This window comes from Rhinoderma darwinii, chromosome 4, assembly GCF_050947455.1.
Source record: "Rhinoderma darwinii isolate aRhiDar2 chromosome 4, aRhiDar2.hap1, whole genome shotgun sequence".
NCBI classification, from domain to species: domain Eukaryota; kingdom Metazoa; phylum Chordata; class Amphibia; order Anura; family Rhinodermatidae; genus Rhinoderma; species Rhinoderma darwinii.
In genome coordinates this window covers 151,467,756-151,539,844 of record NC_134690.1, presented here as the reverse complement: position 1 = coordinate 151,539,844, position 72,089 = coordinate 151,467,756, and the positions used below count along the sequence as shown (strand labels likewise).

The 72,089-nt window shown below is 43.4% G+C and overlaps 1 protein-coding gene across 1 annotated transcript; it reads left to right on the top strand.

Moving 5' to 3' along the window:
- The first annotated feature begins 40,185 nt into the window (after positions 1 to 40,185).
- LOC142759493 (alpha-2-HS-glycoprotein-like) lies at positions 40,186 to 54,990 on the top strand. The gene is given in 8 exon segments (XM_075861699.1): positions 40,186 to 40,216; positions 40,219 to 40,424; positions 40,946 to 41,053; positions 42,274 to 42,358; positions 42,763 to 42,926; positions 45,226 to 45,339; positions 47,726 to 47,815; positions 51,238 to 54,990. Coding segments are annotated over 8 exon segments (1,053 nt in total). The 3' UTR covers positions 51,493 to 54,990.
- The last annotated feature ends 17,099 nt before the right edge of the window (positions 54,991 to 72,089 follow it).

The following is a 72,089-nucleotide window of genomic DNA, read 5'->3' as shown; positions in this document are numbered from 1 at the left end:
TGTAGCTACTAACAAAGAGTGCGTCTCTTTCATTTCTATTGGTTCTTTTTTATGTTCCTGTCTTCTTTCATATTGAAATGGCTAAACCCATTTTGTATTGTGTATCTGTATACGGTTTTATGCTTAATCGTATCCAGAACTATTCTCATTCCCATGGGATCAGGGACCTGTTTGATCCTAGACCTTTCTACATGGTTCTTATGTAGAAAAGATTACAACATTTGTAATGTTTTGTTTATTCATACAACTTGTGTTAAGTTTGGAGTTAAGGTGACACATGGTGGGCTCTTATACATTTTCGTCCCTCCACTAGACGTAAGTACATATGGCTGAAGTTAATATTGTCTCATTAAATGCAAGAGGGCTTAATACCCCTCAAAAACGCAGCCAAGTATTTGCCATAACCAAGAAAGCACGTTCAGACATCCTGTTTCTGCAAGAAACCCATTTCCGACACACACACACTCCCTCTCTCACTCACACCTCATTCTCACAGTGGTTCCATAGCACACACTCCTCAGCATCACGGGGAGTTAGCATTGCTATTAGCAGATCAGTTCCATTTACCTTATTGGCCCAGCAAATCGACCCAGCTGCTAGATATGTTTTCATTAAAGGTACCATAGGGAATACTATGATTACTTTAGCAAATATTTATGCCCCTAATAGAAATCAAGCTAAGTGGTTAGCTAGCACGTTAAATAAAATACAAACTTTTAAAGAAGGAATCCTGGTCCTGGGAGGGGACTTCAACTGTGTGCTGGATTATAGGTTGGATACTACCTCTAAATCTTCGGCTGTACCCACCAATGCACTTAGGACAATGAAGAGGGCATTGGCTGACCTATCGCTAGTCGATGCTTGGAGAGCAACACATCCTGACACGAAGGATTTCACATACTACTCCACAGTACATAGAACCTACCACAGATTAGACCGCATGTATATCTCTGATAGGCACTTAGGTGAAGTTACTGCATTAGACATAGGGTCCATACTGATATCCGACCACGCACTAGTCTCTATGTCCTTATCCATTTCGTCCCTTCCCAGGAAAACTCTGAATTGGTCTTTAAATGAAACGTTACTGGGCTCGCCAGAGGATATCTTGAGAATAGAAAGTAAACTCCAGGAGTATTTTCGCTTTAATGACATTCCGGGGACCCCTGTATCGATCGTATGGGAGGCTCACAAAGCCTGTATCAGAGGCGAGTTTATTGCACTAGGCTCTAGAACTAAAAAAGCTAGAGAGGCCACAGTAAACTCCCTGTTGAACAGAATTTCAGCTTTAGAAACACTTAGAAAACAATCGTCCATACAGAAATCTCAATCTGAACTCGTGAAACTGAAAAATGATCTCAGGGATCTCCTGAATGTCAAAGCAGCCAAAGCTCTCCAGCGATGTAAATTTAAATATTATGCTCACGGAGATAAAGGGTCAAAAATTATGTCAGGACTTCTTAAAAAACAAAACGAGAAATCCTATATTGCCAAACTGAAAACAGAAAAAGGTGAGGTAGTCCAGTCCACTGAAGAGATTGCGGCTGAGTTTCACAAATTTTACTCCTCTCTTTATAACCTGGAGACAGGTGGGCCAACATCACATATAGGAGATCGTGCTGCCACTATTGCTTCTTTCCTTGATTCAATCTCCTTACCTAAAATTGGGGAGGGTGATTTGGAAAGGTTGATAGCCCCTTTTTCAGAACAAGAAGTTAGAGAAGTGCTGGCCTCTATACCTAGTGGTAAGAGTCCTGGACCCGATGGATTCCCAATATTTTATTATAAAACATTTGCTGCAACCTTGTTGCCACATTTTGTGAAGCTGAGCAATTCTTTGCTGGAGGGGGAGGCTCTCTCCAAACGAATGCTTGATGCACATATCACAGTTATCCCAAAAGAAGGTAAGGACCCTATGATTTGTAGCAGCTACAGGCCAATCTCCCTTCTGAACACAGATGTAAAATGGTGGGCGAAGTTATTGGCACACCGCATAAATTTATTACTTCCTAAATTAATTAATCCCGAACAGACTGGATTTGTCCCACAAAGAGAGGGGAGATTTAACACTACCAGGGTAATTAACGCGATCTTCTGGGCACAAAAACACAAGATCCCACTAGTCCTCCTAAGTACGGATGCAGAAAAGGCGTTCGACCGCGTGGCTTGGGACTTTATGATAGCAACTCTCACTAGATTTGGGTTTCCCCCCACCTTTGTCAGAGCCATTCTCACGCTTTACCATCAGCCGTCCGCTAGGATCAAAATAAATGGGGCCCTTTCATCACCCTTTGATATTTATAACGGAACACGACAGGGCTGCCCGTTGTCCCCATCTCTATTTGTACTGACCATAGAACCCCTAATCCAGAAATTCATTCAGTCCCGAGAAGTGCAGGGCCTTAAGATTGGGGACGTAACGCATTCAACGGCAGCGTTTGCAGACGACCTCCTTCTATTTATATCAAACCCATTCCAGGCTTTTCCAGCAATCCTTGCGATTCTGGAGGAATTTGGAAAAGCTTCTAATTTTAAGATTAATTTAGGGAAATCAGTGGCCCTAAACATCACGGCGCCAAAGTCAAAAATCCAACGTCTTAAACTGTCCACACCCTTCACATGGAACTCAACAGACATAACATACCTGGGGGTCCGCATCTCTTCAGACCCTTCTAAGTTGTTTGAGTATAACTATAAAACACTATATAAGAAAATCAGTTCGCGGTTAGCGGGATTGAAAATCCCGTATGTCTCTTGGATGGGAAGAAAGAATATTCTCAAATGCTATATAATGCCGCAAATCCTATATGTGTTACAGACTGTTCCTATATGGCTCCCGAGATCCTTTTTTACTCAAATACACCGCTTGTTCTCAAAGTTTGTTTGGAATGCTGCCCGTCCTAGGCTGGCATATGCTCAAATGCGACTTGGCAGAAAACAGGGGGGATGCGGATTACCAGATGTTCAAACATATTACAGAGCCATCCATCTGGCTAGGTGGTTGTCGCTAGTTCACCCACAGCAGATGGTGGGGCCACATACCCATATCGAACGACACATTCTTGGGGAGGAGGGGATCATACACCTGTGGTCCTCAGTTCTGATGAAGACAGGTCAGATGAGTGACACTTTGAGGGGCACGGTGGAAGTGGGGCAGCACTTCTTCACAAAATTGATGCCAGATACAGGACCCTCTCCTCTCATGCCGCTGGGGGTCCTTCCTGCCTTCCTGAAAGCAGATGTCACTCCGATTCATTTTCCTTGGTCCCATCTACAGCGAATTTCAATATACCCTACGTTACAAAATGTATCTGCCCTACCGAATCTAGCGGACATACTAACCCCACTAGTCCCCACCCCCATCTCGTTTATACATGAATTTGCTTTCAATAAGGTATGTAGAGAATTTTGCGATAGGTTTTCACAACCACTAAGGGATATTAATTGGCTAGAACATTATTTGATATTTCCCAATCTACCTAAAGGTCTCATCTCTAAAATATATACTAAACTTCTTCAGTTAGCAGCTCCGGATAAACCTGGGTACATGATAGCATGGGAAAAGGAGCTATCTGTCACCTTTACCCCTTCGGAAGTCTCCGTGGTCTTGTCCAACTCGCAGGGCTTTTCCCGTTGTGTTAAGACCCAAGAGAATTCTTTTAAGACATTGACGAGATGGTATAGAACCCCTCAGTTACTTAATAAATGGAGGCTTAATGCGGATGAATTATGTTGGAGGTGTGGAGTGGAGGTGGGGTCTATCTCACATATTTGGTACCACTGTTCAGTCCTGCAGAGATTTTGGGCTGAAGTTGGGAGACTTATTAATGTAATATGTGGGGCGAACATATGCCTTACCCCCGAATTGGTGCTGTTATGGCTACCTAACAGCTCGTTTAGACCATCTAAGCATTCTCTAGCAACCCACTTGCTGACAGCAGCTAAACTTCTCATCCCTATGAACTGGAACTCTAAGTCTCCGCCTACAATATCTCAATGGCTAGAAAAAACTAGACAAATCTTCAGAATGGAAGAACTAGCGGGGTGGGAGAGTGGCACACATGTGAAATTTCTAAATACGTGGAAGAATTGGGTAGATTTTACTAAGAGTCCTGTTTATAGTCATATTATGATACCCTCCCTCTTGACCTGATCTGACCTATTTTGTGCAAGGGTAACTTTCTCATATGCAGAAGAGGAGCTTACTAATGCATATATTTACTTCACTAAGCTCTCATGGTGGTCACCTGTTTTATGTTATTTTATTTTATTTTGTTGGTTTATTTGTGTTACTGTTTATTAGTTGTCAAAAACAAAAGAACTGCCCCCGTTAGATAATGCGGGTATGCCTGAACAGGTATGACATGGAAGGCAGACAGACCTCTAATAAAGCCACATGGGGCCAGGTTCAAGAAGCTTTCAAACATGTTTACAATTGTACTTGCCACATGTTTTTATGTCTCCTTTAAGGCCTGCGTGCCGCATACTCTTATGTTATATATTCTATGCCGGGCTACATGTCAAGCCCACATGTTATAAAACTTTTCTCAATAAAAATATATTGAACAAAAAACTTCTTGGGGAATGCTCGTAACATCTATCCGACGAATTACTTCGGACAATTATACCGCAAAATAAACACAAGATTATAGAATGATGATCAAGCATCATCTGTGCCCACCCTATCAGGGTCCCTCTAACCTCAAAATCATTGCATAAAAACTCCCGATGGATGCAAACATGAGAGGAGCCACTATAATCTTCATTCTGATCATACATCCGCTGGTGTGTGGTGAATAAGCCTCCATCAAGAATATTCTCAAACTGTAAGAAATATTCAGAATATGTTTAAAAAAACCATCATGAAAACAGGAAGATGAAAAATAGATGCAATAAAATTTATCCAAGAAATCACCCATCATGTGTACATTGTTAATAAAAAATGTTAAAAACAGCAATGGGATCTCAGAGTCCAGGTATTATCTTATATTCTAGATTCAAACCTTTGGGGTATAGGGAATCTAATTCAAAGATCCAACGTAATTCCTTCTTTTTCAATAGCTTCTGTCTATCCCCTCCCCTCCTGAGTATCGTGACACAATCTATTACCCTAAATCTCAATTGATTTAACTGATGATTTTTCTCAATAAAATGCCCCGGTAATGGAAGTTCCATCATTTTCTTCCTGATTGTACTTTTATGCTTATTAATTCTCAATTTAATAGGCATAGTCGTCTCTCCTATGTAGATTAATGAACAGGGACATGTGATCATATACACAACGAAATCTGAATTGCACGTAAACCTATGTCCGATATTGAAGACCTTCCCAGTATATGGGTGCTGAAATTTATTCCCTTTCAAAATATTATTGCAATTGCAACAATTCAAACATGGAAAATTTCCATTTTTGGGGGGGGGGGGGGGGGAGGCAAAGTAGTGATTGTGTATTTTTCTTCCTGCTTCCCACGTCTGACTTAACCAGTGTATCTCTGATATTCTTAGTCCTCCGATATGACATAATAGGTGGTGTTCTCAACGTATCAATCTCATTATGCCCCTTGGACACTATTGGCCAATTTTTTCGCAGAATATTGCCTATGCGACCACTCAAATTGCCAAAGGTTGAGATGAACGGTATACGTTCAGCTTGTGTACTCTTGATTATGGACTCCAAACCATTGTCTAGTCTGTCCTTATGTTTCTGCACAAGATTCCTAGGATAACCTCTCCTCTTAAATTTATTGCACATCTGAGTCAACCTAATTTGTTTTTGTGTAGTGTCTGACACAATTCTATCTACTCTCAGTAGTTGACTCCATGGTAACGACTCAATCATGTGTCTAGGATGGTTACTACTATATAAGAGGAGATTGTTTCTGCCTGTGGGTTTCACAAATAAATCTGTGGAAAATACTCCATCTTTCCATTGTACCAATGTGTCCAAAAATTGTAACTCTCGATCAGAGCAAACCATGGTAAATTGAAGAGCTGGAATATGAGTGTTAAGTTCTAACAAGAATTGATCTAGACACAACCTATCACCCTCCCATATGACAAAAATGTCATCAATGAATCTCCACCAGCAGCGGATGTGGCCCATATGTGGGGAGGTGAAGACTTGCTCCTCCTCAAAGGTGGAAATAAAGATGTTTGCATACGTTGGGGCCACATTGGACCCCATCACCGTCCCCCTTAGCTGTAGATAGAACTGGTCACCAAAGAGGAAATAATTCCTCCCTAGTACCAGCTCCAGCAGCTGGAGGATGAAGCGTCTACACCCTGGGTCACATCCGGTGCTGGCGAGACATTTCTCTATTGCCCTTAAGCCTCTATTGTGTTCAATGCTAGTATACAAGGATATAATATCAAATGATACAAGTAATATAGGACCTCTAGCCTCAATATGTTGTAATTTATGCAAAAAATCTGTTGTGTCTTTGATATAAGACGAGGCCTTCAAAACATGTTCTCTCAGGACTTTGTCAAGAAAAATTGCGATATTGTTAAAAATTGAACCTCTCCCCGACACAATTGGTCTGCCTGGGGGGGCATGCAAATTTTTATGAATCTTAGGCAGTGTATATAATATTGGAGTGATTGGTTCCTCAACCCTCAGAAACTTCCCTAGTTGTTGGTCAATAATCCCTTTAATCTCTTTCAGTAACTCTGACTTAGGGTCTCTAGGTAGCAATTGATATATCTCACTATCTGCCAGTTGACTGTAAATCTCAGATTCATATTTAATGCTATCCAAAATGACCGTAGCCCCACCTTTGTTGGCCTGCTTTATGGTAATCTCCTTATTACTCATAAGTTCCTTCAAAGCCTTCCTTTCCTTATTTGAAAGATTCAAATTAATCCTTGTATCATGAATGGTACTTTCTTTTAATATCCTAATCTCATCTAGCACAATCTTTGAGAATGTATCAATGACTGGGCTAGAGGGAGGCATATATGTACTAGTTGGTCTAAGATCCAATTTGTTAGACTGAAACATACACTTGGAATCAATTTTATCACAGACAGTATCATTTTCTTTAGAAAACATTATTTTAAGGTTCAGACGTCTAAAAAAACTTTTTAGGTCAAGATCTAATTGGAACCAATCAACGTTAGTATCAAGACAAAATGAGAGACCCTTCTGTAACACTTGCAGTTGGTCATTCGTAAGGTCTATAGACGAAATATTTACCACTATGTTTTCGTTCTTGGAGGATTCCTCCTCATTGGGGGTCTCGATCTCGAACGGAATCGGCCTCTTGCGTTGCCGTTGATGCTTCCATCCACCCCTCCTAGACCGTCCATGCTTCCAAGTGGACCTTTGTCTAAAAAAGGTACATGATTGGCGTCATCGGTTGAATCAGAATCACCTGTGGTGTATAGAAGATTGCCACTCCCCATTTTCCTTGGTTTTCTCCGTCTCTGGGAAGGACCATATGTGTTGATGTTTTGCCAATTATAAATTTTTCCATTTCGATAGTCCTCCAGATCACGATGCCACTTATCTCTTTTCGTTCTCTCTATCTCGGTCTTCACTCTATCCAAATTCATGGAGATTTTCTCTTTAAGAGAACCGAAGGTCTGCTCATTAGAGGATTGAACGATTGATGCTTCAACTTCCTTAAATTTGTTTTCAATCAATACGATTTCTGATTGCAGATATTCTACATTGAGAAGTATCAAATCGAAGGCATATTTATTGTATATGTGTTCAAACTTCATACAGAAGTATTCATTATTAGGAAACAGATTCGGGCGTAGATGTGATCTTAAGCCTCTGGGAATTCTCTGTGCCTTGTAGTACTCCAATAATGTGGATAAATGTAGCTCCAGTGAAATCTTTCTTTTAGCTTCACTTTCATATTGCCTCTTTAGGGCATCCATTGATGGAGTACTTAGAAACGCTGAATCATAAGTTGCACTCTGTACAATCCTCAACGCATCTTCATTGCTGTATGCAAATGTCTTCGACATACCTTGTAAAGTTGGTACAAGAGTATCTCGGGGAATCAAACCCATGGCACTGGGTGGATTCGGATTCATCCTCCAAAATGCACGCTTCTGTGGTTTGATATCAAGAAAAAAATCCCCGAGATACTATTGTACCAACTTTACAAGGTATGTCGAAGACATTTGCATACAGCAATGAAGATGCGTTGAGGATTGTACAGAGTGCAACTTATGATTCAGCGTTTCTAAGTACTCCATCAATGGATGCCCTAAAGAGGCAATATGAAAGTGAAGCTAAAAGAAAGATTTCACTGGAGTTACATTTATCCACATTATTGGAGTACTACAAGGCACAGAGAATTCCCAGAGGCTTAAGATCACATCTACGCCCGAATCTGTTTCCTAATAATGAATACTTCTGTATGAAGTTTGAACACATATACAATAAATATGCCTTCGATTTGATACTTCTCAATGTAGAATATCTGCAATCAGAAATCGTATTGATTGAAAACAAATTGAAGGAAGTTGAAGCATCAATCGTTCAATCCTCTAATGAGCAGACCTTCGGTTCTCTTAAAGAGAAAATCTCCATGAATTTGGATAGAGTGAAGACCGAGATAGAGAGAACGAAAAGAGATAAGTGGCATCGTGATCTGGAGGACTATCGAAATGGAAAAATTTATAATTGGCAAAACATCAACACATATGGTCCTTCCCAGAGACGGAGAAAACCAAGGAAAATGGGGAGTGGCAATCTTCTATACACCACAGGTGATTCTGATTCAACCGATGACGCCAATCATGTACCTTTTTTAGACAAAGGTCCACTTGGAAGCATGGACGGTCTAGGAGGGGTGGACGGAAGCATCAACGGCAACGCAAGAGGCCGATTCCGTTCGAGATCGAGACCCCCAATGAGGAGGAATCCTCCAAGAACGAAAACATAGTGGTAAATATTTCGTCTATAGACCTTACGAATGACCAACTGCAAGTGTTACAGAAGGGTCTCTCATTTTGTCTTGATACTAACGTTGATTGGTTCCAATTAGATCTTGACCTAAAAAGTTTTTTTAGACGTCTGAACCTTAAAATAATGTTTTCTAAAGAAAATGATACTGTCTGTGATAAAATTGATTCCAAGTGTATGTTTCAGTCTAACAAATTGGGTCTTAGACCAACTAGTACATATATGCCTCCCTCTAGCCCAGTCATTGATACATTCTCAAAGATTGTGCTAGATGAGATTAGGATATTAAAAGAAAGTACCATTCATGATACAAGGATTAATTTGAATCTTACAAATAAGGAAAGGAAGGCTTTGAAGGAACTTATGAGTAATAAGGAGATTACCATAAAGCAGGCCAACAAAGGTGGGGCTACGGTCATTTTGGATAGCATTAAATATGAATCTGAGATTTACAGTCAACTGGCAGATAGTGAGATATATCAATTGCTACCTAGAGACCCTAAATCAGAGTTACTGAAAGAGATTAAGGGGATTATTGACGTTGCAGTTGAACAAGGTATTATTGACCAACAACTAGGGAAGTTTCTGAGGGTTGAGGAACCAATCACTCCAATATTATATACACTGCCTAAGATTCATAAAAATGTGCATGCCCCCCCCCCCCCCCCAGGCAGACCAATTGTGTCGGGGAGAGGTTCAATTTTTAACAATATCGCAATTTTTCTTGACAAAGTCCTGAGAGAACATGTTTTGAAGGCCTCGTCTTATATCAAAGACGCAACAGATTTTTTGCATAAATTACAACATATTGAGGCTAGAGGTCCTATATTACTTGTATCATTTGATATTATATCCTTGTATACTAGCATTGAACACAATAGAGGCTTAAGGGCAATAGAGAAATGTCTCGCCAGCACCGGATGTGACCCAGGGTGTTGACGCTTCATCCTCCAGCTGCTGGAGCTGGTACCCAGGGAGGAATTATTTCCTCTTTGGTGACCAGTTCTATCTACAGCTAAGGGGGACGGCGATGGGGTCCAATGTGGCCCCAACGTATGCGAACATCTTTATGTCCACCTTTGAGGAGGAGCAAGTCTACACCTCCCCACATATGGGCCACATCCGCTGCTGGTGGAGATTCATTGATGACATTTTTGTCATATGGGAGCATGATAGGTTGTGTCTAGATCAATTCTTGTTAGAACTTAACACTCATATTCCAGCTCTTCAATTTACCATGGTTTGCTCTGATCGAGAGTTACAATTTTTGGACACATTGGTACAATGGAAAGATGGAGTATTTTCCACAGATTTATTTGTGAAACCCACAGACAGAAACAATCTCCTCTTATATAGTAGTAACCATCCTAGACACATGATTGAGTCGTTACCATGGAGTCAACTACTGAGAGTAGATAGAATTGTGTCAGACACTACACAAAAACAAATTAGGTTGACTCAGATGTGCAATAAATTTAAGAGGAGATGTTATCCTAGGAATCTTGTGCAGAAACATAAGGACAGACTAGACAATGGTTTGGAGTCCATAATCAAGAGTACACAAGCTGAACGTACACCGTTCATCTCAACCTTTGGCAATTTGAGTGGTCGCATAGGCAATATTCTGCGAAAAAATTGGCCAATAGTGTCCAAGGGGCATAATGAGATTGATACGTTGAGAACACCACCTATTATGTCATATCGGAGGACTAAGAATATCAGAGATACACTGGTTAAGTCAGATGTGGGAAGCAGGAAGAAAAATACACAATCACTACTTTGCCCCCCCAAAAATGGAAATTTTCCATGTTTGAATTGTTGCAATTGCAATAATATTTTGAAAGGGAATAAATTTCAGCACCCATATACTGGGAAGGTCTTCAATATCGGACATAGGTTTACGTGCAATTCAGATTTCGTTGTGTATATGATAACATGTCCCTGTTCATTAATCTACATAGGAGAGACGACTATGCCTATTAAATTGAGAATTAATAAGCATAAGAGTACAATCAGGAAAAAAATGATGGAACTTCCATTACCGAGGCATTTTATTGAGAAAAATCATCAGTTAAATCAATTGAGATTTAGGGTAATAGATTGTGTCCCGATACTCAGGAGGGGATAGACAGAAGCTATTGAAAAAGAAGGAATTACGTTGGATCTTTGAATTAGATTCCCTATACCCCAAAGGTTTGAATCTAGAATATAAGATAATACCTGGACTCTGAGATCCCATTGCTGTTTTTAACATTTTTTATTAACAATGTACACATGATGGGTGATTTCTTGGATACATTTTATTGCATCTATTTTTCATCTTCCTGTTTTCATGATGTTTTTTTAAACATATTCTGAATATTTCTTACAGTTTGAGAATATTCTTGATGGAGGCTTATTCACCACACACCAGCGGATGTATGATCAGAATGAAGATTATAGTGGCTCCTCTCATGTTTGCATCCATCAGGAGTTTTTATGCAATGATTTTGAGGTTAGAGGGACCCTGATAGGGTGGGCACAGATGATGCTTGATCATCATTCTATAATCTTGTGTTTCTTTTGCGGTATAATTGTCCGAAGTAATTCGTCGGATAGATGTTACGAGCATTCCCCAAGAAGTTTTGATCACTTCAGTGATCTAATTTATGTAGGCGATTTAACACAAACAATTATTTGACGAGATTATCACTTAGTGATCTATATTATGAAGCAGCAATAACCTGACCTCTTCCCCCTTTTTCTGACTCTTCGGAGACCTATTCACACGTGACTTATCATCACATAGTGAAGGCGTCCATAACAACCGAATTGAGTTTGCCTCAAATTGCATAGAAATAAAGCTGTAGTTCGATGGATTCTTGTCATGATTGAGGATATTATTATATCTACGTATATCCGATTGTGATTCTTTTTTGATCAAATGCTGGTTTCTATTTGTGCATCGGAGACGACTGATTGCTGAGCATGCACAGTAGCGCTCTAGGATCGTAGCTGGAACCTGGAGTGTGGTGAACTTCCCTCCTTCATTTTTCCATTATAACAACAATGACTGACATATTGTTGATGACGATGTATTGAAGATGTATTATATGTTGCATTTTTACACTTTTTTGAGGATTATATAACTATTTGAAGAATGTCATTAAGACTAATGTATGCTTCACCTGGGAGACCAGGTTCACGATTTTCACTGGTTGGAATGGACCATGTGATCATTTGTATTCACCTATTTATAACGATGTTTTTAGACATGATGTTAGGCTTGACAAAGACCCCTCACTCACTATGGGTCGAAACGTTGCCTGTTGTTTGTGGATGTCTTGACAATAAAACCACTTTGATGATTTGAAGACGTGTGCTGTTGTCCTACTACTTCCTTGAAATTTACATCGTGCCAGAGTGGGTTTGCCTGGCTTGACAGCATCATACTCGGGATTAGTGCTGCTTCAAAAATCCTTTTTTTCTTGATATCCAGAGGATATGTCATAAATGTCTGATAGATGCAGGTCCCACCTCTGGGACCTGCACCTATCTCTAGAACGGGGCACCCTAAACCCCATTCTAGCTTTCTGTGCTCTACCGGCCACTTGATTACATGTGGAGTTACTGAAACAGCGTAACTCGCGGAGCTACGCTGTTTCCGTAACTCCCATAGAACTGATCAGTAGTTATGGAAACAGCGTAGCTCGCATGCTACGCTGCTTCCGTAACTGCCATTCACTACTATGGGAGTTAGGGAAACAGCGTAGTTACACTGTTTCATTAATTCCACATGTAGCCAAGTGGCCGCTGGTTCAAGTCCCCTAGGGGTACTAATAAAATTTGTAAAAAAAAAAAAATTTTAGATAACTTTTCAGGACTATAAAAAAAAAAATCACTGTGTCCATAAAAGTCTGATCTATTACAATATACCATTATTTAACTCGCACGGTTAGTTTAAATATTTAAAACATCTAAATAGTTTTTTGGTCACCTTAGTGCTTAAAATATGAAATTAAAAAAAAAGTGATCGAAAAAATCGTATGTACCAAAAAATGGTGCCAATAAAACTACAGCTCGTCCCACAAAAAGTAAGCTCTTACACCGCTCAATCGATGAAAAAATGTAAAAAAAATGTTGGCTCTCAGAATGTGGTGAAACAGAATAAAACATTTTTTGACAAATTATTTTTTTCCTATTCTATGTTGTCTAAAACCTGGGTGCGTCTTATGGTCAGGTGCGTCTTATAGTCTGAAAAATACGGTAAGTTATACCTGGATAAACGAATCCCTATTATAGTGGAAACAGCACATTTTCGCTATGTTAGAGGTAGGGTTCCCGAATCTATGGAGGCCACAGAAATTATTCTGATCCCTAAGAAAGATAGGGACCCTCTTTTGCCAGAATCGTACAAGCCCATTTCACTGTTGAATAATGACGTCAAGCTGTTGGCCAAGGGTTTGGCCGCAGACTGATGAAGGTAATGAATAGTATAATTTACCCGGACCAGACCGGGTTTTTTCCGGGCAGGGTTATGGTAAAGAATGTCCGCCGAGTCTTTGCTAATTTACAATACGGGAAAGTGTACAGTAAGAAGGATGCTTTCCTCTCAATCGATGCTATGAAAACTTTTGATACAGTCGAATGGTGTTTTCTTTTTAGGATTTTGGGTTGTTTTGGTATTAGGGAAAAATTCATAAATTGGATTAAATTACTGTATAGGCAACCACAGGCCAGAGTAGGCATGAACGGTCATATATCAGCTTACTTTAACTCCTTCGCGCTCAGTGATGTACTATTCCGTCGTGCTAAGTGCATCGTTCGCACTCAGCGCCGGAATAGTACGTCGTGGGAGGAACGGCCATTTCGGCCGTCTCTCCGACACATACAGGAGCTGTGACAGCAGTTGCCGCATCTCCTTCAGCAGGGACCGATCGCTGTGTCCCCGCTGATTAACCCCTTGGAAGCCGCGTTCAATAGCGATTGCGGCTTCTTAGGGGTTAAGCTACCATCGTCGGCCTGCTACATGATAGCGGCCGGCGATGGTGGCTATGGCAACCGGACGCCTAACAATGGCGTCCAGCTATGCCATCTACGAAAGCCTAGTGGATCCTGACTAAGTCAGGACCCACTATGCTTGCTGTCAGTGAGTAGCTGACAGCTCTAATACACTGCGCTACGCACATAGTGCAATGTATTAGAATAGCGATCAGGGCCTCCTGCCCTCAAGTACACTAGTGGGACAAAGTAATAAAGTTAAAAAAAGTTGAGTAAAAATAAGAAAATAAAAGTTTAAAAACTAACAAAAGTAAAAATCCCTCCTTTTCCCTTCTCAGTCCTTTATTATTAATAAAAATAAATAAATAAACAAATAAACTATACATAATTGGCATCGCCGCGTCCGTAACGGCCTGAACTACAAAAGTATTTAGTTATTTATCCCGCGCGGTGAACGCCGTAAAAGAAAATAATAATAAACTGCACCAGAATTACAATTTTTTGGTTACTTCACTTCCCAAAAAATGGAATAAAAAGAGATCAAAAAGTCGCATGTACCTAAAAATGGTTCTGATCGAAACTGCAGTTTGTTACGCAAAAAACAAGCCTCACACGGCTTTCTTGATGGAAAAAAAAACGTTCTGGCTCCTAGAATATGGCAACACAAAAAGTAAATGATTTTTAATAAAAAGTATTTTATTGTCAAACGCCATAAGACATAAAAAAAACTCTAAACATATCGTATCGCCATAATCATATCGCCCCGCAGAATAAAGTGAATATGTCACTTATAGCGCACGGTGAACACTGTAAAAAAATAGAATAAAAAACAATAGTAGAATTGCTGTTTTTTAGTCATCACGACTCTTAAAAATAGAACAAAAACTGATCAAAAAGTCACATGCACCCCATGAAAACTGTAACTACCTCAAGGGTTCTAGTTTCCAAAATGGGGTCACTTTTGGGTGGTTTCCACTGTTTTGGCACCACAAGACCTCTTCAAACCGGACATGGTACCTAATAAAAAGGAGGCTTCATAATCCTCTAGGTGCTCCTTTGCTTCGGAGGCTGGAGCTTCTGTCCATTACCACACTACAGCCATATGTACATTATTCTCAAAACGGCAGAATCTGGGCAATAAGTATTGAGTTGCGTTTCTCAGGTAAAACCTTCTGTTTTACAGAAAAAAATGGAATAAAAAGGATTTTCTGACAGAAAAATGAAATATGTAAACTTCACCTCTACTTTGCTTTAAATTACGGAAAACGGAGACCCCTATTAGACTATTTCAGTGCCCGGTTTTCCAAAGCATACAACCCCGAGAATTGTATTTCTATTGATGAGTCCTTGGTACATTTTAAAGGGAGGCTTTAATTCCGCCAGTACCTGCCGAGTAAGAGGGCAAGGCATGGCGTGAAGATGTATAAGCTGTGCGAGAGTGCATCAGGGTATACCTACAAATTTAGGATATATGAAGGGAAGGACAGCAGTATTCAGCCCCCAGAATGCCCCCCCTTACTGGGAATTAACGCAAAAATTGTGTGAGATTTGGTGCACCCACTGCTGGACCAGGGTTACCACCCCTACCTGGATAATTTTTATACCAGCGTCCCACTCTTCAAGTGCCTCGCTTCCAGAAGTACTGCGGCATGCGGCACTGCGAGAAGAAATCTGAGAGGCCTCCCTAAGACTCTGCTTGGGCAAACAAGAAGGGGTGAGAGCAGGGCACATTCTAGCAGCAACATATTGTGTGTCAAGTACAAGGACAAGAGAGATGTCCTTGTATTGAGAACAATACATGGCCACACCAGTACCAATGTAACCGTACGTGGTACCAGTACGGAGACCCCCAAACCAGACTGCATCCTGGACTATAATAGGTACATGTGAGGGGTGTACTTGTCAGATCAAGTTCTGAAGCCCTACAGCGCCATGTGGTGTGGTATAAGAAGCTGGCCGTGCACATCATACAGATGGCATTGTACAATGCGTACGTGCTACGTCATTGTGCAGGCCAGACGGGAACTTTCCTGGAATTTCAAAAGGTGGTTATCAAGAACCTAATCTTTAGGGACCAAAAAGGGGGCACCCAGTACTTCTGGAAGTGAGGCTACACGCATCGTACCAGGGCAACACTTTCCAGCAGAAGTTCTCCAAACTGGCAAGAAGGGAAAAAGTCAAAAGAGGTGCAAAGTCTGCTATAAGAGGGGGATAAGGCAAGACACAATATAACAATGTGACACTTGTCACGAAAAATCAGGGCTCTGTATGAAAGTGTTTTAAAATTTATCCTACATCCCTTGATTTTCAATCTACCCCAGTTTTACTTACCCTGATGCACTCTGCACAGCTTATCCCCCTCATCTTTCCCCTCTGGGCCCTGCTGTGTGCCCAGGCAGCTGTTAACAGGCACATGTAGGGTATTGCTGTATCTGGGAGAATTCACATTACAGTTTATGGGGTGTATGTCTCCGGTGGCACATGCTGGGCACAATATATCGGACACTGACATGGCATATATATATATATATATATATAGAAAATTGCAAATCTCACTCTGCACCATCTGCTGCACATTATCTTTTACACAATACCTGTGGGGTCAAAATGCTCACTACACCTATATATGAATGCCTTAAGGGGTGTAGTTTTTGAAACGGGTCACTTCTCGGGGGTTTCAACTGTACTGGTACCTCAGGGGCTTCTGCATACATGAATTCGCACCAGAAAATCCCCATTAGGCCAAATGGTGGTTCTTTCCTTCTGAGCCCTCCTATGGGCCCAAACGGCAGTTTATCACCACAAATAGGGTATTGCCGCACTCAAGACAAATTGGGCAACAAAATGGGGTATTTTATTCCTTGTGAAAATAAGAAATTTTTAGCCAAAACTACATCTTCATGGAAGAAAAAATCATTTTTTTAATTCACAGCCCAATTCAAATATATTCTGTGAAAAAAATGTGGGGTCTAAATGGTCACAACACCCATAAATGAATTCCTTGAGGGGTGTAGTTTCCAAAATTGGGTCACTTCGGGTGGGCTTCCATTGCTTTGATACCTCTGGGGCTCTGCAAATGCGACATGGCACCCGAAAACCAATCCAGCAAAATCTGGACTCCAAAGAACACATAGCGCTCCTTTCCTTCTGAGCCCTCCCATGGGCCAAAACGGCAGCTTATCACCACAAATGGGGTATTGCCGCACTCAGGACAAATTGGGAAACAAAATGGGACATTTTATTCCTTGTGAAAATAAAACTTTTTGATCAAAAATGATATCTTATTGAAAAAACTGTCATCTTTTTAATTTCACAGCCCAATTCAAATACGCGCTGTGAAAAAACTGTCGGGTCAAAATGGTAACAACAACCATAAATGAATTCCGTGAGGGGTGCAGTTTCGAAATGGGGTCACTTTTGGGGGATTCCTACTGTTTTGGCACCTCGACACCTCTTCAAACCTTGCATGCTGCCTAATATATGTTCTAATAAAAAAAAGAGGCCCCAAAATGCACTAGGTGATTTTTTTGCTTCTGGGTCTTGTGTTTTAGTCCACGAGCACACTAGAGCCACATGTGGGACATTTCTAAAAACTGCAGAATCTGGACAATACATATTTAGTATTGTTTCTCTGGTAAAACCTTCTTTGTTACAGAAAAAAAATTGAATACATTTAAATTCAGCAAGAAAAATGGAATTTGCAAATTTCACCACCACTTTGCTTTACTTCCTGTGAAATGCCTACATGCTGTTTTGAATACTTTGAGGGTCTGGTTTTTAAAATGGGGTGTTTTATGGGGGTTTCTAATACATAGGCCCCTCAAAGCCACTTCAGAACTGAACAGGTACCTTAAAAAAAAAAAGGCTTTTGAAATTTTCTTAAAAATATGAGAAAATGCTGTTTATGTTCTAAGCCTTGTAACGTCCAAGAAAAATAAAAGAATGTTCAAAAAACGATGCCAATCTAAAGTAGACATATGGTAAATGTGAACTAGTAAGGGTATGTTCACACATGCACGTCCGTTACGGCTGAAATTACGGAGCTGTTTTCAGGAGAAAACAGCTCCTGAATTTCAGACGTAATGGCATGTGCAGGCGTTTTTCGCAGCGTCCATTACGGACGTAATTGGAGCTGCTTTTCTATGGAGTCAATGGAAAACGGCTCCAATTATGTCCTAAGATGTGACAAGCACTTCTTTGATGCGGGCGTCTTTTCTACGCGCCGTCTTTTGACAGCGGCACGTAAAAAAAATGACCGTCGGCACAGTACATCGTAAAACCCATTCAAATGAATAGGCAGATGTTTGCCGACGCTTTCAAGCAGTATTTTCGGCCGTAATTCCAGGCGTAAAATGCCTGTATTACGTCCGTAAATAGTGCGTGTGAACATACCCTAACTATTTTTGGTGGTATAAATATCTGTTTTACAAACAGATGCATTTAAATTCAGATAAATTACATTTTTTCAACATTTTCTCCAAATTTTGCAATTTTTCACAAATAAACACTGAATATATCGACCAAATTTTACCACAAACATAAAGCCCAATGTCTCACGAGAAAACAATCTCAGAATCGCTTGGATAGGTTTAAGCATTCTGACGTTATTAGCACCAATGGCGTAACTACCGCCGTAGCAGCAGTAGCGGCTGCTACGGGGGCCGCGGCATGGGGGGGGCCTGTTCCCCCGCCGGAACGGGCCCCCACCATGGCCGGAGGCTCCGCTAGCAGCCGCTATGGCTGCTACAGCGGGACGCCACTGAACACTACGGCACAGCAGGGAGGTATCTCCCCGCTCTGCCATTAAACAAAAGACATGTATCCCCTATCCACAGGATATCCACAGGATAGGGGATACATGTGTGATCGCTGGCATTGATAGGGAGAACGAGGGACCGAAAGTCCCCTGAAGTTCTCCATCACAAACCTCGGACTTCCGGGGTCTGTGTCGGCAGCTCCGTAGAAATGAATGGAGCGCCGGTCGCGCTTGTCCGCATGCGTGACCAGCGCTCCTTTCATTTTTATTGAGCTGCCGACACTGACGCCGGAAGTCAAAGGTGAGTGATGGAGAACTTCAGGGGACTTTCAGTCCCCCGTTCTCCCTATCAGTGCCAGCGATCACACATGTATCCCCTGTCCTGTGTATATTCTTTGGATAGGGGATACATGTCTTTTGTCGGACACGCTGTAGGTCACATTTTTTTGGGAGGGGGGATGCTGTATGGCGCTCCCTACAGGAGGGGGGACGCTGTATGGCGTTCCCTACAGGGGGGGACGCTGTATGGCATACAGCCCCCCCTGTAGGGAACGCCATACAGCCCCCCCTGTAGAGAACACCATACAGCCCCCCCTGTAGGGAACACCATACAGCCCCCCTGTAGGGAATACCATACAGCCCCCCTGTAGATAACGCCATACAGACCCCCCTGTAGATAATGCCATACAGACCCCCCCCTGTGTGGAACGCCATACAGCGCCCCTGTAGGGAACGCCATACAGCCTCCCCTGTAGGGAACGCCATACAGCCCCCCTGTATGGAACGCCATACAGCCCCCCCTGTAGGGAACGCCATACAGCCCCCCCTGTAGGGAACGCCATACAGCCCCCCCTGTAGGGAACGCCATAGAGCCCCCCTGTGGATAACGCCATACAGACCCCCCATGTAGATAACGCCATACAGACCCCCCTGTAGATAACGCCATACAGACCCCCCCCTGTAGATAACGCCATACAGATCCCCCCTGTAGATAACGCCATACAGACCTCCCCCTGTAGATAACGCCATACAGTCCCCCCTGTAGATAACGCCATACAGTCCCCTCTGTAGATAACACCATACAGTCCCCCTGTAGATAACGCCATACAGTTCCCCCTGTAGATAACGCCATACAGCCCCCTCTGTAGATAACGCCATACAGCCCCCCTGTAGATAACGCCATACAGTCCCCCCTGTAGATAACGCCATACAGTCCCCTCTGTAGATAACGCCACACAGTCCCCCCTGTAGATAGTGCCATACAGCCCCCTGTAGATAACGCCATACAGCCCCCCCCGTAGATAACGCCATACAGCCCCCCTGTAGATAACGCCATACAGCCCCCTGTAGATGACTCCATACAGCCCCCTGTAGATAACGCCATACAGACCCCCTTGTAGATAACACCATACAGACCCCTGTGTAGATATCTACAAAGGGGGCTGTATGGCGTTATCTACAGGGGGCTGTATGGCGTTATCTACAGGGGGGACTGTATGGCGTTCTCTACTGGGGGGATGTATGGCATTATCTACAGAGGGGGCTGTATGGCGTTATCTACAGGGGGGTTGTATGGCGTTATCTACAGGGGGGGCTGTATGGCGTTATCTATAGAGGGGGCTGTAAGGCGTTATCTACAGAGGAGGCTGTGTGGCGTTATCTACAGGGGGGTTGTATGGCGTTATCTACAGGGGGGGCTGTAAAAAAGGCACTATCTACAAGGGGGGGGCTGTGTGACACCCAGGGGAGGGGGGGCCCCAGTCAAAAGTTTGCTATGGGGCCCAGTCTTTCCTAGTTACGCCCCTGATTACCACATAAAGTGAAATATGTCAGATTTGAAAAATGGGCTCTGAGCCTTAAGGCCCAAACTAGGCTGCGTCCTTAAAGGGTTAACTTAGACAGGGGCATTGTCTTTTATCCCCTCTCTTATTTACTTTAGTAATTGAGGTTTTGGCAATGAATATAAGAACTTCTGAGATTGTAGTGGGTTTTGAAATGGGTAATAAGGTCGATAAAATCTCGTTATACACAGACGATGTTCTTCTGTTTATAGGCGATGTATATTCGGTTGACCATGTAATTCGGTTATACCAAGAGTTTGGTGAGCGGGCTGGCCTTCAAATCAATTGTCAAAAATCTAATTTGTTAAATATCTCCCTGAGGTTAACCCTTATAGGGCTAGTGAAGAAGTCAAAGCTTAAGCAATACTGGAGCGCAGATATTTTGTATAATACCCAATAAACCTGTCCTGTGCATAAAGTATTTGTTCAAAGAGTACCACACCAATCCAAGGATTATTCATTTTATTATTTATTCACCCCATTATTAGATCATCCTATTATGCCCTGATGTACCCTGCCCAGCTTACATATACCCTAATGTACTCCGCCCAGCTTACATATACTCTGATGTACTCCACTCAGATTACATATATCCTGATGTACTCCGCCTAGCTTACATATACCCTGATGTACTCCGCCCAGTTTATATATACCCTGAAGTACTCCGCCCAGCTTACATATACCCTGATGTACTCTTCACATCTTACATATACCCTGATATACTCCACGCAGCTTACATATACCCTGATGTACTCCTCACATCTTACATATACCCAGATGTACTCCGCCCAGCTTACATATACCCTAATGTACTCCGCACACCTTACATATGCCCCCACATTATAAGCTGAAATACCAGTAAAACCCCAAACAAAACTACTACCAAGCAAAATCTACGCTCCAAAAGCCAAATGGCGGTCCTTCTGAGCCTGGCAGTGTGCCCAAACAGCAGTTTATGACCACATATGGGGTATTACTGTATTCTGGAGAACCTGCTCAACAATGTATGGGGTGTGTATCTCCAATGGCACAAGCTGGGCACAACATATTGGTCACCGAAATGGCATACCAGTGGAAAAATTTTCAATCTGCAACATCCACTATGCACTAATTCCTGCAAAACACTTGCGGGGTCAAAATGCTCACAATACCTCTAGATAAGTTTCTTCAGAGATCTAATTTCCAAAATGGGGTCATTTTTTGGGGCTTTCCAATGTGGTATTAGTCTTGCCTCAATATTAGGATATAGACTTAGGCTGGGTTCACACGACCTATTTTCAGACGTAAACGAGGCGTATTATGCCTCGTTTTACATCTGAAAATAGGGCTACAATACGTCGGCAAACATCTGCCCATTCATTTGAATGGGTTTACCGACGTATTGTGCAGACGACCTGTAATTTACGCGTCGTCGTTTGACAGCTGTCAAACGACGACGCGTAAATTGACTGCCTCGGCAAAGAAGTGCAGGGCACTTCTTTGCAACGTAATTTGAGCCGTTCTTCATTGAACTCAATGAAGAGCAGCTCAAGATATACGAGCGTTCAGCATTATGCTAATCATCATCTTTACTATAGATGTACACATTGCTATTCTCTAGCATCTCTTCCTAGAATTTCTAAGTGTTCCGACATGCGCACCTGGCATCCCCTCACACTTAGACATTCACTATTCCAACAGTGAATTGCCAGTACTGGCTGCCTATCTATATCCCAGTGTTCTTACCTTACAGATTGTCCGTTTTCGAAGTATTCAGACATGCGCACGCAGACACTTTGTTTTCTTTTTCTTTTCTCTCTCCGTCGGATAGATGTTTTCTCTGCTGTATGCATGCAGCATTCGAGTCCCTTGGTTGGATATGAGACTCGTCCCTCTGATTGGACAGCACTCGCGTCCATCATACTAGATGGAGGTGTGTCCCCTCCTAGACATTTCTATTGGTTCCACCTTGGACCACACCTTCTCATACGTCATTCCAAGGTCTTAAGAGAAGTAAACCTCGTGCACGCCGTCATTAGCCCCATTGTACCCCTGAGGACGCTACGTATGTAGCGAAACATGTCGGCGGGGCTTCTGTGCTTTTAATCTTTCTGTTAGGCTAGCAATCATATTGGAAATCGTTCAGTTAACTGTCATTGGCACAGCGTACCACTGTTACTGTCATATTAGTGCATATTTGCACTCCTTCCATTTACTGCGGTTACGCTCCTCTACTCACCACATCCTGCTAGCCAACATTGGTTACTTTTAAACTTATATGTTGTATGTCCTAATTGCATTCCTTTTTAGTTATACAAATAAAAGTTACATTTTAGTTCAAATTCATACATTTATTTGATTGCTGGGAAAGCTGGGTGTTTTGTGTGCTCCAGCACAATTGTCCTTTTTTGAATGTCTACTGCCCGCCAGCTATCAGGGTCATTTCATAGTTTTTGTTGCTAAGAAAGGGAATAAAGCAAATATGGCAGTCTGAAGAGGAAGAGGTGAATCCCACGGCCAACTTTGCACGGGGAGGGATGGAGAAATCACACATTTCTCAGCATCAGTGTCTCTCAGCACACGGAAGAAGAGATCCCTGATGGGCTATAGAAGGGGAAAGCAGTACAGGGATGAAGTTTTGCTGATACATAAGAGCTAGTGAAGATAGCAGCATCCTGAACTCACAGACCTCACATCCAGCATGTATTGCTGGGAGAAAAACACTGACATTTGCCTAGTCTGAAACTAGGATTAGGTTGGAAACTGAATATTAGTGTAAAGGATCTGCCAGACACAGCTTCTGTGTCGAAGCCCGTGGTTAATCAGTCTGCACCTGCTCCTAGGTCTGATAGAGTGACTCGATCTGCTACCACTCAGGCTGGTAGGCTGAGGAGTGGGAGAACCTATCACAGCCTGGCCAGATGGATCTAGCTCCCGCCCTCTCTATTTATATCTTCATTTCCTGCTTATCTTTGCCTGTGATTCTATCTTGTTTCCTGGCTCTGCTGTTCCTGCTATTACTATTGACCTCTGCTTCATTTTGACCCTGGCTTTACTGGCTACACTCCTGCTCTGCGTTTGGTACCTCGTACACTCCTGGTTTGACTCGGCTCGTTCACTACTCTTGTTGCTCATGGTGTTGCCGTGGGCAACTGCCCCATTTCCCTTAGCTTCTGTGTACCCCTGTCTGTTTGTCTGTCGTGCACATATTGAGCGTAGGGACCGTCGCCCAGTTGTACGCCGTCGTCTAGGACGGGCCGTGCTAGTAGGCAGGGACTGAGTGGCGGGTAGATTAGGGCTCACCTGTCTTTCTCCCTATCCCGTCATTACAATTAGGGGGTCAGAAAATGAATGAATGAAGGAATGGAGATTGCAGCATTAAACTTAGTGCAACTTTTTTTTTAACTCAAGGTAACCACTAACATATGTAAAAATATTTTTTTTTCATGCCATTTTTTCATACAATCTTAAACACCAAGATCGTGGCTCTAGCCATGATCTAGCCTGAGTTAAGTCCACCTGTAGCATCTACATACGTTAACCAGTTCCCGACCGCTGGCTGTGTATGTGTGGCCGGCTGTCGGGTCCTTAAAACCCGCGCCATAGACTATTTACGGCGCGGGTTTTAGCTTGCTGCCCGAGCAATCGGGCAGCTGAATGTCGAGTTTCCGGCAGTCAGTGACTGCCGAAACCCTCAGGAGAAGATAGAAGCAGCTTTCGCTGCTTCTATCTTCTCTGATGTCTTCTACACAGCACTCAATAAGTATGAATACAGGCAGTCTCTATTGGTCCCGGTGATCATGTGAATGGTCACATGATCGCCGGGTTGCCGTTAGTGGCAAACTGCTGCTTATTTTTACTATTTATTATTTTTACTATTATTTTCAAACTTTAAGCCTAAAAATTCTAAAAAAGCAAAAAGGATGTGTATAAAAATGATAAAAAAAAGAAACCTGCAGAGGGGCGTGGCCAGCTATGGGAGAGTGAAGACGTGCTCTCTCCAGCTCCTCACCTAGTGTTATCAAAATCGGCTGACATCTGCTCCCAGTCATGGGGAAGACATCTAAAAAAACAAAGGCAGCAGCCCCTACCTGCCCCTCATCGCCCCAGCGTGATATTGGGGACTATTTGGGCGACAACCCCAGATGCAGCTGCGGGCCTCGACCCGGGCCGAGGCCGGGGGTCAAGATGGCCGCCCGACCTCTCCATCTCCACCGCACCAGTGCCCTGGGATGCTGGAGCCGACACCAGGAGTCACTCACTTACCCTCCCCGGTGCAGATCCTGGAGGCCTCCGACTACGCGTCTCCTCCCCGGGCTGTGGAGGATCCTGCGGCCCGGCCGACCGCGCCTACCATCATCCAAGATGGCCGCCGGGACTCTGCGGTGCTCGGATGCGGGCCTGCTTTGGAGAGCACGGCCCTCCTCACAGTCTCTCCGGATGAGAGAGTTCCGGCTCGAGAGGTACCGGAGCCCCTGTCTAACTGGGAGGCCTCGGGGGCTCCCTCCGTGGCAGCTACCGCTCTCCTGCCATCAGACCACGTGGCCTCTCAAAATGGCTGCCGACGTTCTCCAGCTGGCCTGCAAATATCGGGACTCCACCCTCCTCCGTCACTTCTTTCATGGCCTGCGGGACCTCTACCTCCGGGACCCGACTGCGGCCTGCTAACACCTGCTCTGGCATCCCCCAGAGTTAGAGACGCCACAGCTGCCCTGCCTGCAGTTCTACAGCTGGGAGATTCATCTGGGAGGCGCAGTGAGTACCGAGGCCCTGAGCCTCCTACATCCTGGTTCACTCTACAGCCTCTGGGGCTGATAGCTCCAGATCTTTCCCTCCCTCCCAGGGGCCCTGGGCTGGTGGGGGCCTCTACCTCTTGGTCCTCTGGCTCCTCATGGGGCAGCTCCCCCAATGTGCCAACAACCACCGCCCCGGCCCTGCGTATGGGGTCTTCCCTGCAATCCGGGACTTTGCCTGCATTACATACCAGTGGTCGGCGTCGTCAATTTCACCCAGTTCCTTCTCCTGACCTGGATTGTGCCCATGCTCCGGCGGATATACCAGCAGTCCTGGGATTAAGTCTTACAGACCCGTCGTCTGGATCTATGTGTGAAAATAGGCCAGCGACTCTTTCAGAGATCCACCAGCTTGTCCAACTGTTGCCCACTAGGGCTGATATGACTTCCTTTGCCAGACAGTTTGTGGAAGAATGCAAGCTGGAGTTTACTCAGTTTCGTGCTGAACTTTCCTCACTTTCTGCGAGGGTGGACACTCTTACGCAGGATCGGGTTGCTGATAATGCCACTATTGCAAATATCCAATCTACTATCCAGCAGCACTCAGCTCAGTTGTTCACTTTGCAGCAACACCTCGATGATATTGAAAACCGTAACCGGAGGAACAACCTACGTGTTCGGGGATTGCCCGAATCTATTCCTGCGTCTGATCTGTTTTCAACTCTTTCCACCATCTTCAATACTTTACTAGGCTGTCCGCCGAATACCCATATAGAGATCGACCGGGCACATAGAGCTCTCCGCCCCGTAAGTGTTGATGATCCCCGGCCGAGGGATGTCATCTGCCGAATCCATTTTTACGCTATTAAGGACTCTATCCTACAAAAAATCTGACGGCAGCCTATCATTCTTCACCAGGGCACGCAGTTACGTATTTTGCCGGATCTGTCTCGACATACGCTGGCGCAAAGAGCTGCTCTCAAACCCCTGTTGGAGGTACTCCGAGGCCGGGACATCATCTACAGGTGGGGCTTCCCGTTTGCCCTGATGGTCAGACAAGATGGCCGTACCTATACTGTATGATCCCCGACCGACTTGCCTGGTTTCTTGCGGGACTTGAACCTTCCTCATGTTTCATTACCGGAGTGGCCCTCGTTGTTATCCTCTGCTGGCGGAGGATCGCGGGGGGGACGCCCGCTCTCTGGGCCTCTACCTGCGGCGGAGGGTCGCCCTCCACGTGGACCCCGCAGACTATCTAGGCGCCGACAAGAACGTGACCCTACTCCACCCATGGGGACCGCCTGTTCGGCATGATGATCTGGATTGCCCGTTCCTGGAATTCCTCCTTTTACTTACTTGCTGTCTGATTTCAAGACTGCCTGTTGTTTTGAGTATTGTCTTCAGATGCCTTCCAATGCCTTCCTCTCTCTTTATTTAAAGTGTGCATATGATGTTAAGCTGTTAATACTTATATTATTGTGCACTGGGGAGTGCGGATAACTCTTATGCGTAGTTGTCACCTTCCCCCTGTAGGTTTTGGACCGAATTTTTGGTCTTCCGCAATTGTGCGTTTAGCTTGTGCGGCAGTTGTTTTCTTACTGCCTTTTTTGTTTGACTATTTGTCTGTGTTTTTCTCTAATGCTCTGTTTTTTACTTCTAGCTTGTTTCCTTCCCCTTCTTTCCTCCTGGCGATCCTGGACTCCGGCCCTTCGTGCGTTTTTTCCGGCATACCTCAGCGAGCCGTTTAGTCTGCATCCATGGCTGACCTTACTATTGCCTCCTTCAATGTGAAGGGGCTGAATGTTCCTGAAAAGCGGGCGCAAATCCTACATCATCTACACAAGCGTAAGGTACACATTGCATGCTTCCAGGAAACACACTTTAAGGAAGGACATTCCCCTACCATCAAGTATAAATACTACACTACTTGGCATTTCAATAATAATCCCCTTTCCAGATCGTGTGGAGTTGCCATAGCTCTCCACAAGTCCCTCCCCCATCAGGTTGTCAATCTTGTTGTAGACCCCGACGCTAGATACATCATCTTAGTGCTTAATATTGGTGGGAGGGTATTCACGGTGATTAATGCTTATGCTCCTAACCAGGGTCAGGTGCCCTTCATTCTTCGACTTATAGAAACCGCCCTTCCGGTGGTCCAGGGGACTGTGGTGCTGTGCGGAGACTTTAACCTTACTTTGGATCCGACGGTGGATAACTCTACTGGTCGCTCTAGTGTTGCATATGGTGCTATCAGGCGGGCGAGACGTGCTCTCTTACAGCTTCAACTTTGTGATGCGTGGCGCCTTCAACATCCCACTGATAAGGATTATACTGTAGTTTTTACTCCCATCCGCATGGCACCTACAGTCGCTTGGATTACATTTTTCTTCAGCAACATGCTCTCCCCTGCGTCGCCTCTACGTCCATTGGCAGTATCCTTTGGTCTGACCATGCCCTTGTATATTGTACCTTACATCTCCCCTTCATCACTAAGGGCCCCTGGACTTGGAGACTTAACGAGTCCCTACTCCTGGATGGGGTGTGCCATGCTGATTTGCTTCAAACGGTGGAGCATTTCACACTTGATCACGCCCAGGATGACACGTCTCCCTTGGTTCGTTGGGAAGCCCTTAAATGTGTCCTCAGGGGGTCCTCATAAAACATGGGGCGAAGTGAAGAGAAAGGGCCCACTCCATTAAAATTGCTCTCCAAAAAATTAGCTCTCTTGAACTGGCTCACAAGCGTGCACTGTCTCTTCCAATCTTGCGGGAATTACAGGTTGCCCGACAGGATGCCAGACGGCTGCTGGACTCGGCCCAGCAGCATGCTCTTCAAGTCTGTCGTAGTAAATTCTATGAGTTTGGCAATAAGAGCGGACGCATGTTGGCCAGAGCTTTAAATGCTAGGATTGCACAGTCACACATGCCAAACACTAAATCTCCTTCTGGCCAGGTTGTTCACACGACCCCAGAGATAGCGGATTGCTTCCATAGCTTTTTTTCTGAACTTTACAACCTTGACCCTCCCACCCCCGCCCCCTCCCATCCGCCGGACCGGGATTCTTTCTCCTCTCCCTTCACACCGTTGTCTAGGGAGATAGCTGAGGAACTTGATATGGACTTCACCTCCCCGGAGCTCCTTGCGGTTATAACCGATCTTCCTGGGGGAAAGAGTCCTGGCCCGGATGGCTACACTGCCAAGTTTTACAAAGCGTTGGCTGACCGTTTGCTACCGCTTCTACTGCCAGCTTTTAACTCTATTTCCCCGGAGGTCCTGTTTCCTCCTAGCTCCACTTTGGCCCATGTCGCGGTTATCCCTAAGCCGGGTAAAGATCCTCAACTCTGTTCCAGTTATCGCCCCATCTCCTTACTCAATGTAGACCTAAAAATTTACGCCAAATTGCTCGCCAATAGATTGAATAAATACCTGCCTAGTCTAGTCTATCCGGACCAGGTGGAGTTTGTGCCTGGTCGGAAGGCCCGTGACAACACCCTTAAAACTTTTGATATCATTCATCACGCCCAGACTAACCACATCCCGCTCATGATCCTATCCCTAGATGCCGAAAAGGCGTTTGACAGAATATCGTGGCCTGCCCTTTACCAAACCCTTCAACAAGTAGGCATAGGACCCTCTCTCCTGGCAAAAATTATGGCATTGTATCGCACGCCTTTGGCCCAAATAAAAATAAATGGCTCCCTCTCGGCACCTTTCTCTATTCACAATGGCACACGACAGGGGTGTCCCCTATCCCCCCTGTTGTATGTCCTGGTCATGGAACATCTCATGGCCTCCATTCAGAACAACACGGATATTAAGGGTATTAACATTGGAGGGATGGAATACAAGTGCTCGGCATTTGCTGATGACCTATTGGTCTATCTCACAGACGCTCATGTCTCTCTCCCTTCATTGATGTCCGAGTTGTCCCGTTTTGGAACATGGTCTAATTTCAAGATCAACTTCTCTAAATATGAAGCGCTGAATGATTCTCTCCCGGCCCCGTTAGTGCCGCTTCTCCAAAGTAATTTCCCCTTCTCTTGGCCCTCCAGAGGTATTACATATTTGGGTGCCAGTATAAGTAGTGACCTCACACAACTGTTTACAAATAATTTCATCCCCCTGCTGGCAAAGTTTCGTACTGATCTTAATTCCTGGCATAAGACTGAATTTTCCTGGTTTGGTCGTATTAATATTATTAAAATGTCTCTCCTTCCCCGATTACTTTATCTCCTGCAGACGGTCCCCATCTCTATCCCATCTTCTTATTGGTTGCGGCTTCAGCAGTGCTTTGGCTCCTTCATTTGGCCGACTGGTCGTCCACGTTTGAGCCGAGCTCTTCTGACTCGTTCCAGGGGTACAGGTGGGGTTGGTCTGCCGGATTGTCGGCTCTATTATCTGGCATCAACTCACGCGCGTGTTTTAGATTTTTTTCATAATCGCGAATCAAAACTATGGGTCCGTTTGGCTCAACAACTATGTCCCAGTACCCTATCATCCCTGCCGTGGACCCTGTCCGGGAATAGACCGACCCAAGCCTCCTTTGTTGTTTACCATACCCTCTTGGCGTTGCGGTCCTTAGGGCCTGGAAGTACACTTATAGACCCCCTGGGTCCTTTAACTCTTATTACGGATAATCCAGCCTTTCCTGCTGGTAAGGCTGGTCGCTCCTTCCTAGGTAGGTCATCCACCGACCCCATGTATTTTGCCCAGGTCCTCTCCGCTTCCTCTCTTCTCCCTCTAACCTCCATCTGTCCCGATGATGTGCCCTCTACTCGCCATATGTATGAATACGCCCAGTTGAAGCATTTTTATGGAGCGGTTAATCGACGTGCACATCTTCACCGGTTGTTGACTGACTTTGAGCGCCTATGTGTTTCCACCCAGCCCCCTACCCATGCCATCTCCACATTATATAAATTACTCCTTTCCCAGCCTTCCCAACAACTCCCCTCCTTCTGCGGGGCCTGGGAGAGAGAATTACATACTACATTTACTGATGCACAATGGAAGCGGTGTTTCTCCCTTTCTCAAAAAGCCTCTATAGCCATTAGGGCCCAGGAAACTAGTTACAAAATTTGTCTCTAGATGATACCGGGTCCCGGCTGCTCTTCATAAATGGTATCCGTCTGTGCCTGACAATTGTTGGCGTTGTGGTGCTGTGGGAGGTTCCATGTCTCATGTTTGGTGGAGTTGCCCCTGTTTGAGGAGTTTTTGGGATGCAGTACTTAAATTAATATTGGAGGTTACTGGAGTCTCTGTTCCCAATTCTCCGGAAGCAGCTCTTTTATTTATGTTTCCGATGCCAATACACGTTTATAAAAACTCCCTAACTAGACATCTCCTTCAGGCGGCAAAGTCAGTGATCCCGCGCAGGTGGAAAACGGCAATACCCCCAACATTAGATGAGTGGTTTCGGGAGGTTGCCCTGATACAGCGAATGGTACACCTGGTGGCTCACTCCCCGGCAGCTGTGGTAAAATACACGTCTACGTGGTCTCCTTGGATAGTGTTCCTTTCTTCCTCTTCCTACCTCATGGCTGTAACTTGAGTCGGCCTATGCCCCTGTGAAGTGTACTGAGGTTCTTGCTTGCTGCTGTTTTCACTCATAACACCCCGGAACTGGAGTCCAGGATCCCCATGTCCTCTCCCCTCCCTCCTATTCCTCCCTCTCTTGGGGCCTTTTTCTATTCTTTCTCTTCCCCTGTCTAGGGTAATGTGCCTCTCCTTCTCCACTTGAATTAAGGGGCCTCATTGTACCTCCTGATGTTTTGCTTCTAGGCTTATTGATGCTACTGTTGTATACTGAACAATGTCCTTTATATTGAGATGTGATGCACATTTTTTATTCTTGTTTTTGCTTTGGTCCATTGACCTTGTTTGTTGTTTTTATTTACTGTGTGGAGGCCTTCATTCCACTATGCTTTGTAATTTTGTGTACTGAAACTCAATAAAAATTTTGAATAAGAAAAAAAAAAAAAAGAAACCTGCATTGACTACGGAAAAAACATCGCAAAAATCACGTCGCTAGCCCAACAAATAAAAGGTTATGGCTATTAAACTAACGCGTGCTAAAAGTGGCTAAACGGTGTCTGGTCCTGAAGGATCAAAATAGCCCGGACCTGAACCGGTTAAAGGAAATGTATTATGAATTCTTCTTTGGTTTAATCAATTAAATAGAAATATATGGAAGGAGACTAATATGTTTATTGTATTTTATATATGATTAGTTAGACTACAACTCTTAATAATTCTTATTGTATAAATACTATTTATATTATTGTAATAATCATCATATTAGCATTTTTACTAGTACTGCTATACACCAATCAGCCAGGCAGCAAGGAAACATTCAGTTCTTGAAGTTGATGCATTGGAAGTAGGAAAAATAGGCAAGCATAAGGATCTGAGCAACTTTGAAAATGGCCAAACTGTGATGGCTAGTCTACAGGATTAAAGAATATCCAGAATGGCAGGTCCTGTGTGGTGTTCCCGATATGCAGTGTTTGGACGGTCGGGTGCATGTGCGTCACTTACCTGGGTAAGAAATGGTACCAGGAAACACTATATTAACCCCTTCCCGACATTTGCCATAAATATACGTAATGGAAAGCCAGTGCTTCCCGCAAAATGTCGTATACTTACGCCAAATCTTTGGCACCGGCTCAGAAGCTGAGCCTGTGCCATCATCGTCGGATCTCAGCTGTATCTCACAGCTGACATCCGACTGTAACGGCGGGGACCGAAATTAGCTTCGATCCCCGCCATTAACCCCTTAAGTGCAGCGCTCAAACGCGATCGCTGCACTTAAGGTGTTTGCAGCTCATCGGAAACCCAGCAATGAAATTGCCGGGGTTCCGGTGGCTGCAATGGCAACCGGAGGCCTAATACTGGCCTCCCGGTCTGCCTAGCACCGAAGCCGGACAATATCCGCCCGGTGGCGGAGCCTGATCGGCTTCCGTAGCTGCCGGCAAGATGGCGCCGGGTCAGGAGCTGATCCGGCGTCATCAGCGGTGGAAGTCAGCTGTACTGTACAGCTGACATGCACCTGTAATGTAATCGAAAGTGATTGCTGCATCGTAGCGGTTACTAGCAGATCGCCAGCCCTGTCAGGCAATCAGGACTGGCGACTGCTGTTATGGCAACAGGAGACACAATGGTCTCCTGCTCTGCCATTACGGAAGCCGATTTAGGCCCCGCCGGGAGGCGAAGCCTAATCGGCTTGCTGTCAGTGAATGACTGACAGATATAATACATTGCACTACATAGGTAGTGCAATGTATTAGAAGAAAAAAAATCTGACCGTTGGACCTTCAAGTCCCCTAGTGGGACTTGAGAAAAAGTGTACAAAAAGTATAAAAAAGTGTAAAAAAAAGTGCAAAAAATAAAAGTTTGAAAACAATAAAAGTTTCAAGTAATCAAATAAAACACAATCCCCCTTTTACTCTTATCAAGTCCTTTATTATTGAAAAATAATAATAAACCATATGTATTTGGTATCGCCACGACCGTAACGACCTGAGGTATCAAAATATTATATTATTTATTGCATGCGGTGAACAGCGTAAAAAAAACGTAAAAAACTTTACCAGAGTTTCTGTTTTTTGGTCACTTTGCCCTACAAATATTAGAATAAAAAGTGATCAAAAAGTCGCACGTATCCAAAAATGGTACCTATAAAAACTATAGCTCGTCCCGCAATAAACAAGCCCTAGTACACCTCCGTCGACAAAAAAATTAAAAAGTTATGGTTCTCACAACTTGGCGACAGAAAAAATACATTCTTTTTACAAAAGTAATTTTATTGTGCAAAAAGTTGTAAAACATAAAAAAGTCCTATAAAATAGGTATCGCCGGAATCGTACTGACCCGCAGAATAAAGCTAACATGTAATTTATAACGCATGGTGAACGCTGTATAAAAAAAATGAAAAAAGCTGTGCCAGAATTGCGTTTTTTTGTTTACCTGGCATCCCAAAAAATAGGATAAAAGGTGATCAAAAAGTTGCATGTACCCCAAAATGGTACCAATAATAACTACAGCTCATCCCAAAACAAACCAGCCCTCATACCTCTACGTCTATGAAAAATAAAATTAGTTATGGCTCCAAAAAGTCAGGAAATAAAAAAATATGCAGTTGTGCCCGAGGGGAACATTTCTTCTGTTTCAAGAGGCGATTTATCAAGGACCTAAAATTAGGGAACCAGGAAGGGGAGAGCCCAAACATATCCGCTGGAAGCGATGGTGCCCGTATTATACCAGGACAGCACTTTCCCAGCAAAATTCCCCAAACTACAAAGGTGCGGAGTGTGGACCAAAAGGGGGATAAGAAATGACACCATTTATCAGTGCAACACCGGCCTGTGCAGAAAGGATTGCTTCACAGCGTAACACACATCTATGGATTATTTTATTATTTTTTTTTACCCCATTATTATACCACCTGACTATGCCCCTTATATACTCCACCCCGCTTACATGTACCCCCACATTATAAATGGAAACACCAGCAATACTCAAACAAATATAGTACCAAGCAAAATCCGCTCTCCAAAAGCCAAATGGTGCTCCCTCGGCTCTGAACCCTACAGCGTGCCAAAACAGCAGTTTCCTTCAATATATATGGCATCGTCATACCCGGGAGAACCCTTTTAACAATTTTTGGGGTGTGTGTCTCCAGCGTCATAAGCTTGGCATGACATATTTGGCATATCTAGGGAAAAATATAAATTTTTAATTTGCACCATCCGCAGTGCATTCATTTATGGAAAAGACCTGTGGGGTGAAAATGCTCACTACACCCCTTAATAAATGCCTTGAGGGGTGCAGTTTCCATAATGGGGTCACTTCTCAGGGGTTTCTTTTTATTATTTCACATCTGAGCCTCTGCAGTTGTGAACCAATACTTTGTAAATCGCCAAATTAGGCCTCCACTCCGCATGGTACTCTTCACTCCTGAGCCCAGTCATATGTCCAGGCAAAAGATTAGGGCCACATGTAGGGTGTTTCTAAAACCAGGAAACCCAGCATAATAATTGGAGAGCTGTCTTGTTATGGTGGCACAAGCCGGGCACCACATATTGGCTTATTTATGGAAAAAAATCCCATTTTCACACTGCAACATCGAGTGTACACTAATTTCTACAAAACACCTGCAGGGTTAAAATGCTTACTACACCCCTTGGTAAATGCATTGAGGGGTGTAGTTTCCAAAATGGGGTCACTTCTGGGGGGTTTCCACTGTTTTGGGCCCACAGGCACCCAGAAACCAATCCAGCAACATCTGCACTCCAAATGGCGGTCCTTCCCTTCTGAGCCCAAACAGCAGTTTATGACCACATATGGGGTATTGCCGTACTCGGGAGAAATTGCTTTACAAATGTTGGTTTCTTTTTTTCCTTTATTTGTTGAGAAAATGAAAAAATTTGCGCTAAAGCTACGTCTTATTGAAGAAAAAGGATTGTTTTTATTTTCACTGCCCAATTCTAATAAGTTCTATGAAACATCTGTGGGGTCAAAACGCTCACTACACCCCTAGATGAATTCCTCAAGACTTGTAGTTTCCAAAATGGGGTCACTTGTGGGGGGTTTCCACTGTTTTGTCCCCTCAGGGGCTTTGTAAATGTAACATGGCCTCCGCAAACCATTCCTGCTAAATGTGAACTCCAAAAGCCAAATAGCGCTCTTTCCCTTCTCAGCCACGCCGTGTCTCCAAACAACCATTTATTATCACATGTGGGGTATTGTTTTACTCGGGAGAAATTGCTTTAGAAATTTTGCTGTGTTTTTTCTCTTTCAGTCCTTGTGGAAATGATAAAAAATTAGCTAAACCTACATTTTCTTTGAAAAAATTTAGATTGTAATTTTCAGGGCCTACTTCCAATAATTTATGCAAAAAACCTGTGGGGTCAAAACACTCACTATACCCCTAGATAATTTCCTCAATGGGTGTAGTTTCCAAAATGGGGTCACTTGTGGGGGGTTTCCACTGTTTTGTCCCCTCAGGGGCTTTGTAAATGTGACATGGCCTCCGCAAACCATTCCTGCTAAATGTGAACTCCAAAAGCCAAATAGCGCTCTTTCCCTTCTCAGCCACGCCGTGTCTCCAAACAACCGTTTCTTACCACATGCGGGGTATTGTTTTACTCGGGAGAAATTGCTTTACAAATTTTGCGGTGCTTTTTCTCCTTCAGTCCTTGTGGAAATGATAAAAAATTAGCTAAACCTACATTTTCTTTGAAAAAATTTAGATTGTCATTTTCACGGCCTACTTCCAATCATTTCTGTAAAAAACCTGTGCTCACTACACCCCTAGATCCCAGATGGGGTCACTTTTGGGGGATTTTCACTGTTTTGGCACCGCAAGAGCCCTTCAAACCTGACATGGTGCCTAAAATATATTCTAACAATAATAAGGCCCCAAAATCCACTAGGTGCTTGTAATGTCGGGGTAGGGAAACAGACAAGTGAGCCCTAATCTACCCGCCACTCAGTCCCTGCCTACTTGCAACGACCCGCCCTAGGCGACGGGGGACAACTGGGCGACGGTCCCTACACTCAATAGGTGCACGACAGACAAACAGACAAGGGTACAAAGAAGCCAGGGAAATGGGGAAGTTGCCCACGGGAACACCGTGAGCAACAAGCAAGGTGAACGAGCCGAGTCAAACCAGGAGATGAGCGAGGTACAAAAGCGCAGAGCAGAAGAGTGGTCAGAAAAGCCAAGGTCAATCACAAGCAGAGGATCAGTAGTTCAAGAAGCTGCAGCAGGGCCAGGAAACCAACAGAGAAGAATCACAAGCAAAGGAGGAACAGGAAAGGCAGGTATAAATAGACAGAGGGCGGGAGCTAGCTCCGTCTGGCCAGGCTGTGATAGGCTCTCCCACTCCTAAGCCTGCCATCCTGGGTGGTGGAAGATGGAGTCAGTCTCACAGACATAGAAGCAGGTGCAGACTGATTACCTATGGGCGTCGACACAGAAGTTGTGTCTGGCAGATCCTTTACAGTACCCCCCTTTTATGAGGGGCCACCGGACCCTTTCTAGGTGGACCTGGTTTATTGGGGAAACGAAGGTGGAACCTCCTGAGCAATACCCCAGCGTGAACATCCCGGGCGGGTACCCAAGTCCTCTCCTCAGGCCCGTATCCCCTCCAATGGACCAGGTACTGGAGGGAGCCTTGGACCATCCTGCTGTCCACAATCTTGGCCACCTCGAATTCTACCCCCTCAGGGGTGAGAACAGGGACCGGAGGTTTCCTCGAGGGAGCCAAGGACGGGGAGCAGTGTTTAAGGAGGGAGGCATGAAACACGTTGTGTACTCGAAAAGACAGGGGCAACTCCAGTCGGAAGGAGACAGGGTTAAGGACTTCAATGACCTTGTATGGCCCTATAAACCGGGGAGCAAACTTCTTGGACGGGACTTTAAGGCGCAAATTTTTTGACGATAGCCACACCAGATCCCCGACCACAAACAAGGGGTTAGCAGAACGTCTTCTATCTGCCTGAGTCTTTTGTATGCTCTGGGACTCCTCTAGGTTCTTCTGAACCTGGGCCCAGACTGTGCACAGTTCCCGATGAACGACATCCACCTCGGGATTGTTGGAACTACCAGGTGAAACGGAGGAGAACCGTGGATTAAACCCAAAATTACAGAAAAAGGGGGAGACCCCTGACGAGTTACTGACCCGGTTATTAAGGGAAAATTCGGTGAGGGGAATGAATGAGACCCAATCATATTGACAGTCAGAGATAAAACACCTTAAATATTGTTCTAGAGACTGATTAGTCCTCTCAGTTTGGCCATTAGTTTCAGGATGGAAGGCAGAGGAGAAGGACAGATCAATCTCCAACTTTTTACAGAAGGCTCTCCAAAACAATGAAACAAATTGTACCCCTCTGTCAGAAACAATATTGACAGGGACCCCATGGAGACGCAGGATGTGTTTGACAAACAAGGTAGCTAACGTCTTAGCATTGGGTAGTTTCTTGAGGGGCACAAAGTGGCACATCTTACTGAAGCCGTCTACTACAACCCACACCACCTACTTGCCTTGAGATGGAGGCAAATCGGTGATGAAATCCATGGAGATATGGGACCAAGGTCTCTGGGGAACGGGCAAAGAACATAGTAAGCCCGCTGGTCGGGACCTGGGAGTCTTGGACCTAGCACAAACTTCACAAGCGGCGATGTAGGCCTTAACGTCTTTGAGCAACCCAGGCCACCAATAGTTTCTGGCAATGAGGTGCTTGGTACCCAGGATGCTTGGATGGCCAGATAGTGCAGAGTCATGATTTTCCCTAAGTACCCTTAGCCGGAATTGCAGGGGAACAAACAGCTTGTTCTCAGGAAGGTTCCCGGGAGCTGAACCTTGATCAGCCGCAATTTCAGAGACTAAATCAGAATCAATAGAGGAAATGATTATACCTGGAGGCAAAACACAAGCAGGATCTTCCTCCGAAGGAGGGCTGGCCATGAAGCTACGCGACAGTGCATCAGCCTTAATATTTTTAGACCCAGCCCTATAGGTGACCAAAAAGTTGAATCTGGTAAAAAATAACGCCCATCGAGCTTGTCTCAGGTTTAGCCTCCGGGCAGATTCTAGGAAAACCAGATTCTTGTGGTCGGTAAGGACCGTAACCTGGTGCCTAGCCCCCTCCAGGAAGTGGCGCCACTCTTCAAATGCCCATTTAATGGCTAAGAGTTCGCGGTTGCCAATATCATAGTTACTCTCAGTGGGCGAAAACTTCCTGGAGAAGTAGGCACAGGGGAGGAGATGGGTGAGGGACCTGGTACCCTGGGACAAGACAGCCCCCACTCCCACCTCGGACGCGTCAACCTCCACGATAAATGGCTCAATTTGGTTGGGCTGAACCAGCACTGGGGCCGAGATAAAGCACTTCTTAAGGACCTCAAAAGCCTGGACAGCCTCAGGAAGCCAGTGGAGGAGATCAGCACCTTTGCGAGTGAGATCCGTAAGAGGCTTAGCGATGACCGAGAAGTTAGCAATAAATCTAGGTGACGGGGTACAACTGGGCGACGGTCCCTACACTCAATAGGTGCACGACAGACAAACAGACAAGGGAAGCCAGGGAAATGGGGAAGTTGCCCACGGGAACACCGTGAGCAACAAGCGAGGTGAACGAGCCGAGTCAAACCAGGAGATGAGCGAGGTACAAAAACGCAGAGCAGAAGAGTGGTCAGAAAAGCCAAGGTCAATCACAAGCAGAGGATCAGTAGTTCAAGAAGCTGCAGCAGGGCCAGGAAACCAACAGAGAAGAATCACAAGCAAAGGAGGAAAAGGAAATGCAGGTATAAATAGACAGAGGGCGGGAGCTAGCTCCGTCTGGCCAGGCTGTGATAGGCTCTCCCACTCCTAAGCCTGCCATCCTGGGTGGTGGAAGATGGAGTCAGTCTCACAGACATAGAAGCAGGTGCAGACTGATTATCTATGGGCGTCGACACAGAAGTTGTGTCTGGCAGATCCTTAAGACTGGGTTCACACGAGCACATTAATGTCCGTAATGGACGGACCTATTTCGGCCGGAAGTCCCGGACCGAACTCAGTGCAAGGAGCCGGGCTCCTAGCATCGTAGTTATGTACGACGCTAGGAGTCCCTGCCTCTCCGTGGAACATGATTACAGTACGGGACAGTTGTCCTGCAGAGAGGCAGGGACACCTAGCGTCGTACATAACTATGATGCTAGGAGCCCGGCTCCTTGCACTGAGTTCGGTCCGGGACTTCCGGCCGAAATACGTCCGTCCATTACGGATGTTAATGTGCTCGTGTGAACCCAGCCTTACAGTGCTCCTTTGCTTCGGATGCCGGTGCTTCAATTACATTAGCACGCTAGAGCCACATGTGGGATATTTCCTAAAACTGCAGAAACTGGGCAACAAATATTGAGTTGCATTTCTCTGGTAAAACCTTCTGTGTTATAAAAAAAATTGTATTAAAAATTTATTTCTGCAAAAAAATATGAAATTTGTACATTTCACCTATACTTTTGCTTTAATTCCTGTGAAATGTGTAAAGGGTTAAGACATTTTCTAAATGCTGTTTTGAATACTTTGAGGGTTGAAGTTTTTAAAATGGGGTGACTTTTTGGGGGTTTCTAATATATAAGGCCCTCAAAGCAACTTCACAACTGAACTGCCCCTGTAAAAATGGCCTTTTGAAATTTTCTTGAAAATGTGAGAAATTGCTGCTAAAGTTCTAAGCCTTGTGATGTCATAGAAAAATAAAAGGATGTTCAAAAAACGATGCCAATCTAAAGTAGACACATGGGGGATGTTAATTAGCAAGAATTTTGTGTATTATAACTGCCTGTCTTACAAGCAGATACATTTAAATTGGGAAAAATGCTAATATTTGCAATTTTTCGCTAAATTTTGGTGTTTTTCACAATTAAATACTGAACATATTGAGCAAATTTTGCCAGTAACTTAAAGTGCAATGTGTCACGAGAAAACAATCTCAGAATCGCTTGGATAGATGAAAGCATTCCGTAGTTATTACCACATAAAGTGAAACATGTCAGATTTGAAAAATGAGGCTCTGTCAAGAAGGTCAAAAGTGGCTAAAGAGGGAAGGGGTTAAGAAGGCAGGTCGGTGGAGGCAGTGTGGCAATGTTCTGCTGAGAAACCTTGAGTCCTGGCATTCACGGGTATGTTACTTTGACACTTACCTCCTACCTTAACATTGTTGCAGACCAATGGTATTCCCTAATGGAAGTTACCTCTTTCAGTAGGATAATGCGCCCTACCATACTGCAAAAATACAATGTAGAACAGACAGCACATTGAATATTCGTGTATTGTTACAGACATTTGGGTTACATTTTAGAGGTCTAGATAGACAAATTGATTTCCCAAATGTTTATTCTTCTGTTTCATGTGCACAGCACTGAAATGCCAGAGCAAATATTTTCCCTGGCAGGACCATGATTTATCTGCTTTATATAAGGAAGTTGCCATGTACAGCAGTATTCCAATCTCACAATCCCCATCATGAAGCTGCTGATAGTTTTGGCTTCGTTACTCCTTTGTTGGGCGGTGGTACTACCTTTACCAAAGCCTGGTCGTGTTGTAAAGTGTGATGATGCAGAAACGCATGAAGCAGCTAAAGCAGCCGTTCAGCACATTAATAGCCATCACAACACTGGATATAAGTTTGCCTTAAACCGGATTGAGAATGCCATTGTGTACACTTCGGTAAGCCAAATAATAAAAACGGGTGAGATCTTTCTGTGGCTACTAAATATGATGTGCTTTTTGTTAAATATATAGAATGTGGAAATATATTTTCAGGCAATATTTAACTATTCAGATTTCTACATTCTAGCACGATTTTAATAGTACGTATAATGCATTAATACTCTAGATGGTAAAACTGGTCAACACCAGATTCAATATGTACAAGGAATTAGCCACAACTATATGTTGGAGAATCAGAAGCGAATATACTGTGTGCTGTTCTATATACTATTGTAGAGTCAATTCACCAGTTTCCACTCATGGAGAAGGGGAGAAGAGAATTTTGAAGATTAAGTTATCTGTGATTCCCATATCAACAATTGCCACGATATTCAGCCAAGTTTCCTATGTTGTCTTAAAATGTGGTCATTTTACTAGGGGATTTAGGTCAATTACAAAATACTTGGATAAAATATATTGTCTTTACAACACCGTCATACATACAATTGAATTTAATGTTGTTTGCTTTTGTTTTTAAGGCATCTGGTGATATTTTGGTTCTGGAGTTAGATCTTTTAGAGACTAAATGTCCATCTCTGAGCCCAATACCCATAGAGCAATGCATTGTCAGGCCAGTAATTGAACAGGTAGGTCTGTATAGCATTGGACTAACTGCACGAACTGCGTGTCTCACAATGCCCGATATATTGCTTTCATATTGTGAATGGGACAGAAACTAAGGAAAGATTAAGAGCTGTACATCCCATCAGTTATGGATTCTTAGCTAAGTAATTAAAGTAAAGCTCCCGATATATATATATATATATATATATATATATATATATATATATATATATATATATATATATATATATAATTCACATCTGAAATACATGACAAGGAAATTAATTTCCTTGATTTAAAAATCTCCCTGGATCCTGGTGGCAGTGTCCATACAAGTATATTCAGGAATGCAACTGCTACCAATAGCTTTCTTTCTACACTGGGATAGTTTTCATCCACCTGCTCTCAAGAAAGGTATTCCCATTGGACAATATCTTAGAGCTAAAAGGAACTGCTCAGGTGATCACGCCTTCCAAAGGGAATGCGATACTCTGTATCTCAAATTTCTAGCAAGGGGATACCCCAAAAAGACATAGGGCATATGCAAGAGCTTGGGCAACCATGAGAGGGGACCTCCTGTATGGCGCAAGTAGTAAATCCACAAAATCACCATGTATTGTCAGGTGTGTAGGGAAATTCGATGTTTGTTCCTCCCAAGTTTACAATATTTTACAAAAACACTGGCCTATTCTACAAGCTGACCCTGATCTCAGGGATGCCATTTCAAATTTTCCTAATATAACCTAACGTAGAGGCAAGAACCTCCGAGAGTTTTTGGTACATAGCCATTATTCAAAAGCTTCTATTTCACGTAAGACCTGGCTCTCTTCCCCTTTAATAGGTTCTCACCCGTGTGGGAGATGCTCATTTTGTCTTCATGCCCACTATGAAGAGTTTTTTCAATCCTCTTGATGGTAAATCCTTTGCTATCAGAGAATTCATTAATTGCCAGAGTAGTGCAGTGATTAAAGTAAAGCTCATGATATATATATATATATATATATATATATATATATATATATATATATATATATATATATATATAGTTTGCATAGATAGCAATTCTTTATTTTAGTGAGAGTAGCAGTATAGCTTATTTTATATTCCGTATAGCTTCATTTATATATATGCTGCAGACAGAGGCGATCATAGTTTGCTGACATCGCCCTCTGTCTTCAGTACACTGCTACTGCCACAAATATTACATAATGTATTTTATTAGATGTGTCCTTTTTAATTGCAGGCAGTGGAAGGCGACTGTGATGTCAAACTTCAGAAGCAAAATGGCACCTTTACAGTCATTGGCATCAGGTGCAAATCGGAATTGGGTAATTTTTTTAATGTTTTGAATCCAGTTAAAATAATCTAGAGTAAAATAGAGAATCAATTGACATTTTCTGATTAAATATTTTAGCACCCTGCCACATGGGAGTGAGACTGTGTTCTAAAGTGTGGCAATTACTAAAGTTTCACATTGCTACAAATGCTAAACATTGAACGCTTATATAGCATGGGAGTGTGTGATGTCTGGTGAGCTGGGAGTGGAGGGCAGAAGAGCAAAATTCGAACAATTAAGACTTTGCTTTGGAAGATGTGGAGTATATCAGATCTTTATGTTTATAGGGAGCAGAAAATTGTTTGGCACCATTGTTTTTTCTTTCCACTCATTTTTATATACAAGCCCAATGTGTTCAGTTTACTATAATATACAATGGGATTTGTCTGTCTTTAGATTCAGCGGAAAATATACGCAGATTCCTTCCTGACTTCCCATTGCTGGCACCTCTGAACGATACCCGGGTTGTGCATGCAGTTGATGTGTCACTTCACAAATTTAATGGTGGGAACAACACTGCATTTTATTTACTCCATGAGATTGGCCGAGGAAGTATTCAGGTAAAATGTGAAAACGTAGTTATGTATACTATTCTTATTACAAGTGGATTAAAGCGGAGGTATAGGTTTACTGGAAGCTTCCATACACATGTCCATCTCTGGAAACTACATTAATATGATATAATGTAATACACTTGAATGTTTTGAAACATGAGATAGATTTTAAACTCTTTCCAAGGCTTTTATATAATAATATATGTGACATGCTGCCCAGAACGTTGGCTACAGGTTCAAAAACACCAGGTCTCGACTCTTTCTATTATATTTTTGGAAAATTAAAAGGTTTTCAAGATGGATGGAATCATTTGCAGGCTGCAGAGGTATCATGTATGGTCAAAATATGTCACCTATTGCTAAACCTTTTCCAAAAATATATGGCAAGTCAGAGACACATTCCCACCAATGTTATTATGCGCAGTGGCCTTATGGGCTTAGATATACAGAATTGTGGATAATTGGTCTTTGTAATGTGGACTCCACCCGCGAGGACTTTTCTCACATTATGCAGGATATTTTCGGATGCTGTATATTTGTAATAAAATTATTCCCAGGTTAACCATTTAAGGGCAAATTGTAAATGATAAGAGCAGGAATAATATGTAAGACTAAAATAATTATCACACGCTGGAAAGACTTGACAAAGGAGATAGCGGACATTGATTTCTGTCCCACACTATGACATTTGTAATCTTCATCTCAGACTTTTTCTGTGCTCTGTCCCCAGAACTTTGAACAGACAGAGGCTTTGTTTTAGGATTTGTTTGTATAAAACGTAAATCCCAACTCAGCAGCACATTTGGAATATTCACCTTGACAGACCTCCATATAATGTGCAATGTTTGCTAAGACTTTTATGTGTGGTGCAGTGGGATTAAAGGGATTCTAAATGTTTTAACCAGTGCTTTGCTAAGAGAATGCACATTTTTAAATATATCTTGTGCTAAAACTTATTCCCACAAGAGATGATCTTGGGGGAAAATTACACGCATTTATTTATTTATGTATGCTGAAGGAACACTTAAAGGGGTTGTCCCAAGATTAACATGTATCATCCATCCACAGGATAGGTGATAAATGCGTGATCGCTGAGGTCTCCATCACTGGGACACCCACTAATCACTAGAACAGAGTCCCGAAACCCCGCTTTCCTGCTCACTGGGCTTTCAGAGTCAGAAGAACTTTGAATGTAGCACAGACTGAGCATGCATGCTGCCGCTCTATCCTGTGGATAGGTGATGAATCTTGGGAAAACTTATTTAACCAAGTAGTTTATTTAAAGGGGTTTTCCCACCAAAATACATTTATCATCTGTACACAGGATAGGTAATAAATATATGATCTCTGGGTGCCCCACTGCTGGGACTGCCATTGATCACTTGAACAGGGGTCCCCAGGATCCCTGTTTCTCTTGCACGACTGTGGTGAGGAGTTAAAAATCATGCATGCTGCTGCTCCCTTCATACTTATAACCCCTATAAATGATGAGAAACATACACTGAATTATACGCTCATATCTTGTCAATAGCGAGGAGTTTTCAGTATAGTAGATCCACTAGTAAATTTGCTGTGCTAAGGGTGGTCCCAACCCCCTAGTTAAACCTCGCCAACATCATTACAAGTGCCGTGAGTGGCGCAAAAAAGAGAAACACAACTATTCTACTCTAGAAAACTGGCGTAGATTGTTCGATACATTCCCTCCTTAGTATACTGTACATAGTAAATGAGACCTGGTGCCTCTTGTCCTCCAGCAGGCCGTGGAATGGAGTGGGTGGGCAGACTTATTACAACTACAACTGCTACATTGACTTTCCTGCACTAAACAATCTTAGTTTCTAGTATTAGGTATTGGAACGAGGAAGGTTTCAGGCCCTTTTACACAGGCCAATGCTTTACTGTATGGGGACGAATGATCATTAATATCATAGTTCTGCCACCATCAGTTTGCTAGTTTGCCGACTGATCCCTGCAATGTTATTACAGGCCAATAATCGGGATCAAACGTTTAAAAGAATGCTCGTTCGGACAATTATTGTCCTGTGTAATGGGGCCTTCAAAAAATTTCAAGTTGAGTGGGGACTCTTGTTTATCCTAAATTATACAAGGAACCAGTCTATTGGCAAAAAAATATGTAAGGTGTCTATTAAGTAACAAATTCTTAATTTTTTTTTCTCTTTTTGTAAACCCACCGTTTATAGTCAAGCACATGTACTAATGTAGGGGTATTTAAGGATCCATAATTATGTTATCGCTAACCATTTAGAACTAATCACCAATCCAATTTTCTCATTTTTATTTGCAGTCCGGCATAAACAATTTGGTAAATGTTGAGTTCGTTATTGCAGCAAGTAACTGTACCATAGATGATGCTAATTCCGGAACTGTTGCATGTGTGGAAGCAACTGGAGCTGGCGAGGTAAGTATTTGTTCACGAAATGCAGGAATTTTGAGGTTTACAATTTTTTTTATTTTATTTTAGTTTCTATTCTCATATTTTTGTATTTTTCTCATTTTAATTGAAGTAAATATAAACTGCTTTAATAAATACAGAGTTTCAAAACCTTTCCAGGCTCAATGCAGCCCTGGAAAAAAACAAAGGTCCTCAGGGCACCCCTACCGAAAATTGTTTACAAAAAGACAAAAAATGGCCAAAAACAAGCACTACACAGGGTATGTTCACACAGCATTTTTTGTAAGACATAAAAAATCTGCCCTGAAATTCCTTGAGGAATTTTGAGGCAGATTTTGAATTGAATGTGTTGTTTGACGTTTTTTTTCCACCTTTTTTTTTTTGTGGTGTTTTTTGCCCGTGTCTTTTTAAGCCGTTGAAGCTAACGCAAAAACCACAGGCAAAAAAAGCAAAGCGATGCAGTTTTTTCTGCCTCCCATTGATTTCAATTGGAGGTCAGAGACAGAAACCGCTCGCAGACCATCAGCCCCCACTCACAGTAAAATTACCATCAGCCCCCTACTCACAGTACAATGACCATCAGCCCCATCACAGTAAAATGACCATCAGCCCCCTACTCACAGTGTAATGACCATCAGTCCCCCACTCACAGTAAAATGACCATCAGCCCCACTCACAGTAAAATTAGCATCAGCCCCTCATTCACAGTAAAATGACCATCAGTCCACCACTCACAGTAAAATGACCAACAGCCCCCCAGTAAAGTGACAATCAGCCCCCAGTAAAGTGACAATCAGCCCCCCAGTAAAGTGACAATCAGCCCCCCCCGTAAAGTGACCATCAGCCCCCCAGTAAAGTGACCATCAGCCCCCCCCCAGTAAAGTGGCCATTAGCCTTTCCAGTAAAATGACCATCAGCCCCCTCAGTAAAGTGACCATCAGCTTCCCCAGTAAAGTGACCATCAGCCCCACCCAGTAAAGTGACCATCAGCCGCCCCACTAAAGTGACCATCAGCCCCCCTACTAAAGTGACCATCAGCTCCCCCCACTAAAGCGACAATCAGCCCCCTCCGTAAAGTGACCATCAGCCCCCTCAGTAAAGTGACCATCACAGAGAAAAGTTAATTCCTTCTCCAGAGGTAAGCACACTATAACACCATTACAATTACACCATAGAGATGTAATTGTAATGACACAAGTGTTCTTACTGCTGGAGAAGGTATGAATACTTATGCTGCCAAGGACCGCAGCATTAATAGCTCCTCTCCATCAGGCTTTTCTCACGGGAAGTGGTGAGCAAAAACTTGTAGCAAACATGCGTGCGTCACGTCTCCTACAAGCATAGGGTGAAGAAGTAAGCGTCTGGGGCGGAACTAATGCAAATTTTGTGTGAATTTTTGTGTGAATCTGCTGTCCACCCAATGTTGTCAAGCATTGGCCATCCCTGGTTACAGACTGGCTATAGAAGGTGGGGGTTTGTCTCTTTACTGTCCGCTATAACTTTCTATGGAGAGGGGAGGGAGAGCAGGATGAGGGAACAGAGAGACAGAGTGTGACTCAGCAACACATGCTGCATGTAAGTCTATGGAAGGGGGGTGAGCAGGGGGAGGAAGTAGGAGCAGAGAGAGGAAGACACAGACTGCTGGTAAGATTTCTATATAACCCCAGTGCAGGATTCTGAGCTACACTGCTCATTACTGCTATATAATGTCCGCCTTGCTGCAGCTACTTCTATACATGTGATAGATAGAGATAGGAGAGCAGGATTCTTCTCTTCTACGTGTGCAGTGCGCAAAAGAAATGATAGCATTTAGCCTCCGCCCACAAGACAACTGAGATTTAGAGATAGAGCCTGCAAAGGAGAAAACTGCTAAATAATGGCATAAAAAAGTCATATAATGGCCAGAAATAGTATTATTCCGCATGGACACACATATGACAGCTTATTCTGAAAAGTCACCTGAAAAGTTAGGTACGCTTTAAGGCCTCATGCACACAACTGTATTGGTTTTGCGGTCCACAAAGCCATTTGTTGCGGTCTATCGGTCTGCAAAAAACCTTTGTTGTGTATCCAGGTGTCATTCAGACTCACAGAGCCACAACCATTCACCAGTATAGGTGAATCCGCAAATTTAGACCAAAAAATGACATCCTGAGTTTTTGTAGTCCGGATTTGCGGCCCCCACACGGATCTGTGTAATCCACGGTCGTGTGCATGGGACCATAGAAATGAATGTTTATTCGCAAACATGCAGATAAATTGCGGCCGCAAAAGCATGGTCGCGTGTATGAGGCCTTCTGCTAAACTTTAAAATGATTAAAATGTATGCCCATAACGAATCTATCTATATCATTTTGAATTCCCATAATTTGTTTTTACTTTGTTTATACAGCATTTTGGAGCTTGCTCTGGATCAGTTGTGAAAAATCATGGAGCCCTAGATGAAGAAGTTGCTGTGCAATGTACAGTCTATGAACCTCAGGTAGTAAAGTTATTTACAGTATATCTAAGTCGCAGCACTCCAGTCGAAAAATAGTGATTTACTGAAACACAGCAGGAGTTCTGAGACTTCTTTGCGTTTAGTGTGACTTGGACATGGATCGGGTCTTGAATGCTAGCACCCACCTACATTTATATAAATTTAATGCTGTTTCCCTATCTATTTATCTATCTATCTATCTATCTATCTATCTATCTATCTATCTATCTATCTATCTATCTATCTATCTATCTATCTATCTATCTATCTATCTATCTATCTATCTATCTATCTATCTATCTATCTAGTAGAAAAAAGCAGCACTTCAAGCGTACACAGTAAATAGGGCTATGCATCCTTGACCGTCATCCACACGGTCCTTTAGATACAGCAACAAAGAAATGATCAAGATTGAGAAAGGCTCTAGTGGATAGAGCTGAAACGTCGCACTTGGGGTTAATAAAGTATCCTCTTTTTCACTGATTTCTATGGTGTGCTGCCTATTTTTTTGGATCTCTGTTGATACTGAGAGCTTGGTCTGCTCCCTGGGGCCTGCACCCATATCCTTCAACCGGTGCTGCTGGATCTTTACATTTTTCTATCTATCTATCTATCTATCTATCTATCTATCTATCTATCTATCTATCTATCTATCTATCTATCTATCTATCTATCTATCTATCTATCTATCTATCTATCTATCTATCTATCTATCATCTATCTGTCTGTCTGTCTGTCTGTCTGTCTGTCTGTCTGTCTATCTATCTATCTATCTACCTACCTACCTACCTACCTATCTATCTATCTATCTATCTATCTATCTATCTATCTATCTATCTATCTATCTATCTATCTATCTATCTATCTATCTATCTATCTATCTATCTATCTATCTATCTATCTATCTATCTATCCAGAGGCGTAGCTGGGTTCTCCTGCACCCAGGGCAAAGATTATTTCCCGACATCTCCCCCCCCCCCACCCTCCATGTTTGATTTCTCTACCAATCAATGAGGTGTAATATTTTTTCGCAAAGCCTTCACACACAGCCTTTCTCTTGCAGATAGTGCCACACACATCCCCCCTTGTAAATAGCACCACACACTCCCCCCCTTGTAGATAGTGCCACACACAGCTGCCTGTTGTAGGTCCCCTGTTGTGGATAGCGCCACACAGGCCCCCTTGTCGATAGCGCCACACACATCCCCCCTTGTAAATAGAACCACACACAGCCCCCTTGTAAATATCACCACACACACACACCCCTTGTAGATAATGCCACCCACAGCCCTTCTCTTTCAGATAGTGCCACACACGTCTCCCCTTGTAAATATCACCCCCCCACCCATTGTAGATAGCGCCACACACTGCCCCTCTCTTGTAGATAGTGCCACACACTGCCCCCATTGTAGATAGTGCCACACACAGCCCACCCTTGTAGATAGCTCCACACAGCCCCCTTGTAGTTAGTGCCACACAGCCCCCCTTGTTTATAGTGCCACACAGCCCCCCTTGTAAATAGCGCCACACAGCCCCCTTGTAAATAGATCCACACTGCCCCCCTTGTAAACAGCGCCACACAGCCCCCCCTTGTAAACAGCGGCACACAGCCCCCCCTTGTAAACAGCGCCACACAGCCCCCCTCCCCTTGTAAACAGCGGCACACAGCTACCCCTTGTAAACAGCGCCACACAGCCCCCCTCCCCTTGTAAACAGCGGCACACAGCTACCCCTTGTAAACCACGCCACACAGCCCCCTGGTAAACAGTACCACACAGCCCCCTTGTAGATAGCGGCACACATAGCACCCCTTGTAAATAGCGCCACACAGCCCCCCGTGTAAATAGTACCACACACAGCCCGCTGCCCCCCTTGTAGATAGTGGCACACTCCCCAGACTTGTTAATAGCACCCCACTCCCCCCCTTGTAGATAGTGCCACACACAGCCCGTTGCCCCCCTGGTCCACACCCAGACAGCCACAGACCCCAGTCAGAACGATGCCGCATGAACTCCTGCCTCTTCCTAATGCTAATCGCTGCTGCAGCTGTCCGACATACAGGGCGCCTATCAGAAGCGATCAGCTGCTCTTCGGCACCCCCCCCCCCTTCCATACCACCTGCTTGCACCCGAGGCCCCCCTAGCTACGCCCCCCTATCTATCTATCTATCTATCTATCTATCTATCTATCTATCTATCTATCTATCTATCTAGTAGAAAAAGGAAGAGCAGCACATATAAACGCAAAGTATGCGTAGTTGCGTGTGCACAAGCATTAGGACCTCAGACTCCAGTCCCACATATATATTTCCAAACGAATAGGCAGCACTACACAGGTTCCAATTCAGTGAAAAAAGGTTTATTCATCCATACGTTAGTGCTATCTATCTATCTATCTATCTATCTATCTATCTATCTATCTATCTATCTATCTATCTATCTATCTATCTATCTATCTATCTATCTATCTATCTATCTATCTATCTATCTATCTATCTATCTATACTCATCATATCTATCCATCTATCTATACTCATCATATCTATCCATCTCTCTATACTCATCATATCTATCTATCTATCTATCTATCTATCTATCTATCTATCTATCTATCTATCTATCTATCTATCTATCTATCTATCTATCTATCTATCTATCTATCTATCTATCTATCCTTGTCATGTCTATCTTTCCTGGTCACTGTCTATCTATCTATCTATCTATCTATCTATCTATCTATCTATCTATCTATCTATCTATCTATCTATCTATCTATCTATCTATCTATCTATCTATCTATCTATCTATCTATCCTTGTCATGTCTATCTATCCTGGTCATTATCTATCTATCTATCTATCTATCTATCTATCTATCTATCTATCTATCTATCTATCTATCTATCTATCTATCTATCTATCTATCTATCTATCTATCTATCTATCTATCTATCTATCTATCTATCTATCCTTGTCATGTCTATCTATCCTGGTCATTATCTATCTATCTATCTATCTATCTATCTATCTATCTATCTATCTATCTATCTATCTATCTATCTATCTATCTATCTATCTATCTATCTATCTATCTATCTATCTATCTATCTGTCTGTCTGTCTGTCTGTCTGTCTGTCTGTCTGTCTGTCTGTCTGTCTGTCAATCTATCATCTATTCTCTATCCTTGTCATATCTATCTATTTAGAATAGAAGAAAAGATCGCAGCACTTTAGGAATTTGAATACATGTGATGTGATTTAGTCTTAATAATATTAATAATAGTAGTAGTAATTATAACAATAATGATAATTATAATGTTATGAGGTATAATTTGCATCTACTACTGGTCAGATTATTTGTCATGTATTATTTGGAGGTATACATCTGTGATTAGAAGCTTTGCAGAACTAACAACTTTTCTTTTTCAGCCTGAAAAGGTGGCTCAAGCTGGTGCACCCCATGTCCCCCTGGCACCCCCACAGACAAATGTTGTTAAGTCACATTTCCACCATAACCTTCATCATCCCAGACAGGGCGCTCATTCATCTGAATCCAGCTCTGCTGAACATCTCCTTCTGGCTGCCCATGCAGGTCATGCTGTTAAAAGGTCACTTACTGGGGAACCTGTACCCCCCAATGTGCCAAGCCTTCCCTTGTGTCCCGGCAGAAAAATACACTTCTAAAATGCAGTTGGGAGAAAACACTTGTATTGGACATAGTATTGTTGTACTTTTGCCAGCTGTTGTTAATTTGTTTTTCTGTACAACTTACTAATAATATTACATTTCAATGGACAATATATCATTTATTTTAATGCACTGTGTGTATGGCTAGGGGCTAAAGCAGAGATTCTGTATTCTTTTTGTTGTGGTTAGCTGAGGCAGCTTGGACAGTCAGTTAGTGGACACATAAATAGTTACACAGACATTTGTAACAAATTGTATCAGGATGCTCTGGCTGAACACCTACAGTTTATGATTCTGGAATTAGGATAGATAATTGTGGTACAATTATTCCCTAGAAAAATACAGGCCCACAAATTCCTATTATACAAACTTCAATGCGCGGTCTAACCAGAAATATATCTTTTAAATACTGAAAGGCCATACAACACTTTTTGAATACAGATTTTCGTTTCCTTTTTCTTGTTATGAAGAACTTGCGCATCATCAATTCTCATAGCAGAAATTGATCATAGTCCAGAAAGGGCTATCTAGCTATTTGGCTGGGTTCACACGACCTATTTTCAGACGTAAACGAGGCATTTTATGCCTCGTTTTACGTCTGAAAATAAGGCTACAATACATCGGCAAACATCTGCCCATTCATTTGAATGGGTTTGCCGACGTACTGTGAAGGCAACCTGTCATTTACGTGTCATCGTTTGATAGCTGTCAAACGTCGACGCGTAAAAATACAGCCTCGGCAAAAGAAGTGCAGGACACTTCTTTCAGACGTAATTTGAGCCGTTCTTCATTGTACTCAATGAAGCACAGCTCAAAATTTACGGCTGTCAGAGAAGCCTCGCAAGATGCGAGGAGGAGGAATTACGGCTGAAACGAGGCAGCTGTTTTCTCCTGAAAACAGTCTGTCATTTCAGACGTAAAAGCCTGCTACCGTGTGCACATACCCTTTGTGTTGGTGACTTGTACTAAGGGTATGTTCACACGACCGCATCCGTAACGGCTGAAATTACGGGGATGTTTTCAGGAGAAAACATCCCCGTAATTTCAGCCATAATGGCATGTGCAGGCGCTTGAACGCCGCGTCCATTATGGACGTAATTGGCGCTGCTTTTCATTGGAGTCAATGAATAACGGCTCCAATTACGCCCCAAGAAGTGACAGGTCACTTCTTTGACGCGGGCGTCTATTTACGCGCCGTCATTTGACAGCGGCGCGTAAATATACGCCTCGTGTGAACAGACAAACGTCAGCCCATTCCTTTCAATGAGCAGATTTTTGTCAACGCTTTCAAGCCGCATTTTTCGGACGGAATTCGGGGCGAAAACGCCCGAATTACGTCCGTAATTAGTGTGTGTGAACATACCCTAAGGCTTTATTCAGACGAACGGGAAAAACGTCCGTGCAACGCGCCTGATTTGCACGCGCGTTGCACGGACCTATATGTGTCTATGGGGCCGTGCAGACATGTCCGTGATTTTTCATCAGCGTGAGTACGCTGAAAAAAAGTCACGACATGTCCGTTCTTTCGGCGTTTTGCACGCATCACGCACCCATTGAAGTCAATGGGTGCGTGAAAACCACGCATGTCGCACGGAAGCACTTCCGTGCGAACTGCGTGAATCGCGCAAGAGCTGTCAAAAGGATGAATGTAAACAGAAAAGCACCACGTGCTTTTCTGTTTACAAACATCCAAACGGAGTGTCTTTGAGATGAGCGAACCCGGACAACCGAGCCGAACTTCACCGGGTTCGGCCGAACTCGTTTTGGCCGAACCCGGCAAAAAAAATTCCGGTACGCGACGTCAGGAGATAGTCACTGTCTAGGGTGCTGAAAGAGTTAAACTGTTTCAGCACCATGGACAGTGACTTCCGATCCCAATATACATGAACGTGTAAAAAAAAAAGAAGTTCTGACTTACCGAGAACTCCCGGCTTCTTCCTCCAGTCTGACTTCCCGGGATGACAATTCAGTCCAAGTGACATCTCCAGCCAATCACAGGCCAAGCACAGGCTGCAGCGGTCACATGGACTGCGGCGTCATCCAGGGAGGTGGGGCCAGATGTCAAGAGAGGCGCGTCACCAAGGACGCATCACCAAGGCAATGGCCGGGAGGGAAGTTCTCGGTAAGTACGAACGTGTTTTGTTTTTTTAAACAGGTTGCTCGATATGGTGATCGGAATTCACTGTCGAGGGTGCTGAAAGAGTTACTGCCGATCAGTTAACTCTTTCAGCACCCTGGACAGTGACTGCCGTCGACTAGCCTCATCTCTATGATGGCGGCTGCGCGAAAATCAAGCAGCTGCGCATCATACACGGATGACACACGGAGCTGTCAAGTGGTTTTTGCTCGCGCAAAACGCAGCGTTTTTGCGTCCGCAAAACGCAGCGTTATTGCGTCCGCAAAAACGCCACGTTCGTGTGAATCCAGCCTAAGATTGTTTAGAAGATAGCAATACTAGTCTTAATGGGCAATCTTGAAGCAAAAATCTTTAAACAAATGGATATATAAACCATAAATACAATTTGGTACTTCTCTACCCACAGTGTAAGTATGGTGTCAGTCTTGAGGTATCAAGGGTCCTTTATAACCGCTTCCTCCGGACCATGACAACCTCAGGGACATGACAACAGGTTGCGCCATGACATCACTGTGTGCAGGTTCTGATAGAGTCTCTATGCAGAGGCCAGGGTTACATTTCATAGGGTGGTAAAATTCTTCGGTCTCATTTCTAACATTTTATTCCACATGACCACAATGTGCATTGAAAGTTATCTTCAAATTGCTAATATGGCAAACTTTACATACAGTCGTTTTTTCTCCCTTCATGTCTTAAATATGCTCATGGGCAATATCCAGGGCTTTTAGCTAGTCGTTTTACATTCTGGTGAATCATTTGAATGAATAATAGGCCCAAAAAATATTTCAACGAGAAAATGCCTTGTTCACACTGTGCAGTTGGGGTACAGTTTTTGAATCGTAAATAGGGGAGAAGTATGTATACGTTTACACTATTGGGATCTACTCCTAATTTTTGTTATTAAAAAAAAGGCATTGAAAGTAGCACTGTAACCGCACTGTGTAAACAAGAGCTAAAAGCATTGACTGATCTTGAATCCATCAACAGCACTTTGAAAAAATAGAGAAATTCCATGGGACACATACGCATATATAAACATATTAATCTACTTTTTGGCAAATAAGTTGTTGTGGTTCATTACTTTATTAATTCTAGCATGTACAGCTAGAGTAACGGTGCTAACTTCATTTATCTCGAGTTTCAAACGTCTTTTAAGAGACGACAAAAGTAAAGTTAAATACAAGATTATTTGTTTTTATCAGTCACCTCAACAAAATTTACTGAGGTTGTCAGAGAACGCATTTATGGCAAGATGATATTGTGGCAAAATATATAAGCTGTACTACATCTCTTCTAAGGTCAAAGTTAACAATAATAACTGGTGCTCTTTTCTTTGCAAATAAAGTCTGTCAATTCGGTTTTTACTTGTTTTGTATTATGAAATTCTCAAACAATATCAAATTCTAAGACATTGGTCATAGTCCCTCCTGAAGATCAGTATAATAACAGGATAATATGAACCACCGATGTAATGAAAAATTGAATTATATGTAAATACACTTAGGGTCAGTTCACACGTTGCGTAAATACTGCGGATTTTCCGCAACAGAATTAGTTGCAGAAAATCCACAGCAAATACAGTAGCAGCAAAGTGGATGAGATAAAACAAATCTCATCCACACGCGGCATAAATACGCTCAGAAATTGACCTGCGGTGCAGAGTTTTATTCCGCAGCATGTCAATTGTATTTAAGTAAACGCTGCTTACTTGCTGTGGGTTTTCCCCATTGAACTCTATCCCGCAAAAAAATAGCAGGTGTTGCATTTTTTTCAGCGGGTTCGCAGCGATCCCGCCGCAAAAAACGCAACTCAGAAAACAAAAAATATATTATGCTTACCTAGAAGTCTGTGTTTCAAACTCCTGGGATGACGCTTCATCCCATCTGACTGCTGCTGCAGCCAATCGCAGGCTGTAGCGGTGGTCTCATGGATGAAACGTCATCCCAGGAGGCCGGCCTAGATTATGTCAGAGGGCCGGCCTCCTAGGATGACGCTTCATCCCATGTGACCTCTGCTGCAGCCAATTGCAGGCTGCAGCGGTCTCCTGGGATGAAATGTCGTAGTGGACATTCCGGGCAAAAAACTGCACCACAGTTTGGTGCGGTTTTTCGCCTGGAATCCCCTGCGGCGGGCAGATGCCATATGCATGGTTGTATAGAAGCACTCGACAGCTAGCGAGCTGTATAACCTCCGTGAATTGCCATACAGGCTCCATGCACACGGCTCTGCCTTATCTGCATGAGTGTGAATTACAGGGCTTATTTTTTGCGGGAGGAGTTGTAGTTTCTATTGGTAGCATTTAAAGTACCATAGAATGTACTGGGAAAAAAATTATTTGCGGGCTGAAATAGGAAAAAACTGTGATTCCTCTATAGTTTCATGGGTTTCGTTTTTACGGCTTTCACAGTGTGGTAAAAACTACAACTTATCTTTATTCTATGGCTCATTACGATTACGGTAAAAACCAAATTTATATAGGCTTTTTTTTATATTTGACTACTTTTAAAAAAATGTAGGTAAAAATTTTTACTGGTACCATTTTTTGGTACATACAACGTTTTGATCAGTTTTTATAAAAAAAAATTGAGAGCTAAGGTAAATAAAAAACAACGATTTTGGCGTTTTAATTTTTTTATTTTTTACGGCATTCGTTCATTAAATAACAGTATATTGTAATAGTTCAGACTTTTACAGACGCAGCGATACCAATTTTATTTACTTTTTTTATTTTTTACATTACTTTAGAGGAAAAATGGGAAAAGTTTTTTTTTAACTTTAATATTTTAATCTTTTTTTTACTACTAAAAACTTTATTTCACTTTTTTTTTACACATTCTATTAGTCCATTAGGGGACTTGTACCAGCGATTGTTAGATCGCTGGTACAATACACTGAAATACTAATGTATTGCAGTGTATAGTCATATTTACAGGCTTCTGTTAAGCGCTGCCACAGGCATTGTCTTTTTAACATCTCAGATGCTGTGGTCGCGATTGACTGCAGCATTTGAGAGGTTAAACGACCAGGTACAGTGCTTTTCCTGGCCATTAGTAGAACACATCTGACACCCATATCGTATGGAGCGCGCTCAGCGCATGAGCGGGCTCTATAGATTACCCTTTGCAACAGGATGTAATGGCACGTCGTGGTGCGCGAAAAAGGTTAAATCACAAACTTCAAGCTTCTCCATCTTCGTTCTACATTTTACCCTTTCCCGCTACAGACACTTTTGACCCTTCTGGCAGAGCCTAATTTTTCAAACCTGACGTGTCACTTTATGTGGTAATAACTTTAGATTGCTTTCACCTATCCAAGTGATTCTGACATTGTTTTCTGGTAACTAATTGTACTTTATGTTAGAGGAAAAATGTGATTGATATGATATTTTCTTATTTGTGAAAAACACCAAAATGTAGAGAAAATGTGCAAAAATTAGCATTTTTCTCAATTTGAATATTCTGCTTGCAAGATAGTTATACCACACAAAATAGTTACTAGTTAATATTTACCATACGTCTACTTTGTTTGCATAGTCTTCTGAACATGCTTTTACTTTTCTAGGACATTACAAGGCTTAGGCCTCATGCACACGACCGTAGCCATGTGCACGGCCGTGATTTTCTTGTCGGCCGGCAGCGGAGTGTCACCCGTGAGCCGCCCGCATATCGCGGGCCGTGCACATGGCCGCGTCCGTTATTTTCTATAAGCCTGGACCGCAGAAGACGGCCGTAATAAGACATGCCCGTTCTTTCTGCGGTCCAGGCTCCTGGGCCATACACGGACCGTGGAAACCACCGTCGTGTGCATGGCCCCATAGAAATGAATGGGGCCGCAAAATCCCGTGTATTTTCATGGGGAATTGCGGCCGCAAAAGCATGTTCGTGTGCATGGGGCTTTATAAGTTTAGCAGCAATTTCTCACATTTTCAAGAAAATTTCAAAAGCCTATTTTTGTAGTGACCAGTGTGGATCTGAAACCCCCATAAATCAACCCATTTTAAAAACTTCACCTGTCAATGTATTTTAAACAGCATTTATAAAGTTTTCTTTAACCCTTCAGCCTGGGTACCCATGTAGCGTAAATGCTGCAGAATTTCTGCAGCAGAATTCTGTGTAGAAATTACGCAGCATTTACAGTAGCAGCAAAGCGAATGAGATTTGGAAAAATGCACAAAAGTCTTGCGAAAAGTGTTCTGCAGTGCAACTTTCAACTCCGTAGAATGTCAATTGATGCTGCTTGTTCTGTGCGGAGATGCTGCATCTTTGGCCCATAGACTTCATTGGGGAGCATAAATTCTGCAACAGATATGTTGTGTTGCAGTTTTTACAATGGAAAAGCAGCGGAAATGCAGTATAAACAGCTGGAGATCAGCAAGGTGCACATATACTTTGCTATAATCAATGTTTAGCTCTATGGATATGTTCACACGACCTATTTCCAGCCGTTTTTTGGGCTGCCAACACCCCGAAAAATGGCTAAAAATGCGGGGGCTGAACGCCTCTAAACATCTGCCCATTTCAATGGGAAAAACGGTGTTCCGTTCCCACGGGGCGTTTCTTACGCGGACGTTTTTAAAAACGGCTGCGTAAAAAAACACCTCGTAAAATGAAGCGCATGTCAATTCTCGAGCAATTTTTGGAGCCGTTTTTCATTGACTCAATTGAAAAACAGCTTAAAAAATGGCAGTAAAAAAACGCTGCAAAAAACACTAGTTGCTTAAAAAATGGCTGAAAATCGAAAACAGCTCTGTATTTTCAGCTGTTTTTTGTTAAGCATGTGAACATAGCCTAAATCTGCAGGTAAAACTGCTGCAGAAAAAAAAGCAGCATTTCCGCAGCAATAAGTTCTGCAAAAATGCGCTATTTGGTGTGGATTTCTATGATAGATTTACCAGCGTTTGTTTTTTTTAAATTTCGCTGCAGATTTTTTGTTGCAGAAAATCTGAAGCATATCCTGTGTGTGGGAACATACCCTTAGGCCTTCCACAGGAATTAAGGCAAAGCGGAGGTGAAATGTAATAATTAAAACAATTTTTTTCAGAAATTCAATTTTAATAATTTTTTTCTTTAACAAATCAAGTGCTAACAGAGAAACACAACTCGATATTTATTGTCCAGATTCTGCAGATTTTAGAAATATCCCACATGTGGCCCTGCTACTGGACTGAACCACGTGCCTCAAAATCAAAGGAGCACCTTGTGGATTTTGGGGTCCTCTTTTTAAGAGGTCTTGTGGTGCCAACACAAAGGAGACACACCCCAAAAAATTTTGGACAACTATACCTCACAAGGAATTTATCTAGGGGTATAGTGAGCATTTTGACTTCACATGTATTTTGCTGAATTTATTAGAATTGGGCCGTGAGAAGTAAAATCTATATTTTTACCAGTTAACCGTGGAAGGAGGAAAAGCCCACAAAATTTGTAAAGCAATTTCTTGCGAGTAAAACAATACCCTACATGTGGTCATAAACTGGTGTTTGGACACACGGTAGGGCTCAGTAGGGAAGGAGCGCCATTTGGCTTTTGGAGTTCAAACTTAGCTGGAATAGTTTGTGGAGACCATGTCGCCCTTTGAATATTACGTTGTTTTTATTAGTTAGATTGGAGTTCTGATCCAAATTATTTTGGATTTATGAGTTGGATTGTCTAGAACTAAAGGGTTTAAATTGTGTATTTAGGATAGGCTCTCTCTTCTAGTGCTCTATTTATATTTGTGTGTAGATCACATTGCTTTAGGATTTATTTTAAGCATAAGTGTTGAGTAATTAAGTTTGGTACCTAACGGGTCTACATTGATTAAAGTGGCCTGTTACGATGTTTTTAATTTGTGCAATAAAAATTGTTGTTTTTTTTTACCTATTTTCTTTATAGATTATATTACGCATTGATACAAGTCTCTGCATTGAAGATTTTGTAAAGATGGAACCCTGGACTGGATTTCAGTATATTTTTATTACATCCGACGATCAATATCCCTCTGCCATGTGAACCTTTCCCACTGGCTGATAATTTTTTTGTATAAACGAACATATTTATATGGAGGTACATGCATTATTGTGTAATAATAAAAAAATGGGGGGCGTGGCTTGGACATGGCGCTGACCAGACGTGCTGATTGAGAGCTCCGTTCCTGCACTTCCCTAACCAGATCATAAGCATATTAATAAGCAACATTTTATCAACCTGATGGTCAGGAAATCCAAGGCCTCCACGGGGACTCCTTACTGTACACGGCAGATGTCTTCAGCCGGCTCCATCCAGCGATTTCTGACTGACACTGCTGCTGGAACATCATCTAAGATGGTGCCGCTGGAGGGGAGACGAGATGGCGCCGGGACTTCGCTTCCAGAGGGGCTATCATCTGCAGCCGGCGCTGCTGCATCAGGTACCGCCAGTACCTTCCCCTCGATATCGGGTTCTCAGGGGCAGTTTCCCTCCCTGCTGAATGGGATGGAGCCGAGCTCTTCTGGGGCTGTGATGGCGCTGCCTGCGCGGGACTGCTCGCCACGTGGGGCCTGTCATGGCGGCCGGGTTTCTCCCTTATCCTCCCCTCATGTGCTGGGGCCTGCAATGCTGCCTTCTACCTCTCCCAGAGATATGGCTGTTCATCCCTCCTCTCACATAGGGGGTTCTGCTGTCCTAGGGGATGATTTACAGGGCTTGAGACAACAGTTATCAGCATTGCCCACTAAACAGGACATGGAACGTTATGTAAACCGTCTTGAGACGATGTATAAATCAGAGATACAATCTCTTACTACCAATGCCAATCTATCTCAATTGTCCGATCAAGTACAGCGGATGGAAAGCGATGTTTCCGTCATTACACAGCAACAAGTTTCTCATGCCGACCGATTGGATCAACACTCTCATCAGATTCACGCATTATTTAACCTTGCTGAGGATCATGAGAATCGGAATCGCCTTAATAATATTCGGCTTCGGGGCATCCCTGAGGATATCTCTCCGGGTCAACTCATTCCTGCTCTACAGTCTCTGTTTAATTCATTACTAGGGCGCCCTGCTGATGATCCTCTGGAGCTGGATAGAGCTACGTCCTTTGCTGGATGTCTTGAGAGAACATGAGATCTCCTATTCCTGGGGTCACCCCTTTCAGTTGCAGGTTCGCAGGGACGGGGCACTGCTGAGTGTTCGTGACCAGGGGGATGTTCCAGACTTCTGCGCTGCTCTCCGTTTGCCTAGAGTCTCTCTCCCTGATTGGCCCTATGTTCCCATCCCGCGCCGCGTCCACGATCACGCAGGCGAGGTCGTTCTCCTGCTTCTCCTATGAGGCGTCATGATGGTCGTCCTGTGGAGCCGATGTGATGCCCTTTTAATGTCTCCTAATTGCAGCCTGCTGTCAGAGCCTAATTGCTGGTTATTGTGTTTATCAGCTGAGGCAATTATATTCGGAGTTTCATGTGGTCATTGCTGGGTGGGTCTGCATTATGTTTTACGTGATTGCTGTTGGAGACCTGGTGGCTACTGATGTCGGTTGATTGCTGTTGATACGCCACAATCGTGAATGTTTATTTTTATTATTTTCTTTATTGCTAACCTGTCTGTACATTTATGCTGACAATGAATGTATTAAGGGGTGTTCTCTGCTGGGGTTTCTTTAGGTCCCTACTAACATTGTATACTCTTATTTAATTATTTTTGGGTATCATACTAAGTGCCTTGGTTTTCCTTTCTTTTCTGTTATATCGTTATTTGCTATATAAAATTTGCTGGGTTGGGGGGTGCGGGGCGCTGGCTAAACCTTGTCCTGACACTTCTCCTCTTAGGGACTCACTGGTTATATCCGGTGTATATTGGATTGTTTCTCCTTGATTAGATCAAGGAGTGGGTGCTTGTTTCACCCGCTTGTTTGTCCTTGTTGTCGTGTCTCCCTTCCTTGTCTGTCTTGTCCTTCTCTTCATTGTTGTAGCACATTTCTTGACTTGCTAGACCTACGTGCGTTGGAGATGGCACAGTTGAAAGTCTGTACCTTTAATGCTAGAGGGCTTAATGTCCCGGAAAAACGCTCGCAGATATTGTACAACATGCACAAAGAGCGTGTAAATATCCTGTTTTTACAGGAGACTCATTTTCAGATGGGCCACACTCCACAGTTTACAAATCGTTATTATCCAGTCTGGTTCCACAGTGCCAACCCGGAATCCAAGTCCAAGGGCGCTAGTATATGTATTCACAAGTCACTCTCTCATAAACTGGTAGACGTCCTGGTTGACCCGGGTGGTCGGTATGTGTTTCTTAAACTGTCCATTCGGAATAAGCTGTTCACCTTGGCTAATGTGTACCTCCCCAATCAGGATCAGGCGCGAGTGTGCTGCGGGTATTTGCGGAAATTGGAGGAGTTCACGGAGGGAGTTTTGATTGTGGGCGGTGATTTTAACTTGACATTCGATTCCAGGCTTGACACCTCCTCGGGCAGGTCTGCGGTTCCGAAGTCCCACTTGGGAACCTTGAAAACTGTGATGCATTCCATGCAACTGATTGACGTGTGGAGGATTCTGCATCCTCAGGTAAGAGAATATAATATCTCCCCGCTACACAATATGTACAGTAGGCTGGAAGCCTTTCTTATTATCTACCATTTGCTTACCTGGCATCCTACCTCTGAGGTGTGCCCTATGGTTTGGTCGGATCATGCCCCTGTATTTCTGACACTCAAGTTTCCTAGTTCGGTACCCAATTTCCAATCTTGGAAACTTAACGATAATTTATTGCGTGATTCAGTGTGTGTGTCATCCCTTAAGGACTCGCTAACCGGCTTTTTTGAGGTACATACACATGACACCACCCCATTACCATTACAGTGGGAGGCGCTAAAGTGTGTAGTAAGGGGAGTCCTGATGCAACATGGGGCACGTTTGAAGCGGGAAAAAGGGGTAGCTATTGTGCGGCTCCTTACTCAGATACGGGATCTTGAATCCCGTCATAAGCGTGTTCTTTCCTCACAGATATTTGCGGAACTTACTACAGAGAGAGAATCCTTGCGTTCTCTGATAGACCAGTCACACGCTCGATTCAGGGACCGGATGCGAAAACATTCGTACGAATTTGCAGACAAATGTGGCAGGTCTCTGGCACGGATACTACATACTCGCACCCAGGCATCGTATATCCCTAAAATTACTTCTCCCTCGGGTGTTGAGGTTCATGATCCGGCGGGCATCACTGATTGCTTCAGACAGTATTACTCGGCATTATATAAGGCCATTTCCAGGATATGCAGGCGGATGCGTTGCGGGATAAAATAGACCGTTATGTGCACGACACTGCGTTGCCGTCATTGGGGGACGGGGAGGCCTTGGGACTTGAGGAAGATTTTTTGGAAACGGAAGTGAAACGTGCTATTGGAGACTCCCCCTTGGGCAAAAGTCCGGGACCCGATGGGTTTAATAATAAATTCTACAAGACATTTAAGGATCAATTGGCTCCGTTCTTGACGAAAGTTTTTAATTCCGCGTCTTCCTCGTGTCCCTTTGCACCTCAGTCCCTTGAGGCTCATATTACCCTTTTACCAAAACCGGGCAAGGATCCGACGTCGTGCGCAAATTTCCGACCAATATCATTGATAAATGTAGACGTTAAGATTTTCGCGAAGTTGCTGGCCTCTCGACTCTCGCCTTTCTTACATGATCTGGTCACAGATGACCAGGTGGGGTTTGTACGTGGTAGGGAAGCGCGGGACAACACTAACAAGACCCTCCTTTTAACATCATACTGCCAATCCCATAAGATACCGATGTGTTTACTCTCGGTCGATGCTGAAAAAGCTTTTGACAGGGTACATTGGGTGTTTCTCCGCAGTGTCCTGACACAGGTTGGCCTTGGCGCCACAATGGTGGATAGGATTATGGCATTATATCATGGGCCTACGGCCCGGGTTCGAGTTAATGGTTTGTTATCTGACTCTTTGTCTATTACTAATGGCACGAGACAGGGGTGCCCACTCTCACCTTTACTCTGTGTTTTGGTCATGGAACACCTGGCCGTGGCACTGCGGAGCAACTCTAATGTTAATGGCGTCTGTGTTGGCGCGGAACATCACAAACTGGCATTGTATGCCGATTATCTCCTTGTGTACATTACGACTCCCATGGTTTCCTTGCCATCTTTGACTGGGGAATTTGAGCGATTTGGTCATTTGAGTAATTTTAAAGTCAACTATTCTAAATCGGAGGCATTGAATATATCTATTGATACTGCTCTAGCCACCCATCTCGCTCGTGTTTTCCCGTTCAAATGGCAATCTAAATCTCTAAAATATTTGGGGGTGCATATTCCCACACAACAGTCGGATTTGTTCACTTTGAATTACACACCCATTCTGCAGCGCACCTTGAAGGATTTAATGTCATATGGTGGGAACCGCATATCGTGGTTTTGGCGCATTAACACGGTTAAAATGGACATTCTGCCCAAATTCCTATACATATTCCAAACCGTCCCTATCATAATTCCAACGAGCTTCTTCCAAACCTTACATAGGGCCATAACTAAATTTGTTTGGGGCTCCTCTAAGCCTCGTGTTCGTTTTGTTGTCCTTAGTCGGCCGAAAGTGGAGGGGGGGGCAGGCTTGCCGGATTTTAAACGCTACCACCAAGCTGCGGTCCTCATGCGATTGGTGGACTGGTTCCGCTCAGGTGCGGGTAAGTAATGGGTGCGCATTGAGAAGGCTATGTCTCCCCTAGCACTGTCGTCTCTGCCTTGGTTGTCTGCTCTTCAGCGACCTTCATCTTCTCTGCCTTCCCTCACACGTCAGTTTCTTGTAGTCTGGGAGCGGATCATTGCTGCGGTGGACCTTGTTCACCGTCCAGGTCCTCTAACTCCTCTTTTTGATGATCCTTCCTTCCCTCCGGCGGTGGGTGTGGACACATTCCTCTGTTGGGAGAGACAGGACGGTGGTTTTTTGGCTAAGACTCTTACACCTGAGGGTACAATCTTGTCACAGACTGTTGTCTCTGAGGCCTGCCCGGGGGGACGTCCGGTTTGGTGGTCCTATTTTCAGTTGCGCTCCTATCTTTCTTCCATGGGCGACGTCTTGTATTGCTGCAGGATAAGACTCCTCTGGAGCACTATTTGTTGTTGACTACTGCCCCCTCTCATGTGTTGTCCTATTTACACGGGATCCTTCTACCTAAATACGATTACTCTCAGCTGACATTCACTACCGCATGGGATGAGGAACTGGGGACTCGACACTCTGCTGAGGAGTGGGGCACATCTTTCTTCCTGGCGCATAAGCTACCGACCTCGTGCTTCGCCCAGGAAAAAAATTATAAGATTCTCACCAGATGGTACCGCTGTCCTTCTTTGTTGCATAGGATATTCCCTAATGTATCTGATTAGTGCTGGAGGTGTGGGGAGGGTCCTGGAACTATGCTGCACATTTGGTGGGATTGTCCAAAGCTTCGTCCCTTTTGGGGAAAAATTTTTGATCTTGGTAACAAACTTTTTCATACTGAGGTTCAGACTTCGGCCTCCATTGGCTTACTTTCCATGGTTCCTGGATCACTCCCACACCTCAAAAAGAGTGTCTTTCGGCATTTTTTGACCGCAGCAAGAACAGTGATTCCTCGTCATTGGAAGTCCAGCACTGTACCTTCCTTGAAGGAATGGGTAACGGAGGTGAACAGAATTATGAGGATGGAGGAGTTGATGTCTGCTGATCAGGGTAAATCTGAGCTCTTTGTCCGCACTTGGGCAGTGTGGTCTGGATTCCGGGGTGGTAATGATCTACCTCTCTGGCTGGATGGACTCTTTTGAACACCTATATAAGCCTACCTTTTGCGTTCTAGGTCTGTATGTGTTTCCCCTTGTTGTCTTGTGTCTGTGTTAGTCTAAAGTATAATGTGCACTTATATGCGACAATTCTTATCCAACTGTGGGGACTGGCTTCCCTAAATAATGCACTATTTTTGCTGCACTTATGGTACTGTTATTCTCATTGCATTCTTATTTAGTTTTTGCTTACTGATTAGGAGGTTACCTCCTACTGTTGTTTCTAGGTCTTTGTATATTTTATGCGATATTGAAGTAGTTATATTGCACTGCGTGTGAATTTTGCAAATTTATGAAACCATGTGTATGCTGTTATGTTTTTTATATTTTCAAAATAAAAATCTTTGATAAAGAAAAAAAAAAATAATAAAAAATATCTCTCTCCCTAGTACCCTTTTCCTCTAGTGGAGTTAACCTTTGTTAAATGGATTGATCTCTCTCTACCGGTTATGGTGATCCTGGATTTGAGGTAATATAATGATTTAGACATGTAGAGCATACATTAGTTTACATCTGCAAACAAATTGTCTTTTCTGAAATGTGAGTCCGGTTTTCCATCTGGTGGGTTCCTGTAAGCGACTTTTCACATAATTGTTGAACACATATTTGTTTGTAAATGTTTTTATTAACTTGATTGTTATACACATGGTTTTGCATATGTAATTGATACTATGATGTGATATGAAACTGCACTTTGCACTTTGTTTAATTGCTTGAAAAATACCCACACGTGGGTCGAAACGTCGCTGTCTATTATGGTAGAATAAAACCTCTTTTACCTTTTGATACCTTGAGAAACTTGTGCTGAGGTTCTTCTACTTTTTATTTCTATGTGAAAATGATTAGAATATGTTTAAATAATTACATTTTGCGTAGACTCCATCTTGTATGGTGGCGTCCATTCTGGATATTTGAAAGCCATCTTGTGGCCTGAAGGATCCATTTTGAGATTAATAAGTCATGCTGCTTTAAAGCTTATACATCTATGTCAGGATTGCCTGAAACAATTCCATGTTTTTTTTTTGTCCCTGAGCTGCATGTTTATGTTTAGTCTTTCTTGCTATGGAGAATATAGATAAATATTTACCCATTTTTGTGTAATAATAGCCACTCCCACTAGTCTTGAGGGGAGTGGTATGCGGTGCATGGGATGTGTAGTAAGAAATAAATGAATAGTGTATGTGCAAGTGTAATAATATAAGTGAAATATAGGGGGCAGTAATGAGTAAAGTGCCTAAAAAATAAATGAATAATGGGATGCAAGTGTGTGAAACATGGAGGGATAGTGTGTAAGTCATGAGGCGCAACGTATGTAGCCAGGTAGAAGCCTATTTGTGACGCCTTGATAATTCATAGAGCGGGCTACCCTGCTTGCTAGGCCAAACAACAACACACCATGCTCTCCCAGCATCAAAGACCCGGCTGTGTCCAAAAGAAGCGAATATAAGTAATAATGAAAAATACCTGGGGTATTAGTAATCATTTTGGCCAAAAGGAAGCAAGCTCGCAATCCACGACAAGGATCCCCAGACTTGCGAGTCCCTAACTCCCTAACTGGAATGAAAGGGTCCATTTGTAAGTATGGCCTTTTTCGGTGATATTGTAAACATTGTAAACGATTGGCTGGAATCAAGCTGCTCCTACTTCAAAAGATATTATTGTTATGGTTTGATGAATAAATGTCAGAGAAGGATATTTGAGTATACAAGCATGGTCTCTGTGTCTTCCTTGTCTCCGATATATTGATATAACTGATAACCTATGATTTGAAACTGGATAAATTCACGGGGGGTATCGGTTGACATACCCATTAAAAATTTCAGTCTAATATATATATATATTTTGGGCCATGATTGCGTCAACAGTTTATATTGGAATTGACATGGCTGCGACTTAATAGTGCGTGCACCAGACGTATAGCATATTTGAGAAACCACTCTCCATAAGAATTGGGACTGTGATGTGCTGCTGTTTTCTTTTCCTTTTTTAACAAAATATTCCAAACATCTTGATTTATTCAGTATTGTGTATGAGCGCCACCTGCAGAAATACACGCACTTAGAGCCCCACTCTTGTAGATAGTGCCACACACATCCCCGCTTGTAGATAGTGCCACACACAACCACTCTCTTGTAGATAGCGCCACACATCCCCCTGTTGTATATAGTGCCACACACAGCCCCATTTTGTAGATACCGCCACACACAGCCCCCCTTGTAGATAGCTCCACACAGCCCTCCTTGTAGATCGTGCCACACAACCCCCCTTGTATACAGCGCCAAACAGCCCCCCTTGCATATAGTGCCACACAGCCCCCCTTGTATACAACGCCACACAGCCCCCCTTGTAAATAGTGCCACACTGCTCCCCCTTGTAAATAGCACCACACTGCCCCCCTGTAAATAGCGCCACACTTCCCCCCTTTGTAAACAGAGCCACACAGTCCCACATTGTAAACAGTGTCACACAGCCCCCCTTGTAAACAGCATTACACAGCCCCCTTGTAGATAGCGCCACACACAGCCCCCTTGTAAATAGCGCCACACAGCCCTCTTGTAGATAGTGCCACACACAGCCCGCTTCCCCCCTTGTAGATAGCGGCACACTCCACCACTTGTAAATAGCGGCACACTCCACCCCTTGTAGATAGTGCGACACACAGCCCATTGCCCCTTGTAAATAGCGCCACACCCCCCCCTTGTAAATAGCGCCGCATTCCCCCCCCCCTTTTAAATAGCACCAGACACCCCCCTTGTACTTAGCACCAAACTGTAAACAGAGCGGTGAGCGGTAGCCTACCGCTACCACTCTCCACTCTGCTTGACGTGACTTACCGGAGGAGCCAAGGAGGTCATGCGGCGCAGGCAGCGGCTGAGTTTTTCTGACTAGGGTCGGTGACAGCCCAGGAGTAGACCAGTCCAGTCACCTGACCTGAGTCATCTGACCACACGTCACTGACGTGAGGTTAGGTGACAGGTCAGGTGACTGGTGTGGTCCACTCCCTGGCCGTCACAGACCCCAGTCAGAACACCACTGCATGAACTCCTGGCTCTTACACTGATCGCTGCTGCAGGTGTCCGACATACAGGGCGCCTATCAGCAGCGATCAACTGCTCTGCGGTGCCCCCTCTTCCCTACCACCTAGTTGTGCCCGGGGTACATGCCCTGCCTGCCCCCCCCCTAGCTACGCCCCTGCTTACACGCCTTGGCATGCACTCAATGAGGTTATTAATGGTTGTCTGAGGAATGTTAACGCCGAGCTGTTAGTGTTCCTGAAATGAAGAATAGAGGGGTCCGACTACCGTACATTATGCCACCACACACCATAATCCCGAGAGTAGGACCGGTGTGATGTTCCTTTGTGAAGGCCTCTTCATGGCGTTACCCACGTGGTTTCCAGACCAATCTCTGGCTATCATTGTGTCCGAGACAAAAGCAGGTCTCGTCGCTGAAGAGGATAGACCTCCATTCTAGCATCCATTGCCGTCTTGCTGTGCACCATGATACCCTTTGAGAGTGGTTGCGTGTTGTTGGAGCACCTGTAGCTGGACTTCTGGCTCGTAGCCCAATGTCATGCAAACGCATTTTGATGGTTGATTTCAACACTGGTTGCCGCCCTAGGCTTGACATGTGACGTCCAATTTCACTTTCAGTACAGAATGGATCACTACGTACCATTCTTCTAATCAGATGATCCGTCCGTGCAGAGGTTCACCTCTGTGCATCTCTTGCTGTCATTCCCGTTTGTTGTTGTTCTCCCAACCTCCGGGACACACAACGTTGAACAATGCTGACATCTCGGCCTAGGTGCTTAGCCATCTGCCGAAGTGATAAACCAAGGTCTCTCAGTTCAAGGATTCTATCCCTCTCAGTTTGCGACAAGTGGTGATAACTGGCACGTCGCCGAACAGGAGGTATCGCATAATCATCCCAAACCATTTTAGCCGATTTTTTAGGTTTCATGTGGCTAAAAAAGTTTGCTTTCAATCTGGCTTTTATGCCCCTCTTACATGCCACAGATTGGAGCTGGGGTGCTTGAAAATGTGATCATTTGCAGATCTTAGCGACACCTGCTACTTCCTCGATTTGTATAACCCTCATGCACACGGCTGTGATTTTGCGGCTAAATTGTGGACCCATTCTTTTCTATGTCCCCATGCACACAACCGTGGTTTATATGGATCAGTGCAGGGGCTGCAAATCTGGACCGCAAAAACTCAAGACATGTCATTTCACATAAAACACGGATGCACAAAATGGAACCACAATATGGTTGTGTGCAAGAGGCCTTAAGTTAAGTTCACACATAGCGAGTCATAGCAGCAAAGTAAATGAGATTTGAACAAATCGCATCCACACGCTGCATAAAAAATTTGCAGAAAAAACATGAGATTCTCAAGCTGAAGCATGTCAATTTTTCTCAAGCAAATGCAGTGAAATTCTTGCACAGAAATGCTGGATGGAAAGTCCATAGTTTTTACGCTACATGTAAACTTAGTCTTAGGGTATGTGCACAAGATGAGAGGCTTTTACGTCTGAAAAGACAGACTGTTTTCAGGAGAAAACAGCTGCCTCGTTTCAGACGTAAATGCTGCTCCTCGTATTATGCGAGGCGTCTTTGACGCTCGTAAATCTTGAGCTGCTCTTCATTGACTTCAATGAAGAATGGCTCAAATTACGTTGCAAAGAAGTGTCCTGCACTTCTTTGCCAAGGCAGTCAATTTACGCTTCGCCGTTTGACAGCTGTCAAACGACGACGCGTAAATGACAGGCCGTCTGCACAATACGTTGGCAAACCCATTCAAATGAATGGGCAGATGTTTGCCGACGTATTGTAGCCCTATTTTCAGGCGTAAATCGAGGCATAATACGCCTCGTTTACGCCAGAAAATAGGTCGTGTGAACCCAGCCTAACCGTTAAGCTGAATGTTTTTTTTATTCTACCCTACAAATGAATTGCCTCCATTCTAGATATTTTCCTAGAATATCTGTTAATAGATAACCATTATGTAACTTTTACAAAAGCAGAAAAGGTCAGATATCAGTTGCACATCTGCAAGTCATGTTGAATTCTGTTGTCTGAGGTAAAGGGCAGATAAGATGAGAAATAGCAAAACCAAATATTATTGACAGTGTAGCAATACGACTAATGAGGCCAGCGAGTATAATCCGTGTTCTATCAAGCATGGATTGTTATATAATCCATATGTAACATATGAATAGAAGTATCTGACTATATATTATCACTAGGATTAGATATCAGTATTGGTTTATTTTAGTAGAATGTCATCCCCCCTCATAGTTCCTTAACCCCTTCAGGACCAAGCCTGTTTTGGCCTTCAGGACACAGCCGATTTTTTCAAATCTGACATGTGTTACTTTATGTGGTTATAACGTTGGAATGCTTTTACCTATCCAAGCGATTCTGAGATTGTTTTCTCGTGACATGTTCTACTTTATGTTAGTGAAAATTTTTGGGGGGATAATTTTGGTATTTATTTCTGAAAAACACCACAATTTAGCAAAAATTAGCATTTTTCTAAATGTAAACGTATCTGCTTGTAAAATAGATAGTAATACCACACAAAATAGTTACTAGTTAACATTTCCCATATGTCTACTTTATGTTTGCATAATTTTTTGAACATCCTTTTATTTTTCTAGGACGTTACAAGGCTTAGAACTTTAGCAGCAATTTCTCATATTTGAAAGAAAATTTCAAAAGGCCATTTTTTCAGGGACCAGTTCAGTTCTGAGGTGGCTTTGAGGGCCTTATATATTAGAAAATCCCCAGAAGTCACCCTATTTTGAAAACTGCACCCCTCAAGGTATTCGAATCAGCATTCACAAAGTGTTTTAACCCTCTAGACGTTTCACAGGAATTAAAGCAAAGTAGAGGTGAAATTTACAAATTTTCTTTTTTTTGCCAAAATTCATTTCTAATAAATTTTTTTTTGTAACACAGAAGGTTTTACCCGAGAAATGCAACTCAGTATTTTATTGCCCAGATTCTGCAGTTTTTAGAAATATCCCACATGTGGTCCTAGTGTGGTAATGGACTGAAACACCGGCCTCAGAAGCAAAGGAGCACCCAGTGGATTTTGGGCCTCCTTTTTTTAGAATATATTTTAGGCACCTTGTCAGGTTTGAAGAGGTCTTGTGGTGCCAAAACAGTGGAAAGACCCCAAAAGTTACCCCATTTTGGAAACTACACCCCTCAAGAAATTTATCTAGGTGTATAGTTAGCATTTTGACCACACAGGTTTTTCGCTAAATTTATTAGAATTAGTCGGTAAAAATGAAAATCTACTTTTTTTCTGAAAAAACATAGAAATTTTTAATATTTACAAGAAATAATAAAGAAAATCAGCCCAACATTTGTAAAGCAATGTCTCCTGATTACAGCAATATCCCATATGTGGTAATAAACTGCTGATTGGACCCACAGCAGGGCTCAGAAGGAAAGGAGTGCCATTTGGATTTTGGAGCACGGATTTTGCTGGATTGGTTTTCGGTTCCATGTCGCGTTTGCAACAGCCTGGAGGGACCAAAACAGGGGAAACCCCCCAAAAGTGACCCCATTTTGGAGACTATACCTCTCAAGGAATTTATCTAGGGGTATAGTTAGCATTTTGACCACACAGGTTTTTTGCAGAGTTTAG